General features: G+C 41.4%; 1 protein-coding gene across 1 annotated transcript; it reads right to left on the bottom strand.

The window, feature by feature from the left end:
• Positions 1-11,145: 11,145 nt before the first annotated feature.
• Ccdc198 (coiled-coil domain containing 198) lies at positions 11,146-33,465 on the bottom strand. The gene is made up of 6 exons (XM_035453384.1): positions 33,249-33,465; positions 30,274-30,356; positions 22,433-22,519; positions 21,013-21,114; positions 18,910-19,060; positions 11,146-11,381 (listed from the first exon to the last, which is right to left on the bottom strand). The coding sequence occupies exons 1-6, from the start codon at positions 33,463-33,465 to the stop codon at positions 11,146-11,148; spliced, it is 876 nt and encodes a 291-aa protein (XP_035309275.1).
• Positions 33,466-64,206: the final 30,741 nt, after the last annotated feature.

The raw sequence follows: 64,206 nt of genomic DNA on the forward strand, positions 1-64,206 counted from the left end.
CTTGTAATGGGCCAAGGCCTGTGGGAAACTTTTTCTCTCTGTGAACTAAAGTCTTTTAAAACTTTTTCTCTCAGCAAACTAAAATCTTTCACTACTCAGTGGAAGAAACAACGACATCCTAAAATTTCTAGGCAAATGGAAAGAACTAGAAAAAAAACCATCCTGAGTGAGGTAACCCAGACCCAGAAAGACAAATATAGTATGTACTCATTCATAAGTGGATACCAGACATAAAACGAAAGATACCCAGCCTACAATCCACAGCCCCAGAGAAGCTAGAATCCTCTTCAAGCATAAGATGGAAGCAGATGCAAAAATCCACAACTAACCAATGGGCCAAGCTCCTGGAGTATAATCAAAGTGAGGGAGGAACAATAACATGAACAAAGGAGTCAAGACCATGATGGGGAAACCCACAGAATCAGCTGACCTGAGCTAGTGAGAGATCACTGACTCTGGTCTGATACCTGGGGAACCTGCATAAGACTGAACTGGACTCCCTGAGTATAGATGACAGTGGTGTGGCTGGAGCAATATATGGAGAGATACCTTGCTCAGCCTAGATGCTGTGGGGTAGGAGAGCCTTGGTCTTGCCTCAACTAGATGGTGGGACAGATTTAGTAGTCTTCTTAAGGGAGGCCTTATCCTCTCTGAAGAACAGATGGAAGGTGGGGTGAGAGGGAAGTGGAGGGAGTGGGAGAAGAGGAGGGAGGGGGAACTGGGATTGGAACGTAAAAAATAAATTAATAAAAAAAGAGTTGCCATTGTCATGGTGTCTCTTTATAGCAATAGAAATCCTAACTAAGACACTTACTTTCTTCTTTCATTTGTTTCCTTTTAGACAAAGCCTGATTCTGTAGTTTAGAGCTGTTTGGGAATTCACTATGTAGTCCAGGCTGACAGGCATGATCTTCCTGTCTCAGTCTCCCAAGTGCTGGGATTATAGGTGTGAACCATTGAAATCCCAATTTACTTTATATTTTCTTTGTCACAGAACCTGTTAAGATCTTTGTCTATAGTTTAATCATATTACTCAATTTCTTATTGATTTCAAGTTTAAAAAAATACCTATATTGTATGTATCCTTTATAGTATTTCCTTTCAGTGTTTTTCACAGATCCAAAAATGTTAATTTTTTTGTTTGCTTTTTTTGAGGCTGGGTATCTCTGTGTAGCCCTGGCTATCCTGGAACTAGCTGTGTAGATCAGGCTGGTCTCAAACTCACAGCGATCCACCTGCCTCTGCCTCCTGAATGCTAGGATTAAAGTTGTGTGCCATCACCTCCCCCCAAAAATGTTAATTTAAATAAAGTTTCAGTTATTTCTTTCATGGCTTGTGCCTCTGCTGTTCTAGCTAAAAAGTCATTGACATACTAAAAGCACCTTGTTTTTTTTTCCTGTTGTCTTGTAGGCATCTTTTTGCATATTAGATTTAAAGTCCAGTTTCTATTTGAGTCAATTGTTAAGGGGGTAAGATTTTGTCTACATTGATTTTGTTGAATGTGGAAGTCTAATTGCTCTAGAACCATTCTTATTCTGTCTTTGGTTTTGGTTTTTGGAGCTGGAGATTGAACCTAGGGCTTTGTTCATACTAGATAAGCATCCTACCACTGAGTACAATGTTAGAGATTTTGCAAAGAGCCTCTGACAGGTCATTTCATAAATCTCTGAAGGTGAGGCCAAAGTTGTACTGTGGACCATATGAGATGGGAGATACTAGGACCATGAAATAATCACCAAGGAAAGCTGCAAGTGTGGAGTGGAGCTGTGTTTTCTGCTAGAAGGGTGAGGCTATTCAAGCCCTTTGAAGCCCAGATGATTCAATCATGAGCTCTAGATGCTGGACATGGAGCTGCAGGATTTAGCGTTTGTCTCCTGGGTTTTGGTCTTACTATGGTCCAGTCTTTCCTTACAAAGATACAGCCCCATCGTCCCTGCTGGAATATATGTTTATTATGTGCCATTGTATATTGGAAGTATGTAACTTCTTTTTTATATTTTGTTTGTAGATTGCATATGTGAGTATACTATGTTTGCATCATTTGCACCCTTCTCTATCTCCCTTCTAATTTCTCCCATGTCGCACTAATCACATCCTCACTAATTCATTATCTCTCCTATAATTGTAAATATATTTTTGTATGTATACATATATATCATATACATATGCATATATTCATACAACCTACCGTGCCTAATTAGTGGTGATATTATTGGCACATACTTAGGGCTGTCCATTTAGGATTGGGATCTTGTCCCTGAAAACTGGTTCACCCTTTCTCATCAGGGGCCTTGTGAAATTTTCCCCCATCCACACTGTTGGGAATGAGAGGTGAAGTTGTGATGGTTAGTAATGTCAGCTTGACAGAATCTAGAATTTTCTAGGAAACAAACTGCTAGATTGGGTTAACTGAGGTGGGTTGATCACCCTAAATGTAGGCAGCATTATTCTATGGGGTCCAGGACTGAATACAGAGGAGGACAGGAATTCATCCTCTCTGCTCCCTGACTGTGGACACAGTGGGACAGCAGCTTCACGCTCTTGTCACCATTATGATGGCTTATATCTCCCAACCATGACCCAGATAAGCAATCTTCCTTGAGTTGCTTCCCTCAGGTATGTCGTCACAGCAGTGAGAGAAGTAACTAATACACATTTCTAGTCCCTTTGTAGGGTTCCAAGGATCATTACACAGCCACACATGACAAGCATTAACTTTGAGTCTCTGACCTACAACAGTGAATTTCTGCTCAGCTTTTATTTTTTAACTTTTGCTTCACAACATATATTTACATTTTTCTTGTTTTACATTTATGATGGAATTTTTATTTTTTTTGTTGTTCTTTAAACATAAAGATAAGCAACAAATAGCCATGACTAAGGCATGCCATCTCATATTTTCATCCTCCCTCAGATCCTCTAGTTCCCTGGCTACCAGCTAGGCTGGCAAGGGCTTGGCTTTGGGGTGATGAAAGAAATCACAATTGAGAGGTTAAGAGTAGGAGAGGGCATCAAGGTTAAAGCTAGTCTATCCCAACTGTCTCCATCATGAGGCCTGGACCCTGGGTTCAAGATCAAAAGTGATTGAGGATCAGTCAACTTTTGGCCAAGTGGAACAGAAACCATATCATTGTTGCCTCACCACTGACCTTGCTTGCTGTCTCACTCACTACTGGGTACTTTTGTTTGAGGAGGTGTACTCAGGGTTTTGTGTGAACATGTCATAGCAAGGATTTCTCCTGTCCTACCTGCTAGAATGAGACACTGGTAGAAACAGTCACTTGAAATTCAAATATTTCTGGTCTTTATTGATTGTATCTGCTGTGTGTTTCTATCCCCAAGCTTTGATATTTCATGTCTTTCCACTGACGACACTTTGTTAGCATAATCGTACCATTCAATGCATGTTTCCTACAGGTCAGTCTTTATTGACTTGTTTTCAGGTGACAAAAACTCTTTCGGCTCATCTGTCTCTGGCTACTGTTTGCAATCAACTCTATTGTAGGCTGACTTATCACCACAACATTAGAAGAGAATAAGGGGTTTCAGAAACCCAGAATTCTCATCCCTTACCCACCCCAGTCTTTCTGCTACTATATCATACTTGACCTATGGGCAGATACTTTACTTTCCAAGATTTACATAGAGGATTGTAGCCTACAGGGGACAGTGAAAGAATAGAGTAGCCTATCAGGTTCTGCAGAGGAAATAGAAATACTAAAGAGATTAAAAGGGGAACTGAGGGAGGGAGAGTAAGTTGTGGGAATGGATTCAGCCTTTAGAACTCTGTGGGTAATGCATCTTGTCCTGACACGTTCCTTACTCCGTTGAGGAAGCACTTTGTAATAATCGGGCATGGCTCAATATGCCTGCCTCTAATTACTCCCCTAGAAATTACATCTGATTTTAAAGGCTTGGTATGCCTTTGATAGCCAACATTTAGGAATACCTCCAAAATATTAATTCAGGAAAGAAGTCATGTTAGATAATAGAAACTTCCCAAATAATAATGTAATAAGTGGAAGCAACTTAGAGCAATGCAGATCAGAGCGCAATCTGCCTGCCTGCCTGCTTTCCAAGAAACAGCAATGGGGGTAAGCCTGGCCGCTGATTCAGACCCAGGGCAGCAAGCAGACAGAGAAACGGGTGAGGCAGCGGGGTCAGAGCAGGAAGTTACTGAAAAATCTTTGCTGTTTCCAATTTTTTTTTTGTGTGTGTGTGACTAATTTTATTCTAATTTAATTGAGAAATAGTCGTCATGAAATAGCCAGCAGAGGGCTCTCAAAGGAACTTGAGTGCTCCTAAATAGCCATGTGGCATCTTTGAGCATTTAGTTCTTTTCCTTATTTAACTTTTAAAAAATAAAAACAAAATAAAACAGAAACAAGCCTCAGTCAACTGGTGAAATGCTTCCAAAAGACTAAAGCCTCAGTATGTGTCACTAACATCACAGAGAGCAAGATACTTCAGCAAAAGGCCGGTAGGTGGCAAGTGTCTACAGCCACAGGTTGTTTCCTGCACCCGGTTCTAGATGGGATGGAGCTTCCTGCTTCTTTGTTTTTGAAGTCAGGGGTGGATAGTGATGGTTTGTAGATGCAAATGTGTGACATTAAGTGGAAATACACTTAGTACAAAAAGGAAGTCCCTTTCCAAATAGTTTTTATTATTACCACTGTGTTATATTAATAAATAAATGTATGGATGTTTTGTCTGTGTGTGTGTGTGTGTGTGTGTGTGTGTGTGTGTGTGTGTGTGTGTGTGTGTACCATTTTCATGCAGGTATCTGTAGAGGCCTGAAGAGGATGTCAGAACTGGAGTTACAGGTGGTTACAAAATGCTCAATGTGGGGTTTGGGCACCAAAGCCAGGTCCTGTGCAAGAGCAACACGTGCTTTTAAACTATTGAGCCATCTCTCCTCCCTTTTCAAAGTGTTATGAAGACATTTATCAATAAACTGAATCTATGAATAAGAATTGGTCACATATGAGCACTGTGGGGTCTCTGCCCCTCCCATGTGGGGACAGAGGGTTAACTGCTTGCCAGGCTCTTAAAGTTACTTCTGGTAATCTGTGCTCGGCTGTTCCATATTTATCTGAAGTCTGTGTGAGCAGGGTTGGATCATATTTTGTAGGTCTTTGAGGCTAGGGACTAATTTTTTTGAGTGTGTTCGTGGGGATCAACTCAGGGCTTTGTGCATGCTAGGCAAGCCCTTTATCACGAAGCCCCCTGCAGTCCTAGAACTGGTGAAGAGCAGAAGGTCTTTCGGGAAGGGGTTCAAAGAACAAAACACTGTAAAAGTCACTTTCTTCCTTACTGTGAACCCGGACTTGATGCCAACATCTTTTTCTTCATTCTAGAATTCCCAATTTTGGAGTTTTGCCTCTGATAAATTCTAGGGAAAAATTAAATGGTTTCTGGAAGCCATGAGCTTTTTTTTTTTTTTTTTTTTTTTTTTTTTTTTTTTTTAGATGTATTTATTATGTATACAGTGTTCTGCCTGCATGTATGCCTGCAGGCCAGAAGAGGGCACCAGATCTCATTATAGATGGTTTCAAGTAACCTTGTGGTTGCTGGGAATTGAACTCAGGACCTCTGGAACCCTTGAGCCATCTCTCCAGCCCCAGCAATGGGCTTTTAAACCTCTTGATTGGATAGAGCCAAACCACTGATGTGCATTACAGTTGTGTGGCACCTGCTTATGGACACCGTTGGGAAACTGATTGTTCTGACTCCCTCAAAGTGCTCAATCCTGCCTTCTCAAAGGTGGGATGTACACGATCATGACTGTTCCTTAAGGGGATAGATTTCATACAGTGAGGTGTGAAATATTTCTCTTCTTGCCAAATTGAAAGATTGCACACTGCAGCTACTAATAGTGAGTGTGCCTCTTACAGGATTTTAAGTCTATTTTGTCTAACACTACTAGGATCATTGCCAGAGGGTTTTTGTTTTTGTTTTTGTTTTGGTGCTGGTGTTGTCTGTCTTATTCTTTTATGATGATCTGTGGCGCATGTGCCTTTAGTCTGCAGAGCCGTTTCACTGGCTCCCATAGACTGCTTCTTTGTCATTCTTGCACATTGATGTCATATGCCTAGATGAGTCAGTGACCAATGGATTACTGCCATCCTTCATCCTTCATTCAGCATTAAGTTAACTGTACATGGAAGTTGTAACGAATCCCTTAAGCACATCCCGCTTTGTAGTCCCAATTCAGCCATGCTTTAGCTAGATCCCCAAGCTGGCCAGTGCTTTCCCAACACTACCTGGTCAGGAGGGAAGTATGAAAGGAAGGACGTTGGGGTGGTAACAGATAGAGCAGCCTTTGTAAGCTAAAGTTACTCAAATGATTTATAGTCTAGAGCAGTTTCTAGCTTACAGCAACATTGTGTGGAAGATATAGATTTTTTCTTTTTTAAACATTCATTTTATTTATTCTTTGTGTTTTCATAAGACAACAGGGTCTCTGGGTCACAGTTTGATCAACGGAGTGCTCCACTCTAAAGGGAGGATGTTGAAAGGAGGATGTTGTGTGTGGAGTATGTGCATTCTGGTTTTGCCTTGTGCTTGCTGGGCATGGTACTCTGGAACTCAGGGACCTGAATGTAGTGGGCAGATGGTCTGCCCCTCACTGGGACCCACCCCCTCACTGCTGTTTTCTGTTTCCTAGTTTTAAAGACCGTGCTCACAATAGACAACGTCCATTCATTTACAAGACTGCTTCATAGGAGATGAAAAAGTCATCTTTAGTAACCCTGGCCTGTAGCTGAGTTATCATTAACACAGGATGAGAAGAAACAGATTTGAGAGAAGCTTGTTCTTCTTTTGCAAAACTATGCAAAAGAGACTGATGGGGAATGTTCTTCTGTGTATATGTTTGTCTTACTGGTTGATAAATAAAACACTGATTGGCCAGGCAGGATGATAGATAGGACTAGGAGACAAGGAGGATTCTAGGAAATGTCGGCAGAGAGGAGTTGTCATGTGATCCCAGGAAGTGATGTAGCTGGGCAGAAACTGCCTCTAGCTAACCATTGAGGTCTGGAGGGCTGTACAGACAGGCAGGAAGTGACATAGTTAGGCTGAATCAGAAATTAGCAGAGACAAACAGGAAATCACTCTCTTCTCTCTCATCAGAGATGTTGAGCCATCATCATGTAGCAGGCAAAGGAGTTGCAGGTCTGGTAAGCCAAGACCATGTGGAAATACATGGATTAGTAGTTATGGGTTAATAATTAAGTCAGAGCTAGCCAATAAGAAACAATAGTCACTGGCCAACAGTTTCATAATTAATATAGTGTCCAGTGTTTTGGGACAGACAAGGGCAGCAGGTCCTAGTTGGGTCAAGAAAGCGTATGTTACAAGAGACATCTCTTTCTCGTGAAAAAGTCAGAACAAGAATGTATATCTAAATATTCCATATATGAATATATAGTGTATGATTAGTTATAGACAAGGCCTTTTTCTTTCCAAATCTGGATTTTTTTTCAGTTGTAGGAAACTGACAACTTTGCCTCCAGCTGGCTAGTAGAGTTTGCAGCAGCAGCAGCAGCAGCAGCAGCAGCAGCAGGAGCAGCAGCAGGAGCAGCAGCAGCAATAGCAGCTATGCCTACAAAGGATGTAGGTTGGTCAGAACAAATTCAGGATGTTTTATAGGACTGATGCTCTCAGGCTGTCAGCAACAAATGAGCATTTCTCCCATTGTTTGTAGAGCTCCGGGCCTTCTGTCTGTGGCTTCAAAAAAAAAATCAGCCAGAGAAGCTGTTGCTTTAGATAGTTGTTAAATATTTATAGTTATGGCTGTGATTTTATTTTCAATTCTAGTCATTCTATATTTTAAACATTAGATTCACCTGTGTAAAATACAGAGGCCCAGTGAGACCAGCTGCTGATAGGAGAGGTACTTGCCACTGAGCCTAACAACCTGGGCTTAGTCCTCAGAACACACCGAGGAGGAGAGAGAGCTAAACTCTAAAAGTTGTCCTGGAACCTCCATATGTGTGTCATGGCCTGCACACCACTCCCCACAAATGAATAAATAAATGAATGTTATGATTGGATATATTTGAGAATTAAAATTCTTATTAACAATGAGAAATAACCCACTACAACCCAGTATCTGAATACCAGCTCCAAAACAAAAGGAGGGCCCCTGAATCTTGATGGTTGTTAGCTTTTTAATCATGCAACGGGTATTTCGAACCTGGGACCAGCAGCCAGCACTGCTGTTCCCAATCATGGCTGTTATGTGCAAGTTGGGGATGGGAGTGGAGTGGATAGCACTTATCCAGCTGTTTCCAGGCCCAATGATGAAAGTAGAATTTGTCTCCAGTCTGCAGGTGCTTTGAGTCTTCCCTGTGCTCACAGTTTGGCTATCAGACCATTCTTCCCACCTCTAAGAAAAAAAACTCTTAGAGCATTTCTGCTTTCCAATGTGCTCCTAAACTTTCAAAACAAAACCAGAGAATAGAAAAAAGTATGGGATTCTGGTCACCACTTGAGTTTTTAAAGTAAATTTAGTAAAGAAGGGAAGGGCCCCTGGCTCACAGCAAGTGGACTACATTGGGCAAACAATGGTCAACCCTGAATGGTCAATCCAGTTGGACTGGATGACGGGGGCACTTCACTGAACCCCTCTTTGCCACAGTGTCTTTGTTGTTAGATGGAGATATTAATGTGGTCTCACAACCTCCTGTGAGGATCAATCATGTCTCACAGTTGAAAAGCACCTGGCCCACATGTGAAGTACATGCACACGTCACAGCCGTTATTATCCTTTTCAGATCCTGGATAGAAACTGGCCAAGGAGGAGTTACAGGGCAAGAAATCAGCTCTCACATGGAAGGCATGCGATCAATTCTCCTTTCAGTGAACACATTCTGATGTGGTTTTGGAAAATACTTTGAGCTCTGGGTCTTCATCAGCATACAGTGTACCTTCCAAATCTCACAGTGGTGTCTGTGGAGGTCATCCACTTAGATGCACACATTCCAAGAACTTCTGAGACGTCTCTTCACTGTATAATGAGCCTTGTGGATATAAGTCTTGAGAAATGAATGATCAAGTGTGAGCAAGTGCAAATCTGGTGAGATATGAGTGCCTCCCAATTGGCAAGGTGACTCAACATATAAATTGAATAATTCCCCAACATCTGGGAATGAACTCTGTGCCAGATGTCAAGTTGGAGAGTTCAGGCATTAATAACACAGGGGGAGGTGGTCTGTGCTCTAGTGGAAGTCATGGCCAATCGAGTTTGTATAAGGAAGTTTTATCTAATTTTGTGTGACAGAGCAGAGTCTGGATAACACACGTTGGTGCCACTTTTTTTTTTTTTTTAAGATTTATTTATTTTCCTTGTTTGGGTAAGAATGTTTTGCCTGAAAGTATGTCCATGTACCCACATGCATGCAGTGTCTTCAGATGTCAGAAGAGGGCATCAGATCCCCTGGAATTGGAGTTACAGATAGTAGTGAACTGCCCTGTGGGTGTTAGGAACCCAATCTGGGTCCTTTGCAAGAGCAACAAGGGATCTTGGCTTCTGAACCATCTCTCTAGCCTCTGGTGCCACTATCTTGAACACTGGGAGTTTCCCTTCCTATTTTAAGATTTCCGGGTACACAATAAACATGTGAAGACATCAGAGGTATTTTGAATTTGCATATCCTCTGATGGGTCTTAGGAAAAGGCTAGTGGTGAAACAACCTAGTATTAATAATTGTCTTTTGGTACAGATTGACTTCTTGTCAAAAGTATAGAGCAAGAAGCACAGAAAGTACAGAACAGAATTATGAGGAGGGTAGACCCATAACCTTCCCTTCTTGGAGGATATGAGCTCATCTTGATAGGCTTTTGGTCTTCTCAATGATGGTTTGAAGACTGATGCCATACTTAGGTGGTGCTTTCCTCTAGTGTTTTCTTTTGGAAAATTTCCTACTGAAAGCTTTTAAAAGCACGTTTGTTTTGATTTATTTTAAAGTTTTACTAAATTCTTGGAAACCTGAAATGCTTAAAACCATTTGTGAAGTGGTCTTAATTTTGAGCTTTAATTCCATAACTACATTTCACTCCTGGTTTTATTTAACTCTTTCTTGAGCCCTTGCTATATGGGCAGCTTATTTAAAACATAGCCTAAGTGTTCTTAGTGTCTCTTGTAGCATCACGGTGATGTTTCTTTAAAAATTCACCTTTTTATATACAATGAAATCTTATCTATTTTTTATAGCATTTAAATTGCCTTTATTGATGATCAATTGATTGAGATAGGCTTTTGTCATGTAGTCCAGGCTGGTCTTGAATTCATGATTCTCCTGACTCAGGCTCTCCAGTGCTGGGATTACAGGCATGTTGCCACCATGCTTCTTTAACAACCCCGATCCCCAAGTTTCTCTTTGTAGCCCTGGCTGTGCTGGAACTCCCTCTGTAGACCAGACTGGCCTTGAATTCAGAGATCTACCTGCCCCTGCCTCCCGAGTGCTGGAATTAAAGGTGTGTACCACCACCGCCTGCCTACAACCATGGTCTAAAGACAAAATCAGTTCCAAGCTTTGAACTGAATGGTGTTGAAAGTCTCCAGAATGGACAACTTTTGGTATCTGTTCCCTTGGGTAGACTCTTTTCATTTGCTAGCATTTGACTTCTGACTTACATTAACTGATAGGATATGGTGGAAGTGGTGTAGGGTCCAGCTTCCTCCAGGTAGAATATTCGATATTAGAAGCATTAGACTGGTTTAAAGAAAAAAAAATTACTTCCTTACTGCACAGACTATGTAAAGAGATTCAGATTGTATGGAAAGCGGTCAAATTCCAGTTGTCTTGTGTTCTAGCTCAGCCTCTATGTGACTCTAGTCTTAGCTGTCATCTGATGTCAAATTACATAAGCTTTGTGAAGAGACCAACAGAATAACTTCCCTGAGCCCAGCTACCCACAGAAAAGTAATACAAATGGCCTTTGTTTCAGCCCCTCAGTTTTAAGGCATAGACTTGTAGCATACATGACAAACCTATCAACCACATGACTCCAGATGACATTCTTTCTTTGTACCAAAGTAAGTTCCTTCCCTCAGAGTGGTTTGTATGCAAATAGGAATGATTTTGATGAAAACAAACCATTCAGTGTCCTCAATGTCTGGGGTAGTATGTAGCTTTCTCACTCGCTGTCATAAAACGAATCGTAAGGTGGGATCCTCACTGTCCTGGTCCTCACCAGTGCTTGTGGTCTCTTCTTCCTATTGCTAAACTCGTCTGAGTCAGAGCTGGAGCAGTCCCAGAAAGGCTGTCTTTGGGCTTCTTGTTCACGGATCCATGCTTCCATTTTGCCAATTTTTGGGATATAACAGTCATTCTTTGTGTAGTATTCCAAGAATTCTTTATCCTGTGGATTTCCTGCAAATGAGCAAAAGTTCTTTTACTGTCTCCTTAAGATTGATTATTTAAAACACTCTTATCATTATAGAATAATCCACGTAAGGTTAATACTGGAAGAAAAATTAAATATTAGCCTTTTCGGTAAACACTGTAAAACTGTTGTTTGCCACATGGAATGAAAATCTTTTTGTCTCTCCTATCCCTATTATTGCAATTGTTTTAAGCTTCCTACCCCCCACCCCCACACCTGGTAAAACTGTTGTTTACACAAAGATCCTTTTGTATTCTTGGATTTAAGCGACTTAAGTGCTCCATCTCTTCCTACTTCCCTTCATTTCCTTTGTATAATTCTTTCAACACTAGCCAATTTCCAAAGGCTGTGGAGTTGGACCCCAGCCAATGGTGGAAAGACACAGTCACTACCTGTGCTAGAATAAAAGCCATGAGCACTTCCTGTCCCAATGTGCTTCGTGGCCCAATTTTAGATTCTGGCACACCCTTTTTGCAAAAAGAATTGCCTTGCTCCGTTCACTTTGCTCTGGTTTTCCTTTGTGTAACTTTGAGATTATACATTGTTTTTTAACAACAACAACAACAACACATACACATTGACTGTTATCTCTGTAAAAATTAATTTTTGACTGTTATTTAAATTTTCTTTAATCATTTAAAAGTAACAAGACAAACCTAGATCCCCAACTTATCCACAACATTTTGCCATAACATTGCTTTCAGCTGAACCACCTAAAAATTAGGGGGAGGCGTTTAGCACAGTTGCTAGAGTGCTTGATTAGCATGCACCACAAAGACTGCACAAAAAATGGGCTGGTGGCAAACGCCTGTAATCCTAGAAGTCAAGAGGTGGAGGCAAGAGGACCAGAAGTTCAGGATTATCTATTGATGCATACTGAGTTAAAGACTAGCCTGAGTTACACAAGGTCTGTCTCAAAACAAAGTAAACAAAACCAGAAAAAACAAAACCACATTTCTATACAGTAGTAACCCGTCTTTGTGGGGCTTCAGTAGGATCCAGTCGACTTGCCCGGTTCGTACCTGAGATGAGGAGTGTAGATTGAGAAATGGCAGGTAAAGATAGAGTCAGGAGGGCAATTCAGTGAGTGCTGAATGCACCAAGTTTATTCTTCAACATTCTTAAATACCCCAACCAAAAAGGAACAAAGCAAAAGACTTCTTTGTCAAGATACAAGAAAGAAACAGACCTTCTTTAATTCTCCAAACATCTGGTAACCACCCCTTAGACTGAATTTCTCATTTATTTGGCCTTGAGGGCTAAGAGTAACCACACCAGAGATCAAGTCTCTTGTATTTAGATAAGATGTCCATGACCAAGATCAAACATCCTACAGTAGTTCACCTTAGATCTCTAGGTCTTATGAGTTTAAGACCTTGGAAGAGTGAGGATAGTTTTGAACTCTCTGACCTTGATACATTTTTATGGGCCCCAAACTATACTTTTATCATTAGGGGAACAAATAAATGAATGAACCAGTGAGGAATCAGAGAATTTTAAGATGTGGGCAGCAATGGCAACCAGGACCTTGGCAATTACTTCACTATTAGAGCTTACACATGTTAATCATCTCTGTTCTGAAAATGACTAAGAACTGCAAGAGGCATCACTGAGAACAGGAATCTTCTAGAATGTTTAACTTGAAGTAGAGCTTTGAAATGGGAAGAAAACGTCTATTATAGGTGGGGTCTAATATACTATTAATGATAGCTTAAGTGCCTCAGCATTCTTGGTGCCATGATCATCCCAGTCTAAAGTTGTATGTAATGTAAATGTACACATTCAGTTTCCTCTTTGAAAACTAATGGGGTACTGTGTACAAAGTTTTGGGTACATAGCAGTGAAGCTTGAGGACATCTGAGGTAGATGTAACATTTTTTTCTTTTTAAAGATTTTATTTATTTATTATGTATACAGTCTTCTGCCTGCATGCCAGCAGAGAGCACCAGATCTCATTCAAGGTGGTTGTGAGCCACCATGTGGTTGCTGGGAATTGAACTCAGGACCTCTGGAAGAACAGTCGGTGCTCTTAACCACTGAGACATCTGTCCAGCCCTGTAACAACATTCTTATGAGATGTTTGATGGTCTATGGTTTACAGACTTGAAAACAATAAAAGTAAAAACAAAATCATGACCTTTAGAAACCTAAGTGGTGAGCAGAGTAGATAGAAGCCAGTGTATATAAAGTTCCAGGATTAAGCTGTTTTAAATTTTTTTTCAGGAGGAGGCAATATGTGCTGGTGTGTGGAGGAAATGAGGAGTGATTTAAATGGTAGAACAATCAGCATGAAGAATGTCTGACAGGTGTATATTTTATAATAACATGTTTTAGAAAAATCTAATACCACTGTATAAAACTATAACATCACAGTAGTTCAAAGACAAAGTTATATATTTTCAACAATGATTTAGTAGTTAAATAGTATAGGTGTATATATAAGATTAGAATTATGAAGGTGACACTGAAATGACAGATTTAGGGTAACATTTTCTGAAAGATATGGTTGTTTTAGTATAAGACATTGTGATGGTTAATGTTGGCTGTTATCATGACTGGTTTTAAAAGCACTGAAGAGACAAGCCTGCAAGCAAGCCCAGAAGGGACTGCCAACTAGGTTAACTGAGATGGGAGGACCCACCCTGAAAGTGCTACCTGTAAGGATTCAGGCACTATGCTGGCCCACCCCTGTCACCTGGCAGAATGCACTCAGGCAGTAACCTGGTCAGCATATAGGTGCAAAGGATCCCTTTAAAAGAAAGACCCCTGCCCACTTACATTCTCTTTCTCACTGTTCCCCTGGGGCAGACAGGACTTTGCTCTTCTGTCCTCTCTCAGTCTCTGTGTCTCTTTACCTCTTTTCTCTTTCCTTCCCCCATCCCTTTCTAATGAAACTTCTCACTAAGCTCTGTCTGCCTGACATGTTTGTTTCCCGCCGTGGTCAACCTCACCTGCTGTAGAATCCGCTAAGGTTCCTCTCGTGCATCATCCTAACATTTGGTGCCATGACCCAGATTCCCCATGGGCTTTATTCCTAACAGTACCATCCCCTAGACTGGGCTCTTGGACAAAATAAAAGAGAGACAGTGAGCTGAGTATAGGCATTTATTGCCCTCAACTTCTGACAGCATACTTCCCTTGGTGGACTTCACATATTGAAACCGTGGGGCAGAACAAACCCTCCTCCCTGAAGTTGCTTCTGTCAGGTATGTTGTTGCTTCAACAAGACAAGTAACGGATACAGACATCAGTTCCATTTTTTCCCTTCAGTTTTATCCACATTCCTGTATATGAATCTGAACCTCACTGTGTATGTGTGTGCACTGGAGGTGGGGAAGAGTATGTGCAGATAGAAGCCAGAGGCTTTGGACAAGTGTCACTTCAATTGCTCTCCACCTTATTCATTGAGACAGGGCCTCTAACTGACCCAGAGCTCACTGAGTTGGCTAGCTTGGTTAGCTAGCAAGCTTTAAGGGTCCCCCCCCCCATCTCTGCCTCTCTAAAACTGGGATTACAGATGCATACTGCCGTGACTAAAGGTCCTCAGGCTCATGGGACAAACACTTTCCCAGTGGAGCAATCTCTCTAGCCCTTATATGTGCTTTTATACAAATGAGATTAACATGAATCCTATATTGACTGATACTATTTATCCCCATTTTACAGATCTAGGGAGACAGGATCACAGAAGTGAAGCAATAAATGTACTTCTATTTTCTCTTTAAAAAATAAAATGATGCAGAAAAATCTATAGTTGAGAGGCCATGTTTGCCAGACCCTGGTCTAGGAATAGAAAGATGTGCTGGCTCTCAAGAGAGACAGCACTGTTGGGCTCACTGGAAGGACTTTGATCCCAGTTTCTGTGCCTTTTCCCCAACTGTATCCAGATCATGCCTCTGGAAAGGGCAGGGGATACATAAACATAGTAAAACTCATAGACTTCTATACCAAAAAGAGTGATACTCGATGTATGTATGTTGTACTTAATCACATATTTCATATGATTGTGTGTGTGTAATTTATCATGTGAATATGTAAATCAGAAATTTAAAGATGGTTTTGTTTTAAAGAGGCAGCAGAAAATAGAGCTTGATTTCTGTCTCACAAGAGTCTAAAATTGTCATCCTGTGTTCTGGAGGGAAATAAGAAATGGTGGACATACCATTAAATCAGTGAAGGCGGAACAGAGGTGCCTGCATTGCCAGACCCAGACTACCAGGATGCTCAGGTCAGTCTCTGAGCTTGGCTGCATCCCACTCACAGGAGAAAGCAAAGTGAAATGTTTTTAGAAGACAGGAAAAGCAGTCAAACAGGTTCTCTGTGATGAGTGAGAAGGAGTCTTCACTAGAACCTGTGGCAACAGCAGTCAGGTGTGAAGGAAGCTTCTGGAGTCAGGCATCCAGAGTCAGTGCATGAACCCATCCTTTCTGGATCTGGCTTCCTTGTATGTGAAACAGAGGTGAATAATCATGACCTCTTGTGATTCATACAGGAAGAACTCAATACTGTGATTAAAATCACTTTCTAAACCCTAGATTTGTCCATTATTATCCCTGGGAGTTTCTGCCTATGGAGCTGTGCAGCAAGAATGGAAGCAACAAGAGAACTGCAAACTTTAGGTGACCCCCAGTTTCTCCATCATCAAAGAAATGTGTGGTGATACTTCACTTCTTGTGACACTTCATTGTCAACCAGACTGGATTTGGAATCACCTAGGAGACACACTTGTGGGTGCATCCGCAAGTGTGCTTCCAGGGGGAAGAGGAGAGAAGACATACCTTAAATGTGGGGGCACCCTTCCACAGGCCAGGTTCCAGACTGGGTAGAAAGGACAGAGAAGAAAGCAAGCTGTTGGGTCAGTACCCATCTCTACCTGCTTCCTGACTACAGATACAATGTGGCCAGCCTCTCACTCCTGCCACCATGCCTTTCTTGCTGGAATGAGCTATATCTTGGAACTGTGAACCCAAACAAACTCTTCCGTTGTAGAATATCATTTTAAGATGTGTTCCATTTGTTTATGCTGTGGAACATTGGTTTAATGATGCAAAGATGTGTTGCATTCTTTTCTGTTGTAATTGTTTAACTCCGTGAAGTGTGATTCTTTGCCTGTCTAAAAAGCTATTGGTCTAACAAAGAGCAGAACTGCCAGTAGTGAGGTAGGAAAAAGGATAGGTGGGGCTGCCAGGGAGAAAGGATAAATAGAAGGAGAAATCTGGGAGGAGGAGAAGAAGGAGCAAGATAGAAAAAGGAGAGGAGGACATCAGGGGACCAGCCATCCAGCTCCACAGCAAGCCGTGGAGAAAGAAGTAAAAGTATACAGAAACAGAGAAAGATAAAAGCCCAGAGGCAAATGATAGATGGCATAATTTAAGATAAGAAAAGCTGGCTAGAAACAACCATGCTAAGCCCAGGCATTTATAAGTAAGAATAAGCCTCCATGTTAGGATTTGGGAGCTGGGTGTTACACCCCCCCCAAAGAGTCAATGAGCAAAAATATAACAACAACAACAACAACAACAACAACAACAACAACACTCTTCCTTCTACAGAGCTCTGGTCAGCAATCTTGTCACGGCAATCAGAAAAGGAAGTAATAGGTTTCCATTTCCAGCAACTTCAGCAACAGGCAAGGATATTGCCTACAGACATCTCCTCCATGAGATCCTAATTAATGGTGATCTCATTTTAAAAAATTCTTCAACTTTTTATTTTTTAACTTTTTATTGATTCTTTGTCGATTTCAGATCATGCACCCCAATCCCACTCATCTCCTTGTCCCTTTGTATTCACCTGATGCCCTTGTACCCCCAATAAAATAAAATTGAAAAAGACAAAAAAAGTCTTGTGGAAGCTGTAATGTGTCACAGTGAGTCATACAGTACATCCTTTAGTCCATACATCTTTACTTGCAAATGTTCATTGCCCTGAGTCTGGTTCAAGGCCTCTGGCTTCTGCTACAGTGAGGATCAATACTGGATCCTCATTGGGACTCCTCTTGGATATACTGTTGTTGCCCTGTGTTGTGGAGATCTTGTAGCTTTGGATCTGCAGGGATGGCATCTCCTTCAGCAGGTGATTTTGCCTCTTAGAGCTCACTTGCCAGCGCTACTGATGTGGGGCTTTGCCCCCAGCACAGCAACCTCTCTGTGTGAGCAATACAGCAAATGTGAAGCTTTCCCCTGGGGGAACTCACACTGGGAAAACTTAATGGACACTCTAGTTGGTGGGCAGCATAGCAGACAGGTTATGGATGAGGAAGTCTGTTGGAAAGCCCAGAGCAATCCAAGGCTAGAGTGCAGAGCTGGCTGTGAGAGCAGCAGGAGAAAGAGGTGAGTTTTTGTTCTCAAGTTGATAGAAATCTGACTGTATTTCTTAAAAAAGATTTTTTACTTAAGAGTATGTGTTCATGTGCTTATATGGCATGTGTGTGCAGGTTTTGGAGGAGGCTAGAAGGGTTACCAGATTCCTTTGAGCTGGAGTTACAGGCAGTTGTGGGCTACCCTACATGGGTGCTGGGAAGCAAACTTGGTTCTCTGGAAGAATGGCAAACACTCAGGACCACTGAGCCAGCTCTCCCGTCCTGGTGATTATTTTCTAAGCAGGAGAGTTATATGGCCAGATTTGCTTTCTATGAGGTTACTCTTTGTCAGCACAGTGCTTCTAGAACTTCAGCATATGAGGCTGGGGATGTAGCTCTGGCCCAAGTGACATAGGATACAAGGTCCTCCCTATAGAGATGATGGAGGAAGCAGGAGCCAGGTGGAGAGGGGTAGTGGTGCTAGATTCACTGTAGGCATTCTTGGGTACCCAAGAAGACTGAACTACAATACAAAGGGTGCTTAGAGGGATAAGGAGCTGATGTGTATGTGCCCTGCGAGCAAAGGCAACTTCATGTGTCTATAAGAACCTCTCCCTCTGACATAAGATGATGCTACAAGCCTGTCTTGTGATTTCAGGGGTGCCTATAAAGCACTTAGAATCTACAAGAATAAAGAAGCCTCTATGCAGAGCTTATATTTTTTTCTGAGATAAAAAATGCAGCATTCCATTCATTCTGAGACATCAGTTGTTCCCTCAGTGACAGCTATTTTGTGTCTCTTCACTCTCCTCCCCCTGCCCATCATGGACATTTATTTGATGAAGTTTCAAATGTGTGTTCATCTCAGTGCTCAAGAAGCTGAGGCAGGAGGAGCTTGAGTGCAAGTTTGACTCTGTCTTAAAACTAAACTAAGGAGTTGAGGATGTAGCTATGTTGGTGGAGTATTTGCCTGCCATGTACAAAGCCCTGGGCTTGATATCTAGCATGGCATAAACAATCCAGGCATAGTGGTGCAATACAGCACTTAGGAGAAGGAGGCAGGAAGGTCAGAAGTTCAAGGTCATCTTTGACTACAGACTGAGTCTAAGGCTACCCTGAGCTACATAAAAGCCTGTCTTAAAACAACAACTAGACCCCCAAAGGAAACCAAAACAGTATGTGAAATGTTTTACTAAAGAAATGACAGTACTCACCTGGGTCTCTGTTCATGGTTTCATCAGACAGTGTGGTGATGATGTCATAGTCATTGCTCCCTGGTGTGCTTTGGATGATTTTATTGCCATTATGGTCCTTCAGCTTTTGCAGTTCAAGTCTTGATGCATTCTGAAGGCTCTTCATCAAGGCCTGAAATGATAAGCTAGAAGTAGCTAATATTCTCTGAAACTGTCTTCTCCAGAACAGACTTGGTAACATCAAAGTGTAGACAGTTCACAGACTTGGACACCCTTCAACACACTGGAATGGTTTTGTTCCCATCCCATTCTGTGGAGACTTTATTCTCAGGCTTGTTAGGAGAAAGATGAGCATGCTCACTGGCTTGTAGAGGGGTGGATCAATGAAATTCGGATTCCTGTCAGCCTTTGTCTGGAGGTGAGCTTTTAGAATTGCAGAGGACAGAACCACAGGCTGGCTCCTTAGGGATGGGAGTTCTAGGGTTGCAGAACTTACCTGGAGAAAGTGTTCCAATGTGTTCTCCAGAATTTACAGGTTGGAAACACCGACTCCCCAATTCTTATGCTACTTTGTAGGTGGGCCATTAAGAGATATTTGGGTGGTGAGGGCTTCACCGTCAGGACAGAGTGAAACTTTTATCACAGGAGAAGGCTAGTTCTCTCTGGGAAGTTATAAAGGTTGCCTTGGCTTGCTCTTGCTCTTGACCCTTCACTCTCATGAACACTGTCACTTGCCATGTTCTCTGCTGTGTTGTACTGCCTCTTATCAACTACCAGTATCTCAGTCTTAGACTTCCTCACTTCTAGAACAATGAGCAATATATTCATCATCTGTGGTGGTTTTAAAAAAATGGCCTCCAAAGGGAATGGCACTATTGGGAGGTGTAGCCTTGTTAGAATGGGTGTGGTCTTGTTGGAGGAAGTGCATCACTGTGGAGTTGGGCTTTGAGGTCTCATATATGCTCAAGATACTGCCTGTTGCCTACAAGTAAAGAAAGACATAGGACACTGGGCTACTTCTCCAGCACCATGTCTGCCCGCATGCTGCCTTGTCCCACCATGATGATAATGGACTGAATCTTTGGACTATAAGGAGCCACCCCAATTAAATATTTTTCATTTGAAAGAATTGCTATGGTCATGGTGTCTCTTCACAGTGATAGAAACCCTAACTAAGCCATCATCTTTATTAATTACTATGTCTCTGGTATTTTCTTACAGCAGAAATGGACCAATACAAAGGCCTTGCTTGTTTCTTCTTTTGGAAACAGGGTTTCACTCCACAGATTGGCTGTCCTGAAACTTTCTATGTAACCCAGACTGTCCTAGACCTTGTGGAAGTTCTTCTACAGCCTCCCAATCATGGGGTACAAGCAAGCCTAGCACAAGGTGTTTCTCACTAGGAAATTCTATGGCATGAATTATAGGGAGAGGCCTATGGATAAGAATAAAGACTGGCTTCCATTCCTTCTTTTACTAAACCAAGAAATGAATATTATTTACAATATTTTCTGGCTACAGTCAGAAGATCAAAGAGCAGCTTTTTAAAAGAGACACAAGCTAGGCTTTTGCACACCTTTAATCCCAACACTCAAGAGGCAGGAGGTCATCTTATTCCACACAGTGAGTCCCAGACCAGCCAGGGCTATGCAATGAGATCTTTTCTTAAAACAAAACGAAGAAACAAATAAAAAGGGAAACTTGAGGGACCAGCGAGATGACTCAGTGGCTAAGGGAGCTTGCTGCCAAGCCTGACAATCTGAGTTTGAAAACCAGAACCCATAGGATGGAAAAAAAAAAAAAAAAGAAAAAAAACCTACTACCAAAATTAGCCTTTGACCTCCAGGCATGTACCATGGCACATGTGTGTGCTCTCTGCCCCCACAAAATAAAGAAATAAATGAAAAAGAAAGAAAAAGGGATGCTTGAAGCATAGATTTAATCTGGCAGAGAAGCGACAAGAGAAAAACCCTCATCAAGGCTGCGAGCAAAAGGTCATCTTCCTGTTTCTCCCAGCTCAGGCCATGGCAACCTCTGCTCTGTTGATGAGAACAGTCTGGACTCGGTGGGACAGTGATGATGCCTTCCCTCCAAATTTGATAAACGTGACCCTCCTCTCCTTACCTCCTGTCTTTTATGGTTTATCTCCAGCATTTGCATCTTATGTAAATACTGTCTCTTCCCAGAACTGTACATTGAGAAATGCATTGTCTTCTCAGGTTCCTGCTGTGAAAGATGACGTGTTTATTAGTATGGGGTAATTGTTACTGACTCCCGAAATTCACTGCCTTCAACCCTTCTTGGGACAGATCTTAATCCATCGTAATCCGTAGCGGATCTCCTGTCGTGATAAAGGTATGGTGCTGTTGTGTCCCTGACAAGTTCTTTGTATAGCTGTCAGAGAACGAAGTGGCAATCTGCTGTGTATCTAATAGTGTTGTAAAGGTTCTTGCAGGGTTTCACAAGCCTTGAATGCAAGGGTGTTGATGATTTTATTTTGATAATCTTACATTGACAGCATACCATTTCCCCTGCCGACAGATGCTTCTAGTATCTCTCTAGGTAAGTGTCCTGATCTGATGAGGCCTTCCTTTCTCTTCCTGTGTCTTCTACCATTGAAATGAGAGGAGATCCCCCTGGGGGTGCTCAGTGGGACCTATTTCTCTACATTATATTTTCATTTTCAAATACAAACCTTAGAGAGCATGGCAGTTGAGGGAGGATTTTAAGTGACTACTTGTAAGTCTGATGGTTTCCCCTTAGTTTGTCATGAGATTCATTGGCATAGTAGAGGTGGCTATTGAGGACAAGCAGAGGTGACATAGTTTCATTTGTCACTTGCTGTTGTTCAGAGGTTAAGGAGAGAGTTGATGACAGCCCTTTCAGTTGTCCTCTGGACAATGTTGGATGGTGCAGATATTCAGGGAGAGGCTGCCTCCACTGTCGGCACCTTAAGCATGAACTTGAGGATCTATAGTGCTCAAGTGTCCCTTACCCAGTCACACAGTAGTGTCTGGCTGGCTCCAGCATAAGTCAGGACAGGGTATGAGAATGACCCCTACTAACAGCATTCATTTTTACTTATCAGGACAAATGATGAGGTCATCGTAACAGAAGACCTTTCCTGGAATTACATTTTGATGGAGGCTGTGGCGCAGAAGCCAGAACAACTTCTAGATAAGATCTTACCTGAAGACGGAATAGCAGGAGTTTAAAACTCAGGAGGAGTGAAGGGAAAAGCCGTTGGCTTTCCCCCACTGCAGATTTTAAAACTTCTAGAATCATCTGTTTCCATGTAAAATTCCCTTTCATCTGCATAGCTCTGTTTGTTCCACAAAGCAAACAGAGCCCGGCCTCATCTAAGAGTGAAGGGCACTTGCTAGTTGGAGGCAGGCTTGGGCAAGCACTGAGGCTTCAAACATCCTACCTGCCAAGGACTGAACTGTCTGCTTTGGCTTTGAACTCCTGTGTGAAGGGGAAACATGAAAAGAGCGACTCCCCCAGGCTCACCCACTTCGCCCAGTCAGCCACTGCCACAGCTCACCTTTCCTTTGTGACTTGTTCTGGCTTCTTGCTGGTGCAGGAGTCCCTCAGAGGTAATTACTTGTGGCAGGTCAATAGGTTCAAGCTTCTAGAAGTCCAATATTTAGAGTATTCAGCATCCCTCATGCCATGAGATGAAGAAACACACAAGCAGAGACATGAAACTACCTGAGCACTCTGTGAAAGCAGTGCTGGGCATGAGCAGAGAAGGTGATTCCCACAGTATCACAGCTGTTATCTGTGAGAAAGGCTTTTTGACCTCTGGGGTTCTTTATTGTTCTATCACACCATTTCCAGTGAGTTATTAATAAAAATCTTGGTCAGAGAATTGATTACTTTTCCTGCTGCACCGAGGGACCATGTTCAAAGTTACCAAATATCTGGGGTCTTAGGCTAGTAGACATGAAAGAGACACCAGAGACACACCTGATCTTCCCTTGACCACCCAGCTGAGCTGTCCCAGTACTTAGGAAGTGAGTTTTTTTTCTTTTCAGATATTTTTTATTTGAATTAGAAACAAGATTATTTTACATGACAATCCCAGTTCCCTTCTCCCTCCTGTCCTCCCCTACCAACCCCCCCAACTAAAATCCTACTTATCACATATCCTTTCTTCTATTCTTCCCCTGACTCAACCTTTCTGCTTCCTCATGTCCTCTGCATCCTTCCTCTTCTTCCCTTCTCATTCTCGTAGCTCCCTTCCCCCTCTTCTCATGCTCTCAATTTGCTCAGGGGATCTTGAACCTTTCCCCTTCTCCAGGGGACCATGTATGTCTCTCTTAGGGTCCTCCTCCTTTACTAGCTTCTCTGGCAGTGTGGATTGTAGGCTGGTAATCCTTTACTCTATGTCTAAAATCCACATATGAGTGAGTAGATATCATGTTTGTCTTTTTGTGACTGGGTTACCTCGCTCAGAATGGTTTCTTCTATTTCCATCCATTTTCCTGCAAATTTCAAGATTCCATTGTTTTTTCTGCTGAGTAGTACTCCATTGTGTGAATGTACCACATTTTCTCTATCCACTCTTTGGTTGAGGGGCATCTAGGCTGCTTCCAGTTTCTGGCTATTACAAATAGTGCTGCTATGAATATCATCGAACAGATGTCCTTGTTGTATGAATGTGCTTCTTTTGGGTATATGCCTAATTGTGGAATTGCTAGATCTGTTGTAGACTTATTCCCATTTTCCTGAGGAGTCGCCATACTGATTTCCAAAGTGGCTGTACAAGTTGGCAGAAATGAGATATTTTTTGAAGGTCTCTAGAGAAGCTCCTTCAGTACTCATGGGCGACAAGACACACAAGGAAAGTGCAAGGTGCTAACAAATGGTAGGCTCATCTTTTTCTAGACTTTATGGGAGACATTTTGTTTGAGCTTAAAAGGTTCACTAAAACTGAGCAGAAGTATATCCATGGGTTTGTCTAACTTGCCTCTCTCTCTGTTGTACTTGTATGTTTGGGTATACCCATCCATGTGTGTACATGTAGAGACCAAGGGTTGATGTCAGGTGTCCTAGGTAGCACTCAGCTCAACTTTTTTTGTTTTTTGAGACGGAGATCTTTCACTGAACTTGTAGCTAATGGTTTCCATTAGATGGCTGGCCAGTGAGCCCTCGTGAACGATTTGTATTTTCACAAAGCTCTTCCCATTCCAATCTCTGCTGACTGTCGTAACGGAATGCTTCCAGATCTGGACTTTTACCTTTTTTTGTGGCATTGGCATCTAAGGTCTGGTCCTCATCCCACACAGCAAGTACTTTACCCATTGAGTCATTGCTCCGGCCCACTGCCTAGCCTTCCTTCACCTTAGAAGACACTGGGTTCTACAAGCTGAGCATAGGAGACAAAGCTGGTCTCCTCACATTGACATGCATTGGTGTGTGTGTGTGTGTGTGTGTGTGTGTGTGTGTGTGTGTGTGGTAGGTCTCAGAGGGACAGCTGAGTTCTTCACATCCAGGCAGTCTGTGTTTGAGGTAAGAACTGGCTGTCTATCCTAGTCTCATCAAAGAAGCTTCCTCCAACTCCTCAGTAGTAATCAATGGTGACTATGATATCATTCCCATGAGATCTGGCTCTGCAACTCAATCTAGCAAAGAAGCAGTGAGAAGTGACTAAAGCAGTAGGATAACCTGGTTTGTTCCCCTCGCTCTCAGTTTTTCAGGGCATGAAGATGCAGGCTTAGGAGGTAGCAGCTGCTTGTGTCAGGTTGTTGAAGGGAGAGCCCAAAAAGAGGGAACCCTCCTGACACTGTGGGAGGAAGAATCTAGGATAGCTGGGAATGTGGTTTGGGTGAAGGGAAAACAGAAGGGTCTGTGTCTCTTCTGAATGGTGGGTTTCCAGGATTTGTGTATGCATGAATGGGTATGACTGTGTAGCCATTATTCCACCCTATGTCCATGAGTAAATGTACCATCACACACTAGTCCCAGGTAAGCCCTGTGTATAAATTATGAGGGTCCTCATTTTAGAAAGGCTAATCACTTATCCAAGTTTGCACAACCGGAAAGTGGCATCACTAGGATTCATCTCAGACGTATACCCAGTCTCAAGCCAGGTTCTTCACCTTATTGCTTGTCCTGCAAATGCTTGATCCTCAGAATGCCCTTGTACTTTGAAACAAAAATCTTGCAGCACTTAGCTGAATCTACGAGTCCCCAGGTTTGGTGTATGTCTTGGGAGTAGATAGTTTTCAAAACTCCCCCAGAGACACTGATGATTTCTTTGAAATTTTTCTGTTGGGGATCTGGTCCCACATTGCCATGAATGAACAAAAGAAATGCATGGAGACTAGACTGTTGAAGAGTTTTGCAGTATGTGTGGAGTTTGAACACTGAGTCTGAAGAAGCCAAGATACTTGAGTCATTTGAAAAGAATCTGTGGAGCAGCTTTTTGATTTGGTAGTATGGATGAGTCACAAGAGTCTCCTTTCCTTCATTCTCAGCCTTCTATTTAAACTCACGTTTCTGATAAAGGTTAAATGATAGATACTATTAAGAACTCTAGGCAACTTTCTGGAAAAAAAAGAGCACGACCACACATTCTCTTTACAAAGCCACTAGATGGCAGCAAGAGACACTGCAAGCAGCTTTCCATCTGCAGAGCATTTAGCCTGAGAAACTCTACAGGAAAAACAACAACAACAAAAAAAGGTTGGGAAAATTGGCTTCATTTAAATATTCTGGTCGAGTGACATTGCTTCAGAATCCTGGGTTCACATGCACACCCCTTGCCTTATAGGGGAAGGAAGATTCCTCCCTTCATCCCTTGTAGAGGAAACAGGCTGGAAGACATCGCTTGGAGAAGTGGTACGGTGGAACTTTTTCATTTTTAATATTCAGAAATAATCTTATTCGTCTGAAGATTTCTGAATTACTAGGCTGTTCAACACATGATCAGTATCCTCAGTTGGAGTATGTGCTAGGGCTTTGGGAATGGAGAATAAACCATCCACACACCACAAATCTCTGTGCTTGGTGACAAACACTAACCTAAGAGAGGGTATTGTTTTGTATTAGTAAGAAAAGGAAGGTGGATCAGAGCAACCCGAAGAAAATGTAACACTGTGTGGCACAACGACTTAAGGATGTTTCTTTTAAAACTCTGGGAAGTGGAGAATGTGTTCTATGACTGGTGATCATCACGACAATTTAGGGCCCAGAAAGAATTTCTGACCAAGTCCTATTTCAGTGACATTCTTTGTCCACAAAGGACAAAAAAATAAAGCCAACATGACACGGTTTGGCTTCAGTACAAGGCAAACATTTCCCTAGATCAGAAGACAAAACAGAAATGCAAATATTTGTGGGGAGCTGATCCGTAAGACACTTAGGGCAGGTGAAGTCTGTGAGTTATTTATATTGGATAAAGGGGATCAGGAAATGCTCCATAGGAGTGGAGCTATTCACCATGTTACTTATGAGAGAGCTGGAGGGCTGGGTGGGGCTGAGCAATAAAGCATGTTCTTTTAGCATGTATGAGGACGTAGGTTCAATTCCCAGCCCGGAAAACATGAACTAAGACATGGGGGGCTGGGGAGATGACTCAGTGGATAAAATGCTCACCTCAAAAATGAGACCTAGTATTTGGGAGTTGGAAATGGGATACTCAGGACAAACTATCTGAACATGAATTGGTGAACTCCTGGTTCAGGGAGAAACTCCTTTTCAAAAAATAAAGTGGAGGGTGATTAAAGAAGAAACCCAACACCAATCTCTAGACCACACACACACACACACACACACACACACACACACACACACAGAGAGAGAGAGAGAGAGACACACACACACACACAGAGTGAGACACACACACACACACACAGACACACACACACAGAGTGAGACATACACACACACACACACACACACACACACACACACACACACACACACACACACACACTCGAGCATGTATGTGTGCTTCACACTGTAAGCTGGAAGATTCATTTCATAAGACAGAAAAAGGTTGAATATGAAGAAGATAAGACTTTGTAGCAATAAATTCAAAAGCTTGGTGCTTACTGGATAATTTCCAAGAAACAGTCAGCAAGAATAAGATACTCAAGTCAACCCAGAAGTATAAGGAAATTAAGCTAGCAGGAAAAATTATCACTTCCCTTATAAGTCCAAGAGTTTAAAAATAGTACTGGAGGCACGTTTTACTAAACATTAGGAGAATAGAGAATTCCTGTGTTACAATAAGGGATGCGAAATTTCTTCATTTTACAAGACTAATTCCATCTTGGTGGCAAAGTTGGTGTACAAGTGCATTAGAAAAGCATAGATCCATCTCACTCATTAAACCAGATGTACAAAGCCTTAGGCAATCCAGCTCAGCAATGCATGCACTTAGAGACTTATGACCAGGTCAGGTTTATGCCAGAAATGGAAGCATGGGTCAGCATTATAAAATCTATACTGTTTCAACTAGGGAGAAGATTACCCACTGGGTTGTTTATTTTTTATGTGGGTGTATGTGATTGTTTTAATAGATGAGGACAAAAATCAATAAAATGTGGCACTCAGCAGTAAGAAAGTCTTAGCTTGAAGGAAACGCTTGCAATTGAATACAATGGTGCCAGGTGTCTTATGTTGCTCTCTTCCCTTGTCTTTGCCTGTACTCATGCAGCAGCTTCCTGGCCTCTGACTTCCTACTGAGTGTAGCCAATAGGAGGGGATGATGATGAGGCCAGGTATTTGGGCTTCTGGCTCTTCACAAGATGATATGGGGTGACTGTGTCTCTCAGTGGAGGGTCACTCTTATTCACAACACAGATTTTTCTATCTGGATTTTTCCTTTCAGGCTCCAGAAATCTGTCCCCTTGCCTTGGCCTGGAGCTGGTTATCCATCAACCACCTCTTAACAGTGACTGCAATATCTTTGGCTGTTTCTCTTAATCAAACTTCTATGCATGGATAGTTACAAAGAAAACTTCCCTGAATTACTATGATTTCAGTGTACCTCCTATTTCCTTTGGGGACTTTGCCAGCACTTATCAAAACCCTGTTGTATATATTATATGCACTGAGTATCCCATACTTGAAATTCTTGTTACCAATAGTATTTCAAATTTGGGGTTTTATTTTGGATTTTCAAATATTTGCATATATATAATGAGCTGTCTTGGGAATGGGACCCAAGTTCAACACAGTTTGTTTGATATGTTTGCTAGGTGCACTAACTGAAGGTAATTTTACACAGTGTTTCTGCTGTTTGGGCAGCAAACCAGCACATGAGATCAGGTGCGGGATTTTTCTCCTGGGGTGATGTTAGTGTTCAGATAAAAGTGGATTTTGGATTTCAAGTGTTAAAATTAGGGATTCTCAATAACTTTGATGAAAAAAAAAGTGCAGCGAAAAAGAGATAGAAAGGGTAGAGAGAATCAGGACTGCTGAGAATGGGTTGCAATGGTTAATAGGTTGTTCAGGGTGAGCCTTATAGAGATGCTAAAATTTGCACAGATCTCTGGAACTCAGAATTATCCAGCTGGATTACCTGGGCCAACACTCTGTGTGTGTGTGTGTGTGTGTGTGTGTGTGTGTGTGTGTGTGTGTGTATTAGCAGGTGGGCAGGCCACAGGGGGTGCTGCTGATCAACTCCTCTACACAGCAGAAGTCGGGGGAGAACTATTGATTAAGAGCTCCAGGCAGAGAGGCTCAGTTCTTGCCTCCAGGAAGAGATGCTCTCTGCTTGAGGAGTAGAGATGTTCAGGAAGTGAAGAGCGCCAAATATGCAACTCAAATTATTTAGGATACAATTAGGTTTGGTTTAATAATTAAAAATACTTTTAGAATTTTCTTTGGCAGAGATCAGGCTATTAATTAGCATGTCATGGGAACCTAGCATTTATTATTCTCTCAAAAAACCCATTTGTGGTAGAAAATGTGCCGAGCCTCATTTGTGAAGATAATTATAGATGATATCGTTGGGAGTGTCTGCCAAGTTCCTAGTGATTTCCCTTTTCTCTGGGAGCTGACTCCAGAACCTACAGGGTGACTCCTCTGCCCATGTCTCTACAGCACAAGCACGTCTTGCACTCCCAGCTCATTGGATCAGAGCTAGACTCATTAGCGAAGCTGAGCCAATAGGTTCTTTCCTTCACAGGAATTTGGAATCCCAGCTATGGTCAGCCCAGCTCTGTCCATTTGATTGGATATATAAGATTCAAGTTTAGGGTGGCCCTGAGGAGCAGAGAAAACTGATCTTTGGGGAAAATTAAAGCAGGTATGCAAAGGAGAGCTCAGGAGATCTACAGAGTTCTGCCTTCCAGAACTTTGCTAATTCTAGTGTATCCCAGCTCTTAGGTTCAACAAAACATCCCCACATCCTTATAATTTAGCACACTGATATCTGTACACTTGGTGTGCTTCCCCTCCAGCAGGGTTGAGCCTCCTTTCATTCATTCATTCCTAGATGTTTGTGTGGTTCATGTCAGTGGCTGAAGATGTAAGATTGGGCAAGGCCGAGTCTTTGCAATCGGATAATGTGTCTTGATTATTTTTAAAGTGCTTTGCTGGTGTGTGGGGTACAGTGCCAGATTCTGAAATATCCAGATCTTCTTTTTGAACTTGGGGGAATAAAACCTAACCTTAATTTAATTAAGATTGGTAAATATTAAAATTATTCTGAGGACCAGAGAGTACAACAGGAACATATTTCTCTGATTGTAGTGATTTCTTCTGTTTGAGCTAGCCAGTGTCAGGGCTTCACAGGGCCATATACTAAATACTGCTTTGAAGGAACACATTTAGTTTAAGAATGAAGCCAACTTCAGGATTGCTCTGCTAAGCTAGAGATTACTCACAATTTTAAATTAGACATTGACTTAGTGTATTTACCCTTTACTTTTCTGAGCTAAATAATATTTTTGCCTTTTCTAATATTTTTGTGAGAAATTCTCTTTTGGAACTAAAGGTTCAAGTAGTAATTTTGAGCTTCCAAAGAAGACAAGTAAACAAGACCAGGTGGAAACAGAAACAGTCTTCAACAAAAAGGTTCATTAGCCCTGGAACTAGTCTAGGCATCTAGGTGAATTGTGGAGCAGGTAGGATGTGGCTGGTTCCTTTTCTCTCTCACAGAGAGTCCCATGCTTTCTCTTATCTGATGCTTCCTTAATTCTCTAGCTGAGTCCTCGTTAGCATACTTTTTTTTGGGTTATGAGCCTCAAAAGTGACACCACTGCTAAAGGAAATTCTATTACTGTGGTCTTTGCAACTGTCAACATTTTTTTTTTGTAACAGCATGTACATTAACAAGGCATTTAAGGTTCTTTTACAACTATAGAGGAAAAGAGATATCAGCATTAAAGCAAAAACATTCTTTAAGAAGACTTAAATTCATCTTACTTGAATTCTTCGGGGTGGATGTCTTTTGATAATGCTTGAATCTTCATGTTTCAGTGGGATGTCATGATGCATGGGCCTGGATACTTGAAGAATTGAGGGGGCAGTAATAAATCATTAAAATCAATTTATTGTCAAATTATGAATCCAGGCTGAATCACTGTTTAGTAGTGATCTGTACGATTTTGCATCTTCAGTTATACATGCCTAACTCACTGGTCGAATGTAAAGATAAGACACATGTAGCAAGCTTTCTTGTTGGACTATCTTTGGACTGCCAGCCTGCAAATAATGACCCAGAGACTTATTATTAATTATGAAAGCTTGGCCTTTAGCTTAGACTTGTCTCAACTAGCTCTTCGTTTTCTTTCTTTCTGTTTTTTTTTTTTTTTTTTTTTTTTTTTTTTTTGAGACAGGGTTTCTCTGTGGCTTTGGAGGCTGTCCTGGAACTAGCTCTTGTAGACCAGGCTGGTCTCAAATTCACAGAGATCCGCCTGTCTCTGCCTCCCGAGTGCTGGGATTAAAGGCATGTGCCACCAACGCCCGGCACTCAGCTAGCTCTTATAACTTAAACTAACCCATATTTTTTAAAAGCTATGTTCGACCACATGGCATTACCTCTCTTCCATCTTGTATTTCCTGTCTCTTCTCCATGTCTGGCTGGCAACTCCATCTTCTTTCCAGAGTTCTCTTTCTACCTGGAAGTCCTGCCTATATCTTCTGCCTACCTATTGGCCGTTCAGCTTTTCATTACACCAATCACAGCAATACATTTTCCACACAGTGTACAAATATGCCACAACAGACCACAAGGCAGGGTTCTTACATGAATGCAAGTGAACATTTTAGTCTGCTTTCTTCTTTCCTCACCCCCCCCACAGCTGCCCTGAAAGTGGATTTAAAAAGAAGGAAGTTGCAAAATTAACTATGTACTGACCACAGGTATTACTCAAACACAGAATTTAGCCTGGAAAATAAAAACTTACCTATTAGTCTTGTGAGTTCCCCAAAACAGCCCCTCTGCTGGAGAGCAAACCCAGGGTCTCACATATACTAGCCTAACTCTCCACCTTTGAGCTCTGTTTCCAGCCCATGGGTTTAATACTATGAAATCCCCCCAAATAAAGGAAATCCGGAAAATACTTTAAGAAATGAAAATACATTATCTTTTCAGAATAAATAGAAGCTAACAGGGGCCAGTCCTCAAGTTGTCACTAGGATACAACATGCTACTGTTCCTTCCTGATACAACAAGTCAGAGCTACAGAGTTGCTCTGCCAAGAGTTAGATGGTGACTCATTATACATGCTATGTTTGGCTTGATTAACTGGGCCACTCAAGAGTGCTGCTATGGCTAAACTGCATGGAGTCCTTGGCCTTCTCTTTGAACAATCAGAACACATTTTTCCATGTAGGCTGTTGTTGAGAGGAGCCTACACTCACACTTTGCACTTGAAATGAAACAAAGCAAAAAACAAACAAGTAATTGTGGGTCCCCATCCTGAAAACTTCCAAATAGCCTCTGTGAAGCTTGGCTGTCCCCAGCTTTGAAGAGATCTATGACTTTCTTTTTCTTTCCGATTATGGCATACATTGAGTGGGACAGAACCACTCGGGGTTTTAAAATCTAAATTGTTTAAAACATTTCCTCCTAGACACTTCAGTACTCCTCACGTTAATATGATGTGAGTGATATCATCCTGTTTTTTACTTGGACTGCCCCGTATGGCAAAGGCTGTCCCAGACATGCGCTTCTACTCCTGACCACAGGTAAACAAAACTGGTAAGTAACTTGCCTAAGGCTGTGTGATGTATTTAGTGGGGCTATGGTTAGAACACAGGCCCTTAAAGCCAGCACTCAGAATGCTTTTGGTACAGTCAGTGTTTATAGAGAATGTTCTCCATCCCTTGTTATTTATAACAAATGTGACGTTTGTCTTTCAAATATAATCTTTCAGTTGGGACTCCAAAGTACCTGAACCAGCTTTTGTCACCCAGTTGCCAAAACCTTAGAACTCAGAAGAGGATAAAACTGCATGCCTTTAATCCTAGCAACTTGTGAGGCAAAGGGAGGCAGGACTCTGTGAGTTCAAAGCCAGTCTGGGCTACATGGAGAGTTTGAGGCCAACCCAGGGTTATATAGTGAGAAACTGACAACAAACTGAAAACCAAAACAACCAAAAAAAAGGAACCAGTGCCATGAAGGAGGAAATTCTCATTCCTAATGAAAAACATTAAAAAAGTCTTATTAGTCGACAGTACTCAATATTTTAACTGGATAGAAAGTAACCATGAAAACCTCCCTGGGAAGATCTTGCAGCTAAAGACATACAAGGTGTTCAGACAGAGTTGTCTGAGAAGGAGAGCCCAGTTTTGTAACTCATGTAGAATGTGAAGGAGAGAAAAGGTTTTAATCTTAAGTTAGCACATTTGTTTATCACCATGGTCATCAAAGACATTTTACATGTCATAAAAAATACCTAAAAACAACTTGCAGCCACTTCAGGCTCATAGCCTGCCCACCCTAGTGGGAAACATTCCTTTAATTCCATGATGAACATGAGGTTGGGGAAGACGACTTATCTACTCTCACTCATGCAGTTAACTGATTCTTATTTGGGTTGGTTTCAAAATTCACATTGGAGAGGTTTACTTCTCAAGTGCTGCTCTCTCTTAAAACCACAAAGCCTGATGCGTCCAATCTCTCTGGAGACAATGACTTACATTTAGAACTCAACTGGGGCACTGTTGCCACCACCTATCACATCTGTGTTATTTCAGTGGTCTAATGGAGGTAAACATAACATTGAAATCACTATAGACTAACCTGAGACCAGACTGTTTCCCTTCGTTTATCCATAATTGACACAAGCATTCAAATGTACTGGAAGACATTCAGCTGACAAACATTCAGTCCTCACTGAAAAACATTCTCCTGCATCTCATTAATCTAGACTTTCAGAGGTCACAGTCTGTACCTGCGGGATGTCTTCCATACCAGGTTTCTCGAAGAGGTGGTAGCAGTCCTTTCAGAACTTGATTTTGGTCCTGCAGTCTTGAGAATGGGTATGAGCTCTTTTCTTCCAGATCCCGATTTATTGTATAGAACACAGGGCCAGCCGAGGGAATCTCTGCTTCTTGTAAAGGTGTGACTTTGATCACTCGGGGGTGAGGCTTGGAGCGGCCCAGGCCCATTTTCCTTGAAGATATGAGGAAGAAAATGGTGATGAGGGGGTTTGGGGGCCTTTATGGGGCTTGATTTAGTTCAGTATTTTCAGGAATTTACCTCAGCTTACCCAAACAGGTGTTTCTTTCATGACATCTTTCCAGTTCTGTTCCCCCGACACTAACTTCTCTGGCCACTTCCTGGGAGGCTGGTTTCCATGGAGACTTCCCTTCAACTTCTACTTTGCCATTCCAGAACTAAAGAATGCAGTTAAACATTGACTTGGTTATTCTACTCTCTGAAAATCTCAGTGGATGGAAGCTTCTATTGATAATTAAACAAATATTCAACCCCAGACTACTAACAGAGATGCAGAGCAGGGCTTTAGAGAAGTCTGAGAACTGCCCTTTCATAACAAACACTTGGGGAAGAATAGCCAAGATAGCTAAGACATTGGAAATAAGAGGACAGATGCTGATGAATTAGGGCTTTGTTAGTCTATAGTTTTAATTAAAGATATGTTTTCCAGTTAAGAAAATAAATAGGCCGGTATTGGTGGCTCACTCCTTTAATCCCAGCACTTGGGAGGCAGAGACAGGCAGATCTCTGTGAGTTCGAGGTCAGCCTGGTCTACAGAATGAGTGCCAGGATAGGCTCCAAAGCTACACAGAGAAACCCTGTCTGAAGAAACCAATAAATAAGTAAATAAATAAAAAAATAGGAGAGTGGATAATGCTTCATTTGATTCTTCTGTCAATGACTTGACTCCCTGTGAAGGACATGAGTACACTGCAGGAAAATGGAAAGACAATAGAATTCTTCCTCATCTCCCTGCCAGGAATGAAGGAACAAATTTCTTAAATAAGTGATTCCAAGTGAAAACTATTTTCAAACAGAGCCCATTTATTATGTTTTTTTTTTTTTAAATTGTTGTAGAGAAGAAAACAGGGAAATATAGCAATGTGTTTAACAGTGTTTTTTGGTTGTGAACCTAGCCTTTAATGGCTGAGCTATCCCTCCGGCCCTAACAGTGGTTTTTGAATGATGGGATAATGGCTAATTTTTATTTCAGTTCTTTACTCAGAGTGAGACTCACTTGCACATTTGAGTGGTTCTTAAGCACAGATTACAGATGCTTTTTGGCATTTTTTCTCTTTGGTTTTTCAGGACAGGGTTTCTCTGTGTAGCCCTGGTTGCCCAGGGCTGGCCTTGAATTCAGAGGTGCCCAGCCTCTGCCTCCTGAGTAGTGGGATTAAACGCTTGGGTTAACTCTGTAGAAGAATTAAAAATGTACTCCATTTTTATGAAATCCATTGATTAAATGGATTATGAAATCCATTGATTAACCGCTAACATGGTGATTGTAAAGTCTTGATAGTCAATAAGAAGGATTTAGTTCTAGTTTTTTTCCTTATTATTATTTCATTTTGAGAGGCTGTATCTGTGGAGAATATGAATCTTATTTGAGGAAGCTGGTCAGTTGTTGAAATCATTAAAGAGACAAAGGTGCTACCTCCAACCTTTGTGACTGTTACAAATCATTAGTGTCCTGACCCGGAAAGCAGGGTTATGAATAAGCCTTTGTGAAGAAGGGATGAATTGGTTCCATCTAGAGCCCTTAGACTACTACCTGGCATCAGCCTCTATGCTTTCCTCCTAGGCCAGTGTTGCTACATGTCAAATGTAGCTCACAGGCTAGACCCTATTAACACAGACACATTCCTGTCTATGGAGTTCATACACAAGGATAGAAAAAACACCAACGAAGATAAGTAAGGGCAAATCCATTGTTTTGGTTGTCTAGAAAATGGCAGTATTTAAAAATTGTTATTTAAAGTCAAGCATGGTGATGCCGTTCCTTTAATTGCAGCACTCAGGAGGCAGAGGCAGACATTCTCTGTGAATTTGAGGCCATCTGGTCTACACAGTGAGCTGAGCTCTAGGATAGCTGGGGCTACAAAGTGTCACACTGTCTCAAAAAAAGCTATAATTAAAAACTTCATAATGCATGATCTTATTAGAATAATAGTGGAAAATTATAATAGTGGGAAAATAAAAAATTGTCATTGAATTTCAGCTACAGAGTTAAATATAAGATATAATTTCTTTTTTTCTATTTTATAAATTTTAGTTAGAAACAAGCTTGTTTTACATGTTAGTCCCAGTTCCCTCACCCTCCCCTCCTCCCTTGCCCCCAACTAATCCCCTATCCCATCCCCCTTCTGCTCCCCAGGGAGGGTGAGGCCTTCCATTGGGGATCTTTAAAGTCTGTCATATCATTTGGAGCAGTGCCTAGGCTCCCCCCCATGTGTCTAGGCTGAGACATGGCCCTCTATGTGGAATGGGCTCCCAAAGTCCATTTGTATGCTAGGGATAAATATTGGTCTACTACCAGAGGCCCCATAGATTGCTGAGGCCTCCTCACTGACTCCCATGATCAGGGGGTATGGATCAGTCCTATGCTGGTTTCACCAGAAGATGTAATTTCTTAACCAAAAGAGTTGGAACACCCAAATGATATTTCAGACTTTGAAGATCCCTCATGGAAGACCTCACCCTCCCTGGGGAGCAGAAAGGGGATGGGATAGGGGGTTGGTGAGGGGCAGGGGAGGAGGGGAGGGAGGGGGAACTGGAATTGACATGTAAAACAAGCTTGCTCCTAATTTAAATAAAAAAATCTGAGAAAAAAAAAGAGTTGGAGCACATTAAAGAGCTCTCATCTTCCAAAGTGTGACTGTTGCCAAACTATTTAGGACACTTTATAATGATCTCTCCCCAATTCCAGGATGGTTATGAACATACATTGTTATGAGTAAATATGCTAAGATATAGCATTACTGTAGAATTTACAAATAGAAAGTGATATTATAAATTTATAAATTTTTAATTAAATTTTTTTCTTGAGAATTTCATACATGAATACTAAATTTAGATCATTTCCTCTTCCTTTCCCTCTACAATCCTCCTATGTTCCCATCTTTTCAAATTCATAACCTCTTCTTTAATTATTATTGTTTTATACATCTATAAAACTATTTTATCTGTATTCTATCTATCCCATTGTGTGTGATATATTACTTATAATTTCATAAAGATTGCCTGAAGTATCAGAATGCAAAGCCAGCCACACTGGCTATAGAAGCTAGGTGGTGGTGGTATACACCTTTAATCTGAGGATTCAGGAGATAGAAGTAGACAGATCTCTGTTAGCACAAGGTAACAGTGAGTTACATGAAATTGATCCAGTCTAAAAGAGAAACAGCTCATACAAAGTTGATCTCAACACTTGGGATCACACAACTTGAATCCCAGCTCTAGAAAGGTATATAGGATAGGAGTGGAATATTCAGTAGTCAGTCTGAGAATTAGTCTCCAGCTACGTTGAGGAGAGCAATCTGAGGTTCAGTAGATTGTGCCTTTGGTCTGAGGTAGGGGTAAGAGCTAGTGTCCTAGCTGCTTTGCTTCTCTGATCTTCATCTTGAAGCTTGAACCCCAATATCTGTCTCTGGGTCTTTTATTATTCATGTTATGCCACTGAGTTCTTTTAATGTTGTTTGTATATACATGCATTTAGATCTGATCACTTGTGATTAGAAATATCAAGGACCTCTCATTCTTGAAGAAAACTGATTTACCTTCTCTCAGCAGTTGTTAGGTGTGGGTTTTGTGAAATGTCCTTCACCCATTTTGGCATGTTATCTGGCACTGTCCTTGTGCAAGTCTTCTCTATGCAACCATACTGCTGAGATTCATGATGCAGCCACCTCATCATGTTTAGAAGATGCTATCAGCAGCAGGTTTTCTGGTCCTCTGGATCTTACAATCTTCTCTTTACCTTCTCTTCTTCAATTTTCCTAAAGCCTTATGTGTAGGGGTTGCATTGTAGATGTATCAACGAAGGCTGGAAAAAAAATGAGACTCAGAAAGGATGAATTTCTACTAAAGCTACACCCAGAGCAAAGGTTTACTGTTTTCTTTGGTTCTATTTTCTTTTCTTTTCTTGTGTGTGTGTGTGTGTGTGTGTGTGTGTGTGTGTGTGTGTGTGTATGACTGTATGTGCTGTGTGTGTTCATGTGGAGGCCAGAGGTCAACCTTGAATATTATTGCTCAGGACACCATGTTTGTTTTTGAAACAGGGTGTCTCTCTCACTGACCTATTTGGTTAAGGCTGACTGGCCAGCAAGCCCCAGGGATCTGCTTGCCTCTGTGTCTCCAGCACTGGTATTGCAAAGTGTGCACTACCATGTGTGGCTTTCACGGGTTGTCAGAATAAACTCAGGTCCTTATGACTGTACAGCAAGTACTTAACTGGCTGAGCTATCTGCACAGTCTTATTGTTTTGTTTTCTAAGACAGGGTCTTGCTGATAGCCTGGAGTGGCCTTAGTTCATTATGGAGCCCATGCTGGTGTCAAGCACTTCCTTCTTCCCAAGTGCTGAGATTACAGGTATTGCCACTATACCTGGCCAGAGTAATGATGATTAAGATAAAGGGAACAGAGAGAAGAGAGGGTGGGGAGGTTTTAGAGGAGATGAGAAGAAGCAGGAAATCAAAAGCCAAATGTGCTATTTCTGAAGGGGTACACAGCTTTCTAGCACCATGAGCTGGAGGTTCCCAAGAAAAGTACAGAGAATTCAGAGGTTCAGAGCCTGGGCCCTGGCAGCCCCAACAAGGTGGACTAGACCACTCATCTTCAATAAGCCAAAAGTGGAAAGCAGAAAAAGTTTTATTCAATGTGGCCACATTAAGAAGAGGAACCAAGGATCCTGATGACACTTCACCTCTTACCTTCCACATCAGTCTCATGTAGATGGTAAGAGGTAACTAAACAGTGCATTTTAAAAGTATATTCATTCCTGCCGGGAGGATACAGGAGTAATCTTGGTACCAGCTCAGAGTGTTGGGGCACCCTCCTTTAAGAAACAGGGAGCCTAGCTCAGGGCCAAAGCTATGAAGTTAGTTGTTTTTCTCAGAGATGAATCTTAGCTTTTGTTCTTGGTTCACTCCAACTAGCCTTGGGGCAAGAATGTCAAGCAATCTTGTTTAGTCATTTTAGGTTCCAGAGAAATTCAGTGCACACTTATTAGGAGATCTCTGGTTTTTCTACTGTCTAAGAAGAGAAGCTTTACATTCAAATGTCAGAAATGAGATACAAGACACAGGGCTTTAAGTGTGAGCTCAGTATCAGAGAGAGAGAGAGAGAGAGAGAGAGAGAGAGAGAGAGAGAGAAAGGTTCCTTGAAGAATTACAACAACCTGAGAGCAAGTTTGAACCAGCAAGAGATTTTCTTCTTGGATGAAAATATTTAACTTTGACCCCAGGGTTGTGACTTAACTCTCTTGTCTTCATTTTGATAGACTTCCCGGAGTATTCTACTCTCTCAGCTCCACCCTTTGCTAAGAGAAGAGATATACCCAGGATAAAGAATGTTAGATTTATTTGCAGTTACTTTATAAACTCTATATGAATTAAACAGGAAATTGTTACCTCAGTAGCATGTAGGAAACCAGACAACCACTTACTGACACTGTTTATTAATAAGGAGTAAATCTTAAATTGCTCTAATGTTGAGCAAATAAGGTTCTGTTTTTAACTGCAGTTGGATATTTGTCCCGACCCGCAGGACGTCAACCTGGGGCAAGAGAGTCAGGCATAGGGAATGGGGACAAGAGACACAGAAAGAACGACCACAAGACAGTATTCTGATCGAGTGGCAAACTTTACTTTTCTCAGGTTAGCTTATATAGTCAGCAGAGCAGGATATGGGGAGGGGTAGAATGGGTTGTTTGTGTACCAGGTGTTAGTGTAGGCAGGATATTAGGAAACCACAAGAGAGGATGTTTGGCAGGGTAAAGAGTCATGAGTAAGAGGTCCAGGAAGGGTTGCCTAGGTGACTGAGCCTGTGGGTCTGGGACTGAGGACTGGGTCAAGTTGTTTCTTTTCTTTAGCTGAGGTTCTAAGGAGCTGCTATGTAAAGGTTAACTATGTGGGCCTGCCAAGCATGGCCTAGGATCTCATGCCAAGCCCTGAGATTTGGCTCCCAACAGATATTGAATGTAATTACCCCGGTATCTACTGTAGATTGGCTGGAGGACCAAAACTTGGGGACCCATAAATCTCTTATTAAAAAAATTGCAAAATGAGCTGGCAAGATGGCTCCAAGGATAAAGGATACTTGTCAAGCCCTAGGATCTGAGTTCGATTCTGGGGACTCACATGTTAGAAGGAGAACACCAAGTCCTGAAAGTTGTCCTCTGTGGAGGAGTAGATGAGGGGGTAGGAGGGGTTGGAGGTGGTAGTGGGGGAGGAGGGGAGGAGAGGAGGGAGGGGAAACTGTAGTCAGGATGTAAAATAAATGAGAAATTTTAGTTCATCATAATAACAATAAAAATAAAGTTGTCCTTTGGTCTTCACACACGTGTGCATGTCATGGCACTCACTGTCCACACATGCATACACGCTTTTGTACAGATACACATGTGTACACACACAAACACACACACACACACACACACACACACACACACGAATAAATAAATGTAATAAAAACTGCAAAGCATTTGCATCTAACTTGCAAGTATCCCCCCATATACTTAGGTCATCTGTATACTTTAAACTACTTATAGAATCAAATGCAATGTCATGCTATATGAAGACGAATTTTACTGTGTTGTTTATGGAATGACAGGAAATATATCTGCACACAGACTTTTGTTGAAACCATCCCTCCATTGATCCATGGTTGGATCTGTGATGTAGAAACAGATGCAGAGAGCCAAGGATATGAAGCACATGACTCATGCTCAGGTATAGTCTGAGGATGGAGTGGTTGCCATCTCAAGCCAGGCTAGAGAAACTGCCCTTTGCTCTTTTGGCAGGTGATTTTCACAGAAGTCCTCGGAATTTCAGACAACCTGCACATAAATATTCCTTAGGGTTGTATTTAATTTCATACACAGATTAATTATTGTACATTCAGTCAGTAGAGTGTAAATCTCAAATGCTTGTAGGATTCCTAAATTATGCCCTAATAAACTTACAGCCTCTCCTGAAATTGATCTGTAATGGATAAGCAATCACAGGAGGCCACACAGCAATGTGAATTATGCATTTGGTTGCCAGCTAAGCAGGGCTGATATACGATCCAAGCCTTAATGTTCCTGCCAGTGGTGACTTCTCTCTGTATTTATTTATGCACTGGGTGCAAGGTGACGATGCATCCAAGACCCACTTGGTCTGGAAAGTGCTCAACCAAAATAGCATGCTGAGACTTCCAGTGGAAGCTGCTTAAAGAGTTCATCTGAGTAAAATTGGCATCTTTGGTCTTTAAATCCATCACTGAGGTCAATATTAAAATCAGGTTACCAGTTAATGTGTAGCCATTGGATAAATTCCTCAAAAGGGATTGCTAAGGATTTACTCCGATGAAAGAATTTTTGCATGCTTTTCTTTATTGGAAATATTAACCTTTGCTTATGATACTTTTAAATATGTCTCTAGAAAACCTCTTCTTTTCTTTCCTCCCTTCCTTCCATTTCTTCTCCATTTCCCTCTCTTTCAATTTAAGTGTGTTCCTTGCAGTGGGGATGTGAGCTTTTAGCTTCCAGGACAGACAATGGCAGAATGGATGCAAGTGTGAAGTATCAGATGTGGGGTTAGCCTGGCCCAGGGTTTCAGAGGCGGCAGTCTAAGACAGTTGGAACTGTTGTTTGGGGACTGTCGGCAAGGGACAGGAATATTAAGGGGGAGAGCTGTTCACTTTGTGGAGAGAGAGGGAGAAAGAGAGAAGGGACACATTCTAGCATTATCTTCAAGGGACATACCCCCGAAGGCCTAACTATTGGGTTATGCCTCAACTCCTAAAGTTTTAATTGCCTCCCAGCAGTGCCACTAGCCATTGACCAAGCCTTCAACATATGGTCTTTGGGGGGACATTCAAGATCCAACAATATCATGAAGGGGTGTTGAATTTTGTCAAAGGCTTTTTCAGCATCTAGGGAGATGATCATGTGGTTTTTCTTTTTCAGTTTGTTTATATGGTGGATTACATTGTTGGATTTTCATGTTGAACCATCCCTGCATCCCTGGAATGAAGCCTTCTTGATTATGGTGGATGATTTTTCTGATGTGTTCTTGGATTTGATTTGCCAGTATTTTATTGAGTACTTTTGCACCAATGTTCATGAGGGAGATTGGTCTGTAGTTCTGTATCTTAGTTGTATCTTTGTGTGGTTTGGGCACCAAGGTAATTGTAGCCTTATAAAAAGAGTTTGACAATGATCTTTATGCTTCTATTGTATGGAACAATTTGAAGAGTACTGGTATTAGCTCTTCTTTGAATTTCTGGTAGAATTCTGCACTGAAACCATCTGGCACTGGGCTTTTATTTGGTTGGGAGACTTTTGATGACTGCTTCTATTTCATTAGGGGTTATAGGTCTATTTAAATCATTTATCTGCTCTTGATTTAATTTTGGTAAGTGATATCTATCTAGAAAACTGTCCATTTCCTTTAGATTTTCGAATTTTGTGAAGTACAGGTTTTCAAAGTATGACTTGATGATTCTCAAGATTCTCAGTATCTTTTATTATGTCCCTCTTTTCATTTCTGATTTTGTTAATTTGCATGTTATTTCTCTTCCTTTTGGTTAGGTTGGATAAAGGTTTATATAGCTTGTTGATTTTCTCAAAGAACCAACTCTTTGTTTCATTGATTCTTTGTATTGATTTATTTGTTCTACTTGATTGATTTCAGCTCTCTTTTTTATTATTTCCTGGCACTCACTTCTCCTGGATGAGTTTATTTCTTTTGTTCTAAAGCTATCAGGTGTTCTATTAATTCTCTAGTGTGGCTATTCTTCAGTTTCTTCATGTGGGCACTTAGTGCTATGAACTTTACTCTTAGAACTGCTTTCAGAGTGTTCCATAGGTTTGGTTATGTTGTGCCTTCATTTTCATTGAATTCTAGGAAGTCTTTGATTTCTTTCTTTCTTTCTTCCTTTACCTAGGAGTGATGCAATTGAGCATTGTTCAATTTCCATGAGTTTGTGGGGTTTCTGCAATTTGTGTTGTTGTTGAATTCTAATTTTAAGCCATGGTGGTCCTATAAGATACTGGGGATTATTCCAAATTTTTGTATCTGTTGAGGTTTGCTTTATTGCCTCGTATGTGGTCGATTTTAGAGAAGGTTCCATGTGATGCTGAGAAGGTATATTCTTTTGTGTTTGGATGGAATGTTTTATAGATGTCTGTTAAATCCAATTGGGTCGTAACGTCTGTTAGTTCCTTTGTTTCTTGGTTAAGTTTCTGTCTGGCAGTCCTGTCTAGTGGTGAGAGTGGGGTGTTAAAGTCTCCACTATAAGTGTGTGGGGTTTAATGTGTGATTTGAGTTTTAGTAATGTTTCTTTTATGAATGTGGTTGCCTTTAAAGGTCTTGAAGAAATCAGGGATAACAGGAACAGACCTAAACATAATAAAGGCAATATACAGCAAACTGACAGCCAATATCAAACTAAATGGAGAGAAACTCAAGGCGATTCCTCTAAAATCAGGAACAAGACAAGGTTGTCCACTCTCTCCATATCTCTTCAATTTTGTACTTAAAGTTCCTTCTAGAGCAATAAGACAACAAAAGGAGATCAAGGGGATACAAATTGGAAAGGAAGAAGTCAAACTTTCACTATTTGCAAATGATATGATAGTCTACATAAGTGATCTGAAGAATTCTACCAGGGAACTCCTACAGCTGATAAACACCTTCAACAAAATGGCAGGATACAAGTTTAACTAAAAGAAAATCAGTGGCCCTACTATATATAGACAATAAAGGGGCTGAGAAGGAAATCAGAGAAACATCTCCCTTTACAATAGCCACAAACAACATAAAATATCTTGGGGTAACTCTAACCAAACAGGTGAAAGACCTGTATGACAAGAACTTTGAGTCATTAAAAAAAGAAATTAAAGAAGATACCAGAAAATGGAAAGATCTCCCATGCTCTTGGATAGGTAGGATCAACATATTAAAAATGGCAATCTTACCAAAAACAATTTACAGATTCAATGCAATCCCTATCAAAATCCCAGCACAATTTTTCACAGGCCTTAAAAGGACAATTCTCAACTTCATATGGAAAAAATAAAGACCCAGGATAGTTGAAACAACCCTGAACCATGAAGAACCTTCTGGAGGCATCACCATCCTTGACTTCAAGCTATACTGTAGAGCTATAGTAATGAAAACAGCTTGATATTGGCACAAAAATAGACAGGTAGACCAATGGAATCGAATTGAAAACCCCATTATTAACCCACACACCTATGAACACCTGATCTTTGACAAAAAGCTAAAACTATACAATGGAAAAAAGAAAGCATCTTCAACAAATGGTGCTGCATAACTGGACACTGGCTTGTAGAAGATTGCAGATAGATCCGTATCTATCACTATGCACAAAACTTAAGTCCAAATGGATCAAAGACCTCAACATAAATCCAGCCACACTGAATCTCTTTAGAAGACTAAGTGGGAAGTACTCTTGAATGAATTGGTATAGGAGATGGCTTCCTGAATGTAGTGCCAATAGCACAGACACTGAGATTGACAATTAATAAATGGGACCTCCTGAAACTAAGAAGCTTCTGTAGGGCAAAAGATACAGTCAACAAGACAAAATGGCAGCTCACAGAATGGGAAAAGATATTCACCAACCCCACATGTGACAGCAGGCTGATCTTCAAAATCTACAAAGAACTCAAGAGGCTAGTCTCCAAAACACCAAATGATTCAATTAAAAAGTGGGGTACAGAACTAAATAGAGAATTCTCAATAGAGGAATCTAAAAAGGTTAAATACACTTAAGAAAGTGCTCAACATCCTTAGCCATTAGGGAAATGCAAATCAAAACAACTCTAAGATACTGACTTACTCCTGTCAGAATTGCTAAAATAAAAAACACCAATGACAGTTTATGCTGGAGAGGATGTGGAACATTCCTCCACTGCTGGTGGGAGTGCCAACTTGTACAGCCACTTTGGAAATCAGTATGGAGATTACTCAGGAAAATGGGGATCAGTCTACCACAAGATCCAGTAATTCCACTCCTAGGCATACACCCAAAAGATACACATTCATACAATAAGGACATCTGTTTATAGCAGCACTGTTTGTAATATCCAGAACCTGGAAACAACCTAGATGCCCCTCAACTGAAGAATGGATAGAGAAAATGTGATACATTTACACAATGAAGTACTACGCAGCAGAAAAAAAAAATGGAATCTTGAAATTTGCAGGCAAATGGATGGCACTAGAAGAAACCATCCTGAGTGAGGTCACCCAGTCACAAAAGACAAACATGATATGTACTCACTCATATATGGATTTTAGACATGGAGCAGGGGATTGCCAGCCTATAATCTCACCACCAAAAAGTCTGGGATAGAGGTAGGACCTTAAGAGAGACATGCATGATACCCCAGGGAAGGGGAATGTTACAGGATCTCCTGAGAAAATTGGGAGCATGGGGGGAGGGAGAGGGAGCTGGGAGAAATAGAGAGGGAGAAGAGGAGGGGAGAGGAGGACACGGTGGAGCAGGAAGGTTGAGTCGGGGGAAGAATAGAGGAGAGCAAGATAAAAGATATCATAAAAGAGGGAGCCATTATAGGTTTATAGAGAAATCTGGCACTAGGGAGATTTCCAGAGATCTACAAGGATGACACCAACTGGCAATCTAAGCAATAGTGGAGAGGCTACCTTAAATGTCCTTCCCTGATAATGAGATTGATGGCTACCTTATATGCCATCCTAGAGCCTTCATCCAGTGGCTGAAGGAAGCAGAGGCAGACACCCACAGCTAAACACTGAATTGAACTCCTGGAATCCAGTTGCAGAGAGGGAGGAGTGATGAGCAAGGGGGTCAAGACCCGGATGGTGAAACCCGTAGAAACAGCTGACCTGAACAAGGGGGAGCTCAGGGTCCCCAGACTCATGGCTGAGAGGCCATCATGGGACTAATCCAGACCTTCTGAATGTGGTTGTCAGTGAGGAGGCCTCAGCAATCTATGGGGCCTCGGGTAGTAGATCATTATTTATCCCTGACACAGGAATGGACTTTGAGAGCCCATTCCCCATGGAGGGATGCTTTCTCAGCCTGGACACATGAGGAAGGTCCTCGGCCCAGCCTGGAATGATATGACAGACTTTGGATATCCCCCATGGATGGCCTTACCCTCCCTGGGGAGCGGAGGGGGGTGGGTGGGGGTTTGGGGGGGTTGTTGGGTTCGGGGAGGAGGGGAAGGAAAGGGATCTGGGATTGACATGTGAAGCAAACTTGTTACTAATTTAAATAAAAATAAATTTAAAAAGATCCAGCAATAAAAATGCTTTTGTTTAACTTTTACAATGGTGATGTAATGACAATCCTGTCATTAACCTCATTTTAACAATTGCAACATTTTAATGTTAAGCAATGAAACCTGAGAGGCATTAAGTCACACAGTGTGTGCTTTCCATGACTGAATAGGAAAGGTGACGGGTCTAACAGCTCAGCTCTGTGTCTATCTTACATAGAAAACCATAAATCCCAGAAGGGTAGTAATAATGAGCTCTCTAATCTTTATGTGAGCTCCCTCCTTCCCTCCCTCCTTTTCTTTGTCCCTCTGTCCTTCCCTCCTTCCTTTCTCTCCCTCTTTCTAGCCCCCTACACTTAATCCAGAACCCAACTTCTAAAGTTCCCTCTAAGTGTTTTTTTCCCCAGGCTCTTGGGAAAGAACTCTTGGTTTCTAATTAGTGCTAAATCTGCAGAATAACAGAGAGAAAAAAATCTTTAAATTCTCATTAGCCGTTAATGAGTTTTATTGCTGCACAAATGAAGAGCGGTGACCATTTGGATTTGCAGCTGTTGATCCGCCATCATCTCCATCATCACATACAATGTATAGTCTCAAGTGAAGCCTTTGAGTCATTCCCTTTGAAGAAAGTCTCCCGGGAAGCAGAACTTGGTTTTTAAGAAGCCCTAATCCATGCCAAGAAAGTGTTCCAGGAAGAATATGGCATCTCCCTCCTCAGAAAATAGATGGATGACTTCCCCTCCTGGAGTTGACTTGTATTCCCTCCTGGATGCTCACCACACATTTTATTCCCTCATTGTTTCATCTGCTGAGCCTGCAGATTAGGACACATATTTTGAAATAGTGACAGCCCTTACTCAGAAGGTGAAATGATGTGTCCATGCATTCCACAGCTGTTACGTGACTTCTAGATGTTCCTGTGTGGGATAGAGCAGCCTCTGGGGCAGCCAACTTAGTTTAGCATTCTTGTGTTGTGTTTCTGAACAGTCACGGTGAACTGTGCTCACAAAGATACATGTATCAGCAGTGCTGCAGCCAGGAAACGGGGTGACATATTCTCTCACAGCTAGAGTGACAACTAGCCCCAGACCCCTCATTCCCTCATGTCAAAAAAAGCTCAGAACAAATGTTGGGATGGGCTTGATCTTTAGGCACTAAGATCCTGCCCTGCCCTTGGAAAAGTTGCATCACATTTCACTTTAGCTCTAATTTCTTTTGCCAAAGCAGTAGCTTTTTTCTTTTTTAATACAGAAGATAGAAGGAGGTAACTAGTGCAGCATTGTGGATGGGAATGAATGAACCCTGGCACTAGGAAGCCTGTGTTCTTGAGCTATATTTCTCTACTAGCACTAAAAGCTACTCTACTCATTTACTCACCTCCTATCCACAAGGCATTGTGTCATGCAAGTCATGTGACCTGTGACCCGAGCTAGAGGCAGTAACTGATGGAGAGCTTGGATTCAGGGGAGCCAATCCAAGTGCCATTGTTTCTGGCTGTGTAACTCCTCGCTTCTGCAGGGGGCAGGGTGAGTGTGTACTAAAGACCAGTAACAACAGTACACCTCTAAGGGTTATTTTGAGGATGAAGTCAGTGTTCAAAGCTCACAGAGGAGAGATGATCTTGGTGGCTGCTTATGAGTTCATTTATAATGGTAATAACATTAGGAATAAAGCCTCACAGATCTGTTAAGCTGTTGCGCCTCTTGCTAGGTCAAAGAGATAGTGATTCACAGCAGTTTCTAAGCTGCTCAAGATGAAGTCTGGGTTTAATCAAGCTCTTACCTGTGGCTCACCCTCGGGCTTCCTTTCCCTAGCTGTAAAAGAAGAGAAGGTATGCTGTGAGATGTTTCAAGCCCTAACCATCTATACACCCACTGCTCTCTGTCTTGTTCTCAGAGTGACATCATCAGTTTTAAGTGAATTCAGATCTCGGTTCATCTAGAAAGTTTTCATTTTTCTTTCTGTGATAGCTTTCACATGGCATGAAAGCAACTTTCAGGAGGAAGTGCCTGTTTTGGTTCATGGTTTGAGGGCCAAAGATCCTCGTGACAGAGGACTCATGGCAGTGAGCATTGGAAGTGGTTGCCAGATCAGGCCCACAGTTAGGGAGCAGAGTGGTGGTGCTCCGTTCATTCTGCCTTTTTATTCCGTTCAGGAGCCAGCCCATGGTGTGGGGCTGCCAAAATTCAGGGTGGGTCTTCCTGCCTCCATTGACTTTCTCTTTGGAAATGCCAGAGCCATGCAGACATGGCCAAAGGTGTGTCTCCTAGGTGATTCCAAGTCCAGTGAGGTTGACATTGAAGATTCACACCTGCTGTCCTTCAAGGGCCAGTTATTGATTAGAGAGAGCACACCCACTCATCTCTTTCACACCATCTCCCTCCACAATGCTTTTCTCACTATTAGTGCTCAGCTAGTAGCTCTCTCAGAAAGGTCAGTGATGACTTTCTTCTGTTTGCCCATTTTTGGTTTCTCCATGGCTTGGTATCTGCAGAATTCAACACGTCAAAGGGTAAGGATCCCTTATCATCTGCCGGGTTTCCCTTCTCTAGAACCCTTCTATGTTTGGCAGACCCCCACCCTTCCCAGGCACAGAATCAGTTGCATGTCACTGATAATGGTATGGGTGGCTCTTCCTCTCACTCTTCCATTTGGTGTTGTTAGTGAGGCTGTTTCCCCAGCAGTCACTGCAAACTATCTCGTTCTCTTTTATGGTGTTGCATTGGTTCAGTATATGCACATACTTGATTATTTCCCTGTGGATGACATTAGGTTGATTTTTCTTTCCTTTTTTTTTCTTTTACAAAAAACAAAATTACGTGAACATCTTGAATATATATTTTTTATACACAACTGTGAATGTTTTCTAGGAGACATACCAAGACTGACTTTATGAGCCATAGAGCATTCTGTTTAACAATTTACATTATCTTTATGTGAGCTGTCAGCTTTCAGCTCAGATTTAGACTTGAGACATGCTCATAGAGCAGGAAGCTGTTGGGAGATCCTTCTGCAGCAATGGCTCATCATAAGCCAGCTTTGCCCAGTATCTACCTGTTGAAATCCCCCACCAATTTCTTTGCTTCTCATCCCCTCCAGCACACTGATGGGAGAGACTCATCAGTTCTTTAATTTTTACTTTTATGTGTATGGTTGTTTTGTCTGCATGTATACCTGTGCAACGCATGTGTGGTGCCTGAGGTCATCAGATCCTGTAGGACTAGAGTTACAGACCATTGTGAGTCACCATTTGGGTTCTGGGAATTGAACTTGGGTCTGCTGAAGAGCAACTAGTGCTCTTGACTGCTAAGCCAGCATACCAGCTGTAACTCAGTGGTTTATGACCCCTGCTCCAACCTGGAATTGCTGGATTTGGCTTCCACTCATCCTTTCTCTTAGTATTCTGGTGTTGCAGACCTGTTTATAGCCCAGATCCCACAACGTCTAAGGCAACCCTTTATGGGCCTCTTATCCTGGACACAGCCACTTTCTAGCCCGGTGGCTGCTCAAGCCTCCACATTGTTACTCTTCATTTGGACACAATATTAATGATTTCACATTTCTAAATGTATCTGTTGTTTTTCCTTTGATATTATTCAGTCCTAGGTATTCATTCTGCTATGCTTCCTAAGCACTCAAACCTGCAATATTTACCTCCTCTAACTTAACTTAATAGGCTCTAATAGAATTTATTCCCACGTCTACACACCCAGCCCTCACCTTCTCTGTGCTCCATTAATGCATCTTTAATTGTCCCTGTAACATCTCCATTTGGTTGTTACCCATCATTTCAGTTTCAATATGTCTAAATCCAACAGAACCATCTGTTAGTGATCCCATCCCATCTGTTCATTTCCATTTCCTTATCTCTGTAAACGACACCACATTTTCCTAATAATCCAGACTAGAAATCTTGGCACTGTATATGATTTCTTTATTTATTTGCCACTTATAAACAATCTATCACCAAGGCTGGATAGTTTTTTGGCTTTACAAATATCATTTCATCCCTGATATGAATTATATTTAGAAAATATTAATGATGAGAATTTTTGTCAGCTTTTATTTTTCTGCATGGAGCCTATGACAGGATTATGACAGCAAAATGATAGGGAAAAAAACTCAAAAAACCCCAAACATTGAGGGTGACTTCTGGTTGAAAAGTGAATTGTGTGCATATGTTTGTCACACTTCCTGTCTGAAACACCGCAATGATGACTGACTGTATGAGTACATTTTATAAAGACAAGAAGGTACATTAAGAAATGACAGTAAAGAAAAGGCTAAAGAGAAAGATAATTTGAATCTTCTTGAGGTTAATTACCCTGGTTGCCTTTCTTTAATTCTGCCGAATCCAGGAAGAGATTAATGGTTTATTCTCTGTAACAGAGTTGCAGGTGGGTCCTACCAAGTTCAGAGAAACACTTGTATTTAGAGTCCTAAAGACTTGCTTCATTTCTCAGCCAAGCACTCAAACCTCCAAGTTCTCTAAGGCAGGAGACAAGGAAGCCTGTCTGTGTATTCTGGCCAGCTTAAGAGAAAAGGAGTGAGACACTGACCTAGACAACCCCTAGTGATATTACCCCACCTCACCATCTTCCAGGAAGAACACAGCCAACAAGATACATCCTACAAAAAACAGACAAGAACACACACACACACACACACACACACACACACAAACAAGAAGTTTATTACATCACAGTTCTAGGCATTGAACATGGGGTTGAGGTATCTGCAGGGTCACACTTCCTTTGTGTTCATTCATCTTAAGTACAAGTAGATAAGGATCTGCCGGGGGAGTTCCTTCTGTGTATATGTTTATCTTATTGGTTGATAAATAAAGCACTGTTGGCCAATAGGGAAACAAGTTAGGTGGGACTAGGAGAGGAGGAGGATTCTGGGAAATGTAGGGAAGGGAGAGAGTCGCCATGTGATCCCAGGAAGAGAGGACACATAAGGCCAGTGTCCTAGGTAAGATAAGTCCTTATAAAAATATATAGATTAGTAGTTATGATTGATAATTAAGATTGAGTTAGCAAATAAGAAATCCTAGTCACTGGCCAGCAGCATTGCAAGTAATATAAGACTCTGTGTGTTATTTGGGGGCCCTAAAGCAGTGGCAGAACCCTGGTAGCTGGCGGAAAGAGTTACAGTTACAAATGGCACCCACATGGTTTTACGAACTTCCACATAAAACTTCACAAAAACTTAAAAAGGGATTTTAGAAGCAAAAAGAACAGAGGCAAGCACAGTTTTTTGATAATAGCATTTAATCAGATGAGCAATGTTTCCCAGGTTTTAAGAGACAGCTTTCTCATTTACATATCGGCCAAAACTGAGGCTGTTATCAAGCACATGAGACTCAAGTGATTATAAAAAGACACAGATTTACATTAATGAAAAAATATACATAGGTTTGGGAGATAAAATAATGAGTATCTGGGTATACTGACACACACCTTTAATCCCACCACTCCAGAGGCAGAGGCAGGAAGATTTCCATAGAGTAACCCTGTCACAAAAAAAGAAGTAAAAGAAATAGTATAATAAAAAGCCAGGTAAAGATGAAAAACACTCAGAGAGTCTGGATACTATATGCTATATTGTTAACTTTAAATTGTTTGATTGCCAAAGAAAGAACTACAGCTGCTAAAAGACATTTGATTATAAGTGCTGCTAAATTAATCCAACTTATATTTTTAAAAAATGCTTTGACTTCTAAATTTAAATATAAGGACAGGTTACCTGGGAAAAGAGTTTTGCTTATGTTTCCACAGAAAATGTAAAGCTATGGATTCCTTCCAGACTAATATGGTTTGATGAAGCAAGATCCCCTGAAACAGTGGCCCAGGTGATCCAACATCTAAAACAGCTGAGACAATACAGCCTTACAGACTACAAAAACAAGGACCTGGCCAGGTTTCTGTGTTTCATCACAATCCCCATGGTATGGACATCGCCCCTAACCAGCAGAAAGCAGTTTGGAATGAATGACGCCCAAATATTGTTTATAAATGTTTGTTTTCATTTAAATGGGGTTGGTTATAAATGGTTAATGATCACAGTCAATCTCTTTTTAAAGGAAAAAAGGGATTATGATATAGAAATGAATACTTAGTATTGGAATGGATTTTCATTTGTTGATACAAATTTATGGTCAATTTTGTTATATGTATATTTCTCCTCTTGTCTAGGTATTGTGTTTTCATAGCTCATTTAAAAATGTAATATGTAATTAAATACAGATTGTATGTAGTCACCTATAATAGTCAAAACTTAGAGTTAGGTTAGTTTTTCTAGATATAAAAAGATGTGTTTGAGATGGATATTCTTTAAACCTTTCAAAAATCTACAGAATATGGCATTTAAAATGGTTTAGGGTTTTTCATGACAGTGAGACACAACTGCTCCTAGCAGACCAGTTATGTCAGAAAGGAAGATGGGCATTGAAGAAACTCAAGATGGAGTTTGCCTTCAACATGGTAATATTCAGCATTTGGGCAAGAAACTGCTCTTGCCTGGACTGTTTGATAAACTGGATATGCAGGACTCACAGGAAAGTGACTGCTTAACTTGTAAAACAAGATGGAAAGTCCTGAAGGGTTCCTGCTTCATGGAGGAGTCTGCCAGACATTCTGCAGGACACAGAGAAAAATGACTGACAAATGCCAATAGAGGTGGGGCAGTTTCAAATTTCCCGCTTTGCTAAGAAGTCTGCCAGACACATTATGGCCTATAGGCTGAAGATGGATGCCTCAACATTACAGAGGAACTTCAGGTGACTGTCCAGGCAGTGAGATGTCTCCATCAGATCTAGAGTTTATATATTATCCTTCTGTGGTATTTGATGGAGTTGAAGACAGATAGTTATGGTTATAGTTTTCTTTAGTTATTATAAAAGATAAGCTACATATAAGACTTTAGACTCAAAGATAGTATAGATGATATTTTCTTTGAATCTTGCTAAAGGTAATGGACTAAATGTTGTATATATACTTCTTGCTTAATAATTGCCTTGTTATATATTTTACTATGTTAAAGTTAAAACCCTTATTTTTATTTAGACAGAAAAGAGGAGATGATGGGGGAGGTCCTTCTGTGTATATGTTTGTCTTATTGGTTGACAAATAAAGCACTGTTGGCCAATAGGGAAGCAAGTTAGGCGGGACTAGGAGAGAAGGAGGATTCTGGGAAATGTAGGGGAGGGAGAGTCACCATGTGATCCCAGGAAGAGAGGTCACATAATGCCAGCATCCTACGTAAGATACGTCCTTATAAAAATATATAGATTAGTAGTTATGACTGATAATTAAGACTGAGCTAGCAAATAAGAAATTCTAGTCATTGGCCAGAAGCATTGTAACTAATATTAAGTCTCTGTGTGTTATTTGAGGGCCCTAAAGTGGCGATAGAACCCAGGCAGCTGGCAGAAAGAGTTATCCTTACAAGGATCATCAGAATTTTTCAAAAAGCATTGACTATTGGAGGCAGAAATGGAAACAAAGCAATAAAGACTCAAAGTTCACCCAGAGAGAAAGAAAGGGGGGGCACTCTAACCTCGTACTACTCTGAGAGAAAGAGAAAAGAATGCTTTCTCTCTGTGAAATAAGAATATAGAAACTACAAGGCGAGAACAAACACAGAGAACAGAAGCAAACTTCAGAGAGCAAATTATAGGTGTCATGTGAGAAATAATAAAAAAAATCTTAACAGAAATTTAAAAGAATTTTTTTCATTTTTAATTATTCATATTTACATATCCATCCCCCATTCCCTCACCCTCCCCTTCTCCCATATTCCCCATCCAACCCACCCCAACCTTCCTCCCTGACTCCTCTCCAGGGATAGTGAGGCCCTCTACCAAGGACCTTCAAAGTCTGTGATATTGTTTGGGGGAGGGCCTAAGTCTTCCTTGCTGTATCTGGGCTACAATAGTATCCCTCCATAGGGAATGGGCTCCCAAAGTCCATTTGTGCTCTAGGGATAAAGACTGACTCCGCTGTTAGAGGAGCCATAGACTGTCTTGGGCTCCTAGCTGGTACCCACATTCAGAGGGTTTGGTTTGGTCCAATGCTGTTTCCCCAGCTTTATGACTAGGGTCTCCATTCTACCAGTAGATCAGGTCCACTGTTTCTGCAGGTCTCTCCATCCCCATCTTGGCTCCTTTGCTCAACCCTCCTCCCTCTCCACAACTGAATTCCAGTAATATGGTTCAGTGCTTAACTATGTGTGTCTGTTTCTGCTTTGAACAGCAACTGGATGAAGACTCTCCTTGCTCTCCCTGCCCCCGGGCTCCAATTTGGTAAGGGGTTCTTGTCTCCATCCCCTTCTTCGAGGGATTATGCAATCTTCTCTTGGGGTCCTCCTTGTTTCCTAGCTCCTCTGGCAGTGTGGAATGTAGGCTAGTGATCCTTTGCTCTATGTCTAAAAAATAAAAAAATGAGTGAGTACATACCATGTTTATCTTTTCGTGATTGGGTTACCTTGCTGAGGATGGTTTCTTCTAGTTCCATCCATTTGCCTGCGAATTTCAAGATTCCATTGTTCTTTTCCACTGAGTAATACTCCCTTGTGTAAATATATCACATTTTTTCTATTCATTCTTCAGTTGAGGGGCATCTAGGTTGTTTCCAGTTTCTGTCTATTACAAATAATGATGCTTTGAACATGTGTCCTTATTATATGAGTGTGCATTCTTTGAGTATATGACCAAGAGAGGGATTGCTGGGTCTTGAGGCAGACTGATTCCCATTTTCCTGAGAAACTGCCATACTGATTTCCAAAGTGGTTGTACAAGTTTGTACTCCCACCAGCAATGGAGGAGAGTTCCTCTTTCTCCACATCCTCTCCAGCATAGATTGTCATTGGTGTTATTGATTTTAGCCATTCTGACAGGAGTAAGATGGTATCTCAGAGTGGTTTTGATTTTCATTTCCCTGATGGCTAAGGATGTTAAGCACTTTCTCAAGTGTCTTCCAGTCATTTTGAATTCCTCTGTTGAGAATTCTCTATTTAGTTCTGTATTCCATCTTTTAATTGCATTATTTGGTGTTTTGGTGGCTAGCTTCTAGAGTTCATTATATATTTTGGTGATCAGCCCTATGTCATATGCAAAAGAATTTTTATGAAGTGAAAAGCAGCCAATGGTGTACCTCAAGATTCTAGCAAAACTCCCAAATCAATAAAGGACAAGAAATTAGTGAGATAGAGACTAAAAGAATAAGTTATAAAATTAATAATAGAATTTGTTCTTTGAAAAACTAGATTAACAGATTACTAGTCAAATTAACCAAAAGAAAAAAAGGCTCAAAATAATAAAAATAGAAATGAAAAATAGAAGGTTATCTATGAATTTGGGGATACTTTGGAATTGTACATTCCCCAAACTCTGGAAAACCCAGAGAAATGAATGATCTCATAGAAGCACATGACTTATAAAAATCAAATCAAGGAGATATAAACAACATATATATATATATATATGATATAACAACAGATCTGCACTTAAAATTGAAGCAATAATAAAATCTTCCAACAAATAAAGCACAGAACTGGATAGATTCACTACCAAGTTCTACCAAACTTTTAAAGAAGAACTACACCAGTGCTCCCCTACCTACCCCATAGACTACACCAGTGCTCCCCTACCTACCCCATAGACTACATTAATGCTCCTCTACTCACCCAATATACTACACCAGTGTTCCTCTGCTCATCCCATAGACTACACCAGTGCTCTCCTGCTGTGGGATCTTGTATGCTTTGAATATGTGTTGTTTTCACTGGTTGGTAAATAAAGACTCTTTGGCCTATGACAAATGCAAAATCCTGAAAATGCTAGAGGAAAACTTGAAACACTCCAAGATATATGCATAAATAAGCTCTGAAAAGGACTCCATTGGAAAGGAGGGAGTCATGTGCTAACATCCATGTCCTTCCTCCCACTTTTTGGAATTTTTATCAGTATCTCCCATTATCCAAGATTCATCTGAAAGCCAGATGTCATGGAATCCAAGCTGCCACAGCCTCTGAGAACCAGGCTTTCGGATCTTACCCTTGGTTCATAAGGAACCATTCATTGGGCATAAGTAACCCAAACTGACTGAAGGAAGGATTTTGGCTTCCAATTCAATGGTACGGTTGACTGTGTGTTTGCTGGTGAATCTTTTCTCCCTTGGGCAAGATGCACTGTAGAAATGTGAAATTCAAAGTTGCTATATCAACATAAGAGTAAGAACTCCTTATGTGGGGGCTGTAGAGATGTCAGCTGCTCAGCAGTTAAGAGCACTTGCTGCTCTGGCAGAGGTGGTTTTGGTTTCTAGTAGGTAGAGCTCCCAATTGCTTGTAACTTTAGTTCCATTGGATCTGATGCCCTCTTCTGGCCTTCATGAGTAATTGTATATATGTGGTGCATATACACATACAAAAAAAAATCCTTGTGTGGATTACTAAGTCTGTTAGTGAGAGTAGCCACTTTCAAACACACTTTTGCTTCTTAACAAGTATATTAGAGCTATGAGGAGATGGCAGTCTATGTAGCTCTAGTTTAAGGCATGGACTTAATTGTAGGCACTCAGAATTGTAGCTCTAGTTTAAGGCATGGACTCAGAATTGTAGGCACTTGTCTACAGGATTTTAACTCTGGGTCCCTGTGGCTGTAGGAAACACAGTATCATTCTGAGCAGTCATGGAGCCTTTCTGAGCACCCATGCAAACCTGTAAAGCCCTCAACTTATAGTTTTATTTTTTGTTTTAATCGTGTGTGTGTGTGTGTGTGTGTGTGTGTGTGTGTGTGTGTGTGTCTACAGGCACATCATACATGCCATAACATAAGTGTAGAGATTAGAGGACAGTCTTGGGTGTCTTCACCCTCTATCTTGTTTGATATGGGGTGTGTTATTGTTTGTCACTGCCATCATGTCTCTACCCCCAATCTTGCCAAGTATGAGTGCTGGGATTATAAATATCTGCTGCAGCCGACTATCCATGCCTGGCTCATTGACCTTTTCAATTAAGGTTTATGTAGAAGAAAAGACTCTCAGTGAGACTTACTATAGGTATTAGGTCTTTCATAGTGATGTGGGGAGACATAAGTGAGCTTCTTGGAAAAGTGTGGGGATCAGAGGAATCATGACCAGGCAATATGATCAGCCAAGCACTTTCAGCTGCCCTCATAATCAGAGTGTTTGTGGAAAGACATGTAAGAGGCAGGGGCCTCTGCTTAGCCAGCTCTTCTGCTGGCTTCTAGCCAAGGCCTTGGTAGTATCTCTGAGATCTCTGTGGATTGGGGAGTGGACATTATCTGGGAAGAAGAAAAACAAACAAAGGACCTTCACAGAGAGTGACAATTTCATTTCTGCCTTCTGAATTTCACATGCGTCCTTTTGTTCAACTCTAAATTAAAACCAAGTGACTTTACCTGGGAAACAGGAATAAATTGCTTATTTAACCCACTTAAGGCACTGATGACAGACCAAAGAATTCTGGGATTTTGTTGCTAAAGTTGCCCAGTGTTACAGGACTGGGATGTTTAGCACCTGTTACCATGATTTTCTGATATTATTTGTCCTTCTTCAGTGTCTTGATAGTTCTGACATTGACTTTTCAACTTTAGCATTGCTAACACTTTAGACTAGAAAATTCTTTGTTGTAGAAGATTATCTGGTGTATTTTCAGGTGCTAAGCAGTGTCTCTCCTTCAGCTCTCTACATGGCACTCACACCTTCTCTCTAGTTACAACCACCAAAGTGTATTCTCTAGGCATTGCCAAGTGTTTACTGAGGATTGAAGCTTCCCTCTTCCCCTCCCTGAGAACCAGTTATCTTTAAGTTGAATAGAAATATAAGAACACAAAGAATATGGAAACATACTTGGCAGATCTAGAATAAATCACTTCGGACTGCTGTACTCAGCAAAGGAAAAGTTTGAATGATGGGGAAAGAGTCATGTGATTAACAGCTTTAGCAGATTCCTTTGTATGTCTTGCATCACAGTCCCTGGCTGTATCTGATTTTGATAACAACTAAACCAAACAGTCCTCCATGAACTCATACCTACCTTGTACTGGTGTTTATTTTTCATCATCACATAATTCTCGCTATTCTGTCCCAAAGCCCCTTTCCTTCCAGGACAGTCTGCAGGGTCATGACATTAAGTGTATCTTGTGTGTGTGTCAGGTGAGGGGACAATGTTAACACTATTAGGGGTGGGCAGCTAAGAAGATCAGCAGCCAGAGCCTGGACTCTTTTTCTTCCCATTCTTTAGACAGACAGTTCTGGGACACATTCAGAGTGTTTCTCTGAAGGGCCCTATGCCATTGGTACCAAATGCCCATGTCAATGACCTCAATGCTGCACCCTCATATTGGTTTTTTCTCTTTGTTTCATATTCCTCAATCTCTCAACCTCCATTAATCCAAGTGTTTAACCCTATCCCAGGGAAGCTAAAGCCTTCAGAGTTTTTATAGCAAGTTAGGTACTAACCTAGTTAGAATTACTATTGCTGTGATGAAACAGCATGACCAAAAGTGACTTGAGGAGAAAAGAGTTTATTTGGCTTATGCTTCCCCAGCATTGTTCGTCATTTAAGAAGTCAGGACAGGAACTCAAACAGGGCAGGAACCAGGAGTCAGGAGCTGATGCAGAGGCCATGGAGGGTGCTGCTTACTGGCTTGCTCCCCATGCCTGGCTCAGCCTGCTGTCTTATAGAACTTGTGACTAACAGCCCAGGGATGGCACCACTCCTAATGGGCTGGGATCTTTACCACTAATCATGAGCTAAGAAAGTGCTTTCCAGGCTTGCCTACCACCTGATGTCACGGAGGCATTTTCTCAATCAAGGCTCCCTCCTGTCAGGTGACTATAGCCCGTGTCAAGCTGACATAAAACCAGCCAGCACGGATTTATCATCTAAAAATACATTTGCATCCAAAATCTAGCCACCAGAAGATATTGTATGTTGTTACTTAGATATCTACTGGCCCAGAGTGGAGGATACATTCTTTGAAAGGAATCAGCAAAAAATAAAATCTGTGCCTTTTATGGAGCTTACACTCCAGTAAGAGAACACTGTAGCACTGTCCTAAGTTAGATGATGCAGGCAAGGGGCACTCATAGCCTTAGAGCCCAAATCCAAACCAGCTTCCTGATCAGATTGTCTTGTTCAACCTTGCATGACAGGCCTTGTTTCCACAGCTCCCCAGCACAATCTCATGTTTCTCTCAAATGAGTTTTTCCTCCTTGTTCTGCAGGACTTCAAAGCTGCTGAACCTCGAGCACCCTAACTGCATCAGCTTTAGTGCCACCCAGTTTTTGATGGACCAGGAACCTCCCTGAGCTCTTAGCCGTCTTTGCCCATGGGGTGTTTATTATCTGGCTAGGTTTTCAGCCTGATGTATCTTCTCCTATCACCATATATGCACTTGGCATTAACGGTACATTGACTGCTTCTGCAATTTGAAAATTTACATATTTTTCATGTGTGGTGACTTTCAAGCAGGGCAAGTGAAGTGAAGCAACACGATCTTGCTTTAACAAAAATCCATGCCAGGTTAGTGGGTCTCAGAGAATGTGCCCAGCTGGGAAATGTAAATAGGAATGGCTGCAAGAAGTAGGATGAGGCAGGCATGGGGCAGTGCTTTGTAAGTCTACTGCATGTATTTTTCCCTAAGGGAAATCAGGTGCTCTCAGCACCTATCCCAATGAAGTTTTTCTTGGGAGCAAAGAATGGTTCTTAAAACAACAATAACAACAAACCACTAAGCAGGCTGGAGAAATGGCTCAGTTGTTAAAAGCTAGGCTCACAACCAAACCAAAACAAAACAAAACAAAAAAAAACAAACCCAAAAAACCCGACCAAACAAAAACAACCCAAAACCATCAAGCATCCTTCCCTCCTCAACAGGAGAAACTGGTGTTTTCCAGGGCCTGGGGACAAGGTAAGGCTCACCCATAGTATTGAATGTAGGTCTTGGAATCCACTTCTCTTCTCCTGGGCTTGTGGAGGTGACAGGTGCCCTACGTTCCCTTATAAGATCTGGTGTCAGCACATGGCCTGAAGCTTTGGCAATTGTTCCCTTGCAGTCTCTGCTATAGGTCCTATTTACTTCTATTGTACAGTGATTAGGAGTCCACCTACTTGTGAGCACACGGGATTGGAGCTGGGTGTGGAGTCCGCTTAGGCCTCCCTAACTGCCCATCAGTCCCAGCTTGTGGTTTTAACACTGGCTGTGGGGCTCTAGGAGGAGGTTCCTAGTCAAGGCAGCCCGGTTGAAGCTATATTCTGAACATTCTCTAGTCTGACTTTCACAGTAGAGGCAAATCTCAACTCCAATATCAATTCAGAGAATTCTCCTGGGAGTCTTAGAGAGCAGTGGAAAGTCATAAATATGGGCTTCGTTCCTATTAATATCTCTGGAGTACTTTTAGCAGCGATAAGAAACTTTTATAATTGAGCCTTGGAAGAACTTCCCACTTAAGAAATAGGCCCAAAAAAGTCATAAAGGGAATTCACAGAGAGCTCAGGACTTCCACCTAGGTGTCTGTCCTTAAAGACCTATCTTATATCACACTTGGCCTACCATTTGTCAATCATTTCATCTGGTGTTATTATTTTGCCTGGGACTTTGTAGTCTGTTGATCATGAGCCTCAAATTCAAATCCCACTTTGGCTACTTCGTGACAGCATGACCTTGACAGGACTCTTAGCCTTGCTGGGCTTGCATTCTGTTAAGTAAGAGGCTTGGGCCAGCTCTCTCAGTTGAACTTCTCTTCTCTGGATTGAGAAATCCTACAGATACTACTGAGGACAGTCTTACTGAAAAATGAGCTCCAGCTCCATGAGTCCTACCAGTGTTGGCCGAGTTACAGTTAAACACCTGTCTAAAAGCGTTGTGGTCCTGGCCTGCCATAGCTGTGCCTACTGTCTATATCGATGTGAACTAAAGTAGAGAACTAAACAGACATGGTGGCACATGCCTTTAATTTTGGCACTTAGGAGGTAAAGGCAGGCAGATGTCTGTGATGTCAAGACAAGCCTGGTTACATAGGAAGTTCCGGGTCAGCTAGTGCTGTGCAGTGAGGCCCTGTCTGGAAAACCAAACAAAACAATGAGGACTTCCTAATCTGAACAACTGTGTGAGTTGGCTGGGCTCATCTGGTAGACCTGTTCCATGTGGGCCACATGCAGTGCACTCAGCTGTGAGTTGGTTGAGGCTAGGATTTCCAAGGTGGCCTTTTTCCTATACTAGGGCATAGAGTCTGGCTGCAGGATAAGATCTTAGCTCACTTTCAGACCGACTCTTTACAAGCATGACTGACTTCACTGCTGAGCAGCTCTGGGCTTTGAAGAGGGGGAAAGGCATAGGCTACAGAGTCTATCAGTGCCGAGGCCAAGAAGTCAGACAGCACTGCTGTATCTGTACATTGAATCGAGCAAGGACCACTCAGATTCATGGCAGAGAGGGTACCAGGAGCTGGTCAGATGAATCTAGTTGGATCCTAAACAAATTCTACTGTTTTACAGCAAAGCTGCCCTTGTTTCCTTTACTGGTTATTCCAGGCCTCTGAGGACAACTTTGAATCACTGATCTGGTGCTACAGCACAAATTACAGGTAAGAGAAATACGACTCAAAAGGGCAATACAATTGACTTTTTTGAACTAAACAGAACAGAAACCACCTAACCTTGGCTTTAGTATTTATTATCTGTTCATTCTTTGAGCACCCCAGTGAAAAAGTTGATAGACAGGAAGGTCACTATTTTGTACATTAAGAAAGACCTACTTAGGTTGTCCTGTTTCTCCTACAGTATACTTTTAGGAGAGAACAGTGGATTGGTATGGAGCATATGGAAAAGTACACTTGCTGCTCCTTGTGTTAAGATCTCATGGGGTCAGCCAGACTCCGTAGGCTCAGGCCTTTAGGACAAAGCAGGCTTCACTTGGTGTCCTTGAAAAACCTCAAGAAAATGAAAGTGTTTACAGAATTATCCCTGGGAAGCTCTTCGTTTATTATCTTAAAGCAAATAGTAAAAGCAAAAGTGAGACTCAAGTGAGCAATATTACTTTGTGCAAACATTGCAGAAAATGTCTTTCATCTTGCATTGCAGACTTCCGACAGAGCAGGAGCCAGGCCGTTCAGTCGCTCAGTGTCTGGAACAAAGAGTAGTAACAGTGGGCGTGCAATCTGTGGAAGCGCAAATGGAATTTGAGGGGCACCGTAAGTGAGATGCCTTTGTGTCCTGCATGGATTAGTGGTAGGGGTTGGTATGCCAGCCAGTCTTTTTCTAAGGCTAGTTCTTTGCCTTCTGAGAATCACTTAACCTCCTCCTGATGATCTCTTGTGCTCTCCTAGATTCAAAATTCTATACCTCTTCTTAAAATAATGCACCTGAAAATAGGAAAAGTGCATCAATATCTCCAAATTTTCTTATTTCTTGGTTTCTACATTTTCCTACCGAAAAAAAAGAAAAAGCAATGAATGGTTCTTGTGAGGCATCCTTGAGAAGTGAGGCTTGAATTAGTCAGTATGATCCCTATGCTTCCTTTATATTTTACATGTCAAAGTCTTGGATTAAATGAGTGTTTTGGGAAAGATAGAGCCTGGGTTTATAGACTAGATCAACTATTTAAAATTTGAAATAAATTATTGTGCGTGTCTATATGTCTTCAGTGGAGAGGCATACATGTGGCACACAGAGGGAGATCAGAAAACAACTTAAAAAAAAAAACAAAACAACAACAACAAAAAGAAAAAAACCTTTGTGGAGTTGGTTCTTTCATTCCACAATTGGGTTCTAGGAATTGAACTCTGGTTATCAAGCCTGCACAGCAAATGCCTTTACCAACTGAGCCAACTGTCGCAAATAGTTTTCATTCAACAAGTCAAAGCTAACTAATAGGCCAAACAACAACAACAACAACAAAACAACATCAACAAAAATAACAAACCAAGAAAATATTATTCTTGTATTAGGGAGACAGTCACCCACTGAATGCCCACTGTGGATGCTAGGGATATGATGCCTGGCGTTTGGTACTCAGTAAAACTTAGTGAGTGAATGCCTGACCCAGCAAATGATCTAGGTTATTCATTCTCTTTTCTATCTACACAGGATTGAATCCATTGTTTCATTTTCTCTATATTTCTGGTCTGAAAAGTATGCATGCTTTTCATACTAATTAGTGATTTCCCTTAGCTTTACTCTCCTCGACATGCAGGAGAGTGCTAAGTCTTTGCAATTTGTATTCTCAGTCTCTCATTGCTTTTGGGAGAGGCCAATGAACTTGTTATTCTTTCATCAGAGACAGCAGTAAATCTTTAGTGATGCTAATGGGTCTGAAGTTCAGGGTCCCTTGTTTGCACATTCTAACATTTTAGTGCATGTTTAACAAGTGTGACATTATTATCACCATCCTCCTATGTGAAGGTACAATACACTTGTGAATAACTGCGTGTTTTCATTAGTTTGCAAATGGAAAGTTGGACAATAGGTGTGAGAGGGGAAATTAAGAGTGTCTCATTAAAGTACAAAAACACAGAGTATATAATCTTTGAAATGTGAGCTAAGACTTCTGACAGAGACAAGAGGGTAGAGGAAGAGAATGAAAGGAAGAAGAGGGGGGAGGTGCAGTAAGAAAAGATGAGCACTGTAAATAATTGCCACAAATTACCATGTCTAGAGCAGTTTTTTCTGAGGATTTTGAAACTGACTAAGCAGCCACCACAACTGCATAAGCCTATTGTATTTGTGTAAGCAAATTCCTAATATACCTATCTTAGTGACTTTCCTATTGCTGTGAAAAAGCACCATGACTAAGGCAACTTACAGAAGAGAGTGTTTGCTTGGGCTTATGGTTCCATAGGGTTAGAGTCCCTATGGTGGAGTGAAGGCATGATGGCTGGAGCTGGAAGCCGAGAGTGCACAACTTGAAGCACCAGCAGGAGGCAGAGGGAACAAAATGGTAATAACACAAGTTTTCCCCAGTGAAAGACCTTACTTTCTCCAGAAAGACCACACCTCCTAAATCTATCCAAGCAATGGCACTAACTGGGGACCAAGTATTCAAATGCTTGTGACTGTTGGTGACATTTGTTGCTCACTCACACTGCCACAACTGTTTACTGGTTCTGCTTCCCTTGTAGAAGCCTACTCAACCTGTCCTCTCATTTCAAAGCATACCTTTCCCCACACTTTGATTCTTGCCTTTATGGATTTTTTCTGTCTATTCCTTAAGTTAGCTCTTTGAAAGTTTTGAACATTTTTTATTAAGATGTTTTCAAACACTGTTTCTTTACTAGAAGCTCTTGACTGTGAAGTCCTTTCCTCAGTGGATGTGTGGCCTGTGAATTTGATTGTAATTTCTGCAGTGGTTTACAGTTCATGTCCTTTTATGTCTGAGACTTAGATTGATAATTTA

This window comes from Cricetulus griseus (assembly GCF_003668045.3).
Source record: "Cricetulus griseus strain 17A/GY chromosome 1 unlocalized genomic scaffold, alternate assembly CriGri-PICRH-1.0 chr1_1, whole genome shotgun sequence".
Lineage (NCBI taxonomy): Eukaryota > Metazoa > Chordata > Mammalia > Rodentia > Cricetidae > Cricetulus > Cricetulus griseus.

Bases quoted from the DNA above. Each gene is read 5' to 3' on its own strand.
- Ccdc198 (XM_035453384.1), bottom strand. From the start codon at position 33,465: ATGGGCCTGGGCCGCTCCAAGCCTCACCCCCGAGTGATCAAAGTCACA. The intron at 22,520-30,273 runs GTAAGATGAATT...TTGGACTTCTAG, and splicing joins ATCCACCCCGAAGAATTCAA to AAGCTTGAACCTATTGACCT. The intron at 11,382-18,909 runs GTGAGTACTGTC...GCTCATTTGCAG, and splicing joins AACCATGAACAGAGACCCAG to GAAATCCACAGGATAAAGAA.